The sequence below is a fragment of the Nicotiana sylvestris genome, chromosome 11, assembly GCF_000393655.2.
Source record: "Nicotiana sylvestris chromosome 11, ASM39365v2, whole genome shotgun sequence".
In the NCBI taxonomy this organism is placed as follows: Eukaryota; Viridiplantae; Streptophyta; class Magnoliopsida; order Solanales; family Solanaceae; genus Nicotiana; species Nicotiana sylvestris.
The window spans coordinates 147,708,824-147,780,563 of record NC_091067.1 but is presented as its reverse complement, the minus strand read 5'-3'; the positions used below and the strand labels follow the sequence as shown (position 1 = coordinate 147,780,563).

The 71,740-nt window shown below is 38.2% G+C and overlaps 4 protein-coding genes and 1 non-coding gene across 7 annotated transcripts; all 5 read right to left on the bottom strand.

Moving 5' to 3' along the window:
- Positions 1–12,624: 12,624 nt before the first annotated feature.
- Positions 12,625–13,857, bottom strand: LOC104237561 (pentatricopeptide repeat-containing protein At1g07740, mitochondrial-like). Its single transcript, XM_009791733.1, has one exon. It carries the CDS (start codon positions 13,855–13,857, stop codon positions 12,625–12,627), a length of 1,233 nt encoding a protein of 410 aa, XP_009790035.1.
- A 2,174-nt stretch (positions 13,858–16,031) lies between these two features.
- On the bottom strand, positions 16,032–25,150 carry LOC104237560 (DNA repair protein RAD51 homolog 4). 2 transcript variants are annotated; one of them, XM_009791732.2, is made up of 10 exons: positions 24,961–25,150; positions 22,742–22,821; positions 22,534–22,649; positions 22,374–22,455; positions 22,058–22,189; positions 18,307–18,417; positions 18,110–18,191; positions 17,301–17,371; positions 16,471–16,620; positions 16,032–16,292 (listed from the first exon to the last, which is right to left on the bottom strand). In XM_009791732.2, the coding sequence occupies exons 1-10, from the start codon at positions 25,046–25,048 to the stop codon at positions 16,257–16,259; spliced, it is 948 nt and encodes a 315-aa protein (XP_009790034.1). In that variant the 5' UTR covers positions 25,049–25,150; the 3' UTR covers positions 16,032–16,256. The 2 variants fall into 2 exon arrangements, with proteins under 2 accessions (XP_009790034.1, XP_070018723.1); XM_070162622.1 differs by lacking the exons at positions 16,032–16,292; positions 17,301–17,371 and having other exon boundaries at positions 16,476–16,620.
- Positions 25,151–25,671: 521 nt separating this feature from the next.
- On the bottom strand, positions 25,672–28,011 carry LOC104237559 (glutelin type-D 1-like). The gene is made up of 3 exons (XM_009791731.2): positions 27,592–28,011; positions 26,090–26,810; positions 25,672–25,995 (listed from the first exon to the last, which is right to left on the bottom strand). Exons 1-3 carry the CDS (start codon positions 27,917–27,919, stop codon positions 25,842–25,844), a joined length of 1,203 nt encoding a protein of 400 aa, XP_009790033.1. The 5' UTR covers positions 27,920–28,011; the 3' UTR covers positions 25,672–25,841.
- A 27,867-nt stretch (positions 28,012–55,878) lies between these two features.
- TRNAH-GUG (transfer RNA histidin (anticodon GUG)) lies at positions 55,879–55,950 on the bottom strand. Its single transcript has one exon. It is a non-coding gene; the product is annotated as a tRNA-His (tRNA).
- Positions 55,951–57,214: 1,264 nt separating this feature from the next.
- Positions 57,215–67,506, bottom strand: LOC104246903 (UDP-galactose/UDP-glucose transporter 5-like). Of its 2 annotated transcripts, none has more exons than XM_009802807.2 (12): positions 67,316–67,506; positions 67,074–67,203; positions 63,747–63,860; positions 63,478–63,570; positions 63,279–63,344; positions 61,937–62,035; positions 60,462–60,541; positions 59,155–59,267; positions 58,351–58,439; positions 58,092–58,178; positions 57,922–57,990; positions 57,215–57,829 (listed from the first exon to the last, which is right to left on the bottom strand). In XM_009802807.2, exons 2-12 carry the CDS (start codon positions 67,176–67,178, stop codon positions 57,728–57,730), a joined length of 1,017 nt encoding a protein of 338 aa, XP_009801109.1. In that variant the 5' UTR covers positions 67,179–67,203; positions 67,316–67,506; the 3' UTR covers positions 57,215–57,727. The 2 variants fall into 2 exon arrangements, with proteins under 2 accessions (XP_009801109.1, XP_009801110.1); XM_009802808.2 differs by having other exon boundaries at positions 67,074–67,228; positions 67,316–67,424.
- Positions 67,507–71,740: the final 4,234 nt, after the last annotated feature.

The window sequence follows — 71,740 nt, the reverse complement described above, 5'->3', positions numbered from 1 at the left end:
ACAAACTTGTTAGCGTTAGAGTTTAACAGATTTGATAATAGCACATTGGGGATGCAATGCTCCTAGGCAGTTAACCGTTTCTAACATGCTTTGCTTCAAACAACATGCGTCATCCCGACTTGCTTATTTGTCCCTTTAAAGTACTTTGGGAACCCCTGTATTTTATTCTATTTTTGTATTTTCTTCTTCTTTCTTTTCTCTCCCTTTTTATTAATGGCGGTCGAATCTTATGTGGATTGCCTACGTATCACGTCCCTGCGTGAATCAGACTGGGCGTTGTTCTGCCCCCAAAGTAAAGACACACAAAAATTCTTTCGGAATCAATTAATTCATCACCAAAATTTGCTATTACAAATTACTTCAAACAAGGAACAACAATAGTACAGATTCCAAAGTTCTTAACCCGACTTGATTAAAAGAAAAGAAAACAACATATGGGAAGACAACAAAGCCAATTAAACAAGACTCGACAAAAAGATTAAAATTCCAACTTAGGGGCCCGCGAGGCATCATTCGGCCTTTCCGCGGCCCTCGGTGTAAGGTCTCTCTGCAAGCTCTTCAACTTATTCATGATCCGGTGGACGCAGCCCATGATGGAAACAAGGAGGGTTTTCCGAGGTATTTGCTCACATGCTAGGCATCTCATGTAGATGTAGTGACCAATCTCATCAATCCTTCCTCGAATATTGTCCCTTTCAACGAACAATTGCTCTATTCGCCGATTTTTTAATCCCAGTGCTTGAGCATTGTCGGCAAGTCGATCCTGGAACATCTCCATTTGTCTTTCCATTCTGGTCATTGCATCGTAACAGCGTCTTCCGTCAGCTTGGGAATCTCGTGCTTGTTTGAAGATCCGCTCTTGAAGAGTGGAGTTCGTTTTCCTTAATATCCCGATGCTCATTTCATAATCCCTTATGACTTGTTGCAAACGCTGCCTCCGGGCCATTGTACCTTTTTCCCATCTGACCCTCATTCTTGCTATGCAAGCTTCCGATCTCTCTAATTCTTCCCGGCTTTTGCTGACCTGATTTATCAAATCTGCTATCAATCTTTCGTCGGAGCGACGTTTCTGTCGGTCGCGTTACTCTTACTGACTTGGCGAATGCGGGCTTTCAGTGTCTGGTTCTCTTTGGCTAATTTGTTCTTTTCAGCCTGCTTAGAGGCGACTTGCACATTGTTCTCAAATGTAAGCCTTTCGATTTGTCGCTTTAGCGTCCCGATTTCAGCTCGGTAGCCTTCCTCCCTCCTTAACCAGCCCCACTGCTCCTGCGAATCATCCGTGAATTGTTGGACGTGGGCTCTTTTAGCAGGTCTCTGACAAATCTGGAACCTTCTTTCGAACCAAGCATCGTACTTTGGGTCTACCTCACCTTTAGCCAGTTCTCGAACCATGGTCTTGGGTTCCAAGAATCTACATTCGTGCCACAACTTTCTAATCTTTCCTTCGGGAAATACGACTCCCGGGCTCAGCTCAATGGCGTGCTTGCTTAGATCTTCATCAGTAGGAATTACTTGAAACCTACCTAGCTGGCGCAATACCCGATGAGGAGTATATGGTTGGATGTTGCGAAGTCCTATTAAAAGAACATGACATTCTTCAGCTGCCATGTATATCACCTCAATATCAGTCAGCCAACCGAATGCCCATTCAATTTGGTCGGTTGTCGTTGACCTTAATCGTGTAAACCATGCTTCGACACCTTCAGGAAATCTAACGCATGTCATGCATTTCTAAAAGCCGCTGATGCAATTTCTCTCAGTAAACCCGTGGTTCATGTATCCTGCTCAGTGATGGAGGTGTTCTTGCATTTATAGCTGAAGTAACAGGTTGCACCCCTGAAAGAACTTGCCTCCTTCTCGGCATATAGTTAAAGCTCGGTAGATTTCGGACAAAATCAAAGGAACCACAGTACTGTCGGTTCTTTTGATTGCAATATCGGTCATCCCTACAAGGCCTATCTCTACTTTCTTATCCTTGCGGGGACAGACCACGATTCCCAGAAATGCTGTGATAAAAGCCAAAGTACATCTTGCTTCCCATTTGTTTTTGTTCCCGCCATGAGTTAATCCGAGGTTTGGTTCTTTAAAACCCTAAGGAGTTCCGTACCGTTGATACAAGAATTGGAGAGCACAACATTCTCTCGACAAATCATCATTTTGTACCTTCCGACTAATGCTTAGCAAATCCAAAAACGCGTGCGGAGATACTGGCCTTGGTGAAAGTAAATACTGCCCTCTTAACCTCCCATTCAATCCCGCATATCCGGCGACTTCCTCTAGTGTAGGTGAAAGTTCAAAGTCAACAAAATGGAATACATTGCGGGTTGGGTCCCAAAACGGTATTAGAGCTTCAAGAATATCTGTCCTTGGCTTAATACTCAACAAATTGACAAAACCTCCCAATACTTTTCCCACCATCTCTTTACTATCGGCTTTCAGATCATTCCACCACATGTGGAGTTGTAGAGGGACCTCGCTAAAGGCCGAGAACGATTCATTTTGCTTCGTGCTCATCCTGCACATTTATTAGGGTAATTAAAGAAAAACTCTTATTAGACTCAAAACAGAACTATCTATATTTGATTTTTTCTGGATTTTGAAGATGAAGGACTCGGTTTTTCAAATACGGCCTTTCAGCACTTCAGGGGCGAAGATTTTAAGGCTACGTGAGTATACCGGTCAAAAAATCAAAAAACAAAAACAATGGCCGTTTGTGCAAATTCAACCTTCCGGCGTCCCTTTCGGGAATACTCGGCTATACATGGCAAAACAGCCTGACTTGATATGATGAAATTAACATTTAACATGTTTTTTTTTTTCTTTAGCAAAAAGGGGGGTTGGACCCGATGAGGGTTGCCTACGTATCTCACACCCGGTGAGAATCAAACCGGCGTAGTTCGCCCAATTTAAACAACTATATAAAAAACTATTTTTGTTTTTGTTGGCAAATAAGCTAAAACAAAAAAATCAAGACACTTTCCTCATAACAACACAAATTATCTTTTCCTTTTCCATTTCTGCAGACCAGATAAAAAAAAGGGATAGACTCTCTTCTTTTTTTTTTTTTCTTTTTGAATAAAACAAACTATATTAAAAGTAAAATATTTTTCCAAAATTTTGTCAGAGTTTCGACGCCATTGAAACATTGTTATTTTCTTTTTAAACAGAAGATTAACCCTATACACTGCTAATTTTTTTTCTCTATATTCAAAACCGATCATCATGCAAGTCCAAAGCAAATAAATGCACAAGCAGTGAGTAGGATGCATCAGGATGGTCTTTTCTGTTTTAGGTTGCTATTCCTAGACGGACCCAACCCCTGTGTTGAGTCCCCTAAGTCAAAAATGCACATGATGCAGATAAGCGTTCCTACTAGGGATCCGATATGAAGTTGAGTTATTCTAGGTTCAGAACCTGGGTGTTTGTTCTAGACCTGACTTACCCGAGCGGACAGCTCGAGCCGAGGGGCAGCGTACCGGGAATACAGAAGCTTCACCGGCTTAGCAACTTGTCCGAACCTCGTTCTAAATTGGGTTTTGACACTATACAGAAAAGAAGTCGTACGAAGTACACCCTTCTTCATGATTCAGAAGACTCGAAGAGGATATGGGTTTCAGCACAGTTTATATACAGTTCACAAAACATCAAAGCGGCAAAAGTAGTTAGTTAGCACATTAAGCACAGATCATGTAACAAAATCAGATAAAGCTAAATATAACAATTTATTCTAAGCTCGATTTCTAACCCTGAATAAGTGGTTCTGGGTTATAATCCCCAGCGGAGTCGCCAGAGCTGTCACACCTCCTTTTTCGGCTCCCGCGAGGGGCGTGGGAGTTTTTTCCAATTAAAGGACAATCAAAACGGGATTTATTTATTTCAGAGTCGCCACTTGGGAGATTTAGGGCGTACCAAGTCACCAATTTAATCCCGGATCGAGGAAAAGAATGACTCTATATTGCAATCTGCGTACCAGAAATCTGGATAAGGAATTCTGTTAACCCGGGAGAAGGTGTTAGGCACTCCCGAGTTCCGTGGTTCTAGCACGGTCACTCAACTGTTATATTCGGCTTAATTATCTGATTTTTATACAATTATGAACCTATGTGCCAATTTTAGCTTTTTACCACTTTTATTCAAACTATTAAAGAAAATTGAACGTCGTTTAAAACATGTCTTTGGATGACGTCACATGAAATGCACCCGCAATCCGGAACATATTTTATTCAATGTTTTGGGATTTGGATTTGGGTCGCATGAAATGCACACCCCAGTTTAAGAAAGTAAATTATTAAACATGCGCTTAAAGAGACTATCACGTTATTATTTTGGGAAGACCGTGAAATTTGCTAAACGGCTCGTCCCGAAAACTAAGTATTTTGATATATACATTTAACGAGGGCCCCGCAATCTGCGCGTTTTATTTGGCGAGGCTCGTCTCATTTTTATTTTAAAAGGATATCCTAAAGCGGCTACATTCTTCTATTTTTTGTCTGTCTCTAAAATGAAAGATGAAAAGAGATCCTAATCCCATTACATACTTGAAATTGTTATAGTCGATCTCCGAACAAAATTTATAAAATCCGAATGCGAGGACGCGTATGGGTCTTCCGTTTGCCAAATCATGGGCTTGGGTCCAATGCATATGGTATTACACTGGACCTGGGCCATCTTCATTCCGATATGGGCCTAATTAATTGTTTCTACACCTATTCGTGAGTTTGCAAAGCTGAAAGACAAACTGATACTATTTCATTTAACAGTTTGTTGTAAGTTTTAAAGTAAGCGATCTGTTGGCATGAAAGAACTTAAAGATCTAGTGTTAATCCTAATTCAAACCATTTGCGTACTGAAATTAGACTGTCATGACAATTAGAAGTCTATTGGCCTAATTCTAGTTTGACATGCATCTTTACAAACAAACTGAAATAAGCAGGGTGCTTTTTAGCATCATATTCTTCTTTTAACTAAGGGCCTACATAAGGAGTTCATAAACTAAATGACTGCATATATGAAAACGGTCCAGTTATACAGCTCCTTGGCAGGAGTCTACATATCAGTGATACATAAAATGGCTTAAGTACAATCAGTAAAGAAAACTAAATTCAGTTTATAACTTCAACTTCTTCATGTGTATATTCATGCTTCAAATGTCAACTTCAACATGGAATTACATCAGCTTAGTATGTGTACCTGGATTTAGACAACAAGAACAAGAAGAAGAAGGAGAATATCAGCAGCAAGCAGCCAGGCAACAGTAATACAGTAGTAACAAACAACAACAGTATAACCACTAGTTCACGAACAACCAACAACAGTTTCAACAACGATAAACCCACAGGTGGTCGAGCACCAACCAACAATCCCAGAACAGAGTAGTAAACCAGCATAAAAACCCAGAATATTCAATGCAATAGTAACAGCAGTTCAATAATCACAACAACTCGACGAATAACCAACAACAGCTTCAATAACAATAAGACCAGAAGCAGTCCAGCAGCATACAGAAGCCCAGAATACAGTAGTAATCCCGCAGAGAAATCAGAATACCCCAATGAAATAGTAACAACCCAACTAGATAACCGACTTGACAAAAGATAGCTTGACAATCAGCAATATCCAACCAAACAACTGACCAACTGCCTTTTCTTTTAAAGGGTTGTCCAGTGTTGACTCTCGATTGCCAACCTTAGTCTCTTATGCAGTTTCAGACAGTATTTAGTTCACAGTTTTTCTGAAATTTTCTTCTGTTTTCTTTCAATTTTTTCCAACTCCTTATTAGTAAAAATGAGCTCATTTATAGGCCCAAAGGACCTTCACAGGACTGCCTCGTATCCAGACTTCCTCCCCACACCCTTCAACTTCCCACGCCTAAGTATCTTCTTGATGCAAGTCATTTGGTTCTCCACTATAGCATGCTTGTCATATTGATTCATTCAAGAGTCATGGGCTTTTATTAAATTATTTATTTTGACCCATGTTCATGTGTTGTGCACCCTACTAATACTGGATTAATAGTATTTTTCATTAACCAATTGACAGCCCATTAATCCTAAGCATTTGTCAGTCTTTGACACCCCAAATTATCCCTCAAGCCACTGATTATTATTGCCTTACCCCACCCCTTTCATATCGCTGAGTCTGTCAACTATAACCATTTTAATCCTAATTCGAACCTCACCAACTAACAAACTACAACCTATAATTAGTTTATTACTGGATTTAGACAGCCATTTAATCAGAATCAGACAGTATGAATCAAGTCGTTGCCTTCCAAGACTGTAAGACACAAACGACAATATTTATCGAATCGACTTTGCGAGTTACAACGTATACTAATCAGTCGACAACAAAGCAGGCTAAAACAGAGCACACATGCGATTCATGTGTTTTTGGACGAAACATGGAACTTATGAAACTTAATTATTCGACGACGTTACTCAAATCGACTATACAAACTATTACATGTAGCAAACAATCGACAAACAACATAGACTAAACAGGCCACCAAATTATTTCAATATTCGGGACATTTATCAGGGAGTTTACGAAACTTAACTATTCGACGACATTAGTCGAAGCGAATAGATATCTCATAACATACACTTAACACTGAATAGAAGAGAAATCGACCACATAAAAGGGTCTTTGAAGATGGAGAGGATTGACAGAAAAATAATCAAAAATAAAAAACAAATCTACTGACATACGAATAACACATAAACAGAAGGAAAGAAAAGACAATTACCTCGGAAGCTTACATCAAAAACGAACCAGGCCTGAACCGGACTCGACTTCTTTGAGGTCGAATGGACTTTAATCGAAGTGTTCTCGACTGAGAACACCTCGATTAAGGTCTATTAGACCCCAATCTGTTGTTGATTTGGACAGACCCTTATGGATTCAATTCTTAGGGTTCTTGAGCTCAGATTTGGGGTTCGAAGAGTTCTACCTAGATTCGAACGAAACCAACGTTGACTAGGGTATAAGGGATGTCAGAGGAGTGGCTGGTGTGAATTTGGGACTCATTAGGTGATTTAGGGTTTTGGCTCGAATCTTTGATCGAAGATTCGAGAACCCTGGAGATGATTCGAAGTTATGTGACCAGGGATTCGTGTTCAGGGTGGTTTGTAGGTTCAGTGGTATAGCTATGGTGACCGGTGGCGTTGTTGCCGCCGGGTTTACGTTGAAGGGAAGCTATGGCGGCTACTAGGGTTTGGGGTGTTTGGGATCGTCTTTGAGAGACGATGAAACCAGGGGGGTGTTTGGATAGGGGCGGGGTAACAGGGTTGGGCTTATATACGACTTAGGAGTTTAGATCCTGGCCGTTGGATCAGGTGAGATCGATGGCCAGGATCTATTCACTGAAGGGGGACGACGTCGTTTGGGCGTAGTGGTGGGTGAGACCGGATATGGGAATGGGTCGGGCCAGGCTTTTGGATATGGGTATTGATTGCATCCATTGGATGAGGGCTAGATGGACGGCTGGGATCAACTATCATCGAAGCGACGTAGTTCTGGTATCAGACTACGTCGTTTGATGGCGTGGGGGACGGGTCTTCTGGGCTGACTGACTTGGGCCGATTTTTGGTGCTATTTGGGCCTGAATTTTAGCTCGATTTTGGCTCAAATCCGAGTATTCTTTACTATTTCAACTCTTTTTTTTTTCTACTTTAATTAACAATCAACAAAATTCTAAAATAATTTTGTAAAACCAAAATTAGCCTACAACAATGTTATACCTTAACAACAATTAACACATAAGGTCAAACATTTAATTAAAATAAAATTACACCACAGCGCACATAAATGACAAAACACAACAAAAATGCATATTTTTGTGATTTTCTTTCTTTTAAAATAAAATATGGTTTAATCGACTCTACAAGGCACAATTAAATCTTGAATGTGCATGCAATATATATATATATATATATATATATATATATATATATATATATATATATCAATCACAACAACGGTAAGCATTTACGGACCAAATAATTACCAAAATGTCACGTAAATTCTCAAAATCGTACACAAATGGATTTTGTTTTTTTATTTTTTTTTTATTTCTTTTGGAGTAATTTCCGTGAAGCAAAAATCACGTGCTCACAGTATGCACAAAATAATATTTTCGCATATAATGAATGAGCAAGATGAAACAAATTTTTTTTTTGTTAAATGATGATGAGCTGATTATATACACAAACAAGCTATAGAGGCCTAGTTAACAGACCAGAAAGCAAGAAAAAACTAACTCCTTAAATGATGGGAACAAAATAACAACCTATGCAATAAAACAAAGTAGATACATAAATTTTACAAAGCAGTAACAGTAACTCCTAATATGTCAGGAGTTAATTATTAAATAGCCCTTCGAGTGGTAAGTGTCACACCTCCTTTTTTCGCCCCCGCAAGGGGTGAAGTAGTTTTTCCAATTAAAAGATAATCGAAACGGGATTTGTTTGTTTATTTCAGAGTCGCCACTTGGGAGATTTAGGGTGTCCCAAGTCACCAATTTAATCCCGAATCGAGGAAAAGAATGACTCTGTATTACAGTCCGCAAACCAAAAATCCGGATAAGGAATTCTGTAACTCGGGAGAAGGTATTAGGCATTCCCGAGTTCCGTGGTTCTAGAACGGTCGCTCAACTGTCATATTCGGCTTGTTTATCTGATTTTATACAATTATGAGCTCATGTGCAAGTTTTAACTTTTAACCGCTTTTGTCATTATTATTATATATTTTTTTATCAAAAATTGCAACGTCGTGAAAATACATCTCCAACCACGTCACATCAATGCACCCGTGGTGGTTGGCACATTTCAACTCTTTTGAGATTTGGATTTGGGTCACATAAATGTGCACCCGAGTTTAAGAAAATTAATTTATTAAAGGCGCGCCTAAAACGACTAGCGTATCATTTACTTTGGGTAGGGCCGTGAAATTTGGCTAAACGGTCCATCCCGAAGTCTAAGCAATTTTAAAGCAAATATTTACCGAGGGCCCCACAATTTTGTATTTTTATTCGGCGAGGATCATCTCCTTCTTTTAAAGGAATTTGCAACGTCATGGACATGCATCTCGGACCACGTCACAATCAATGTACCCATGATTAGAGACACATTTCGATTCCGTTAAGATTTGGATTTGGGTCACATAAATGTGCACCCGAGTTTAAGAAGGTAAGATTTATTAAAATGCGCGCCTAAAGCGATTAGCGTATTATTATTTTGGGTAAATCCATGGAGTTCACTAAGCGGCCTATCCCGAGTTCTAAGTAATCAACACATACATTTTTGTGAGGGCCCCGCAATCTGTGCGTTTTATTTGGCGTGGCTCATCTCATTTTTATTTAAAAGGATAAACCTACAGTGACTACATTTGTTCTATTAAGTTTGTCTCTAAAATAAAAAAAAATCTCCCAATTAATTACATGCTAAAAAAACAAAACTTATTAGTTATTAGTTTACGGCTAATGCAAGTGGAAAATTGCAATCGAGTTTGTACAAAGAAGGATTGCTCTCGTTCTATATTCTATCATTTAATAACACTAGAACATGAGATTGACACACAATAATATCAAAACAGATTAACTATTCTTTTATTAATTTAAACTAACATTATTAGATGAAGAAGTTATACATATGCAACCCCATCACTCATTAATCAGTCAACTACATTTTTACACAAAGAAAGGAAAATTCTATTTAAGCACAAATCTAAACAGGAGGAATTCAACAGGAACAAAGCCTGGTTAATACTTCATTTCGCTTCAAGCCGAGAGTGTACAAATGTGTACCTGGAAATGGCAGTACAAGAAGAAAAGAAGGAGGAGTCAGCATCAGTAATAACACAGCAACCCAACAGCAGCGGCTCAGAAAACCAAATTAAAATTCCAAGCAATACCAACCAGCAACACAAATCCCAGTAACTGACCCCAAAGCAGCTTAAACAACCAAATATTAATCAAAGCACAAGTAGAAACACCCTAAGAATTCAGTAATCAAGAGAAGATTCGAAAATACACTCGACAGTTAAAGCTGAAGCTCTTTTCCGTTTTCAATGGAACAACACTAGTTGAACTAAACTAAACCTTACAGACTTTCTTTCTATGTTTCAGAATTTCCTCTTAAGGTTCCCAAAAATGTCCAACCTTTTTCGTTTTTTCCTCCTCAAAAAATGTTCTCCAAAAATCTCCCCTCCGACCTTACTGAAATTATCAGTTTACCCCTGAACGTACTGCAATTTACCAATCTACCCCCATCAGCTATAACCAATTCACGTAATCAATCCTAACCAAAATACAACAAATATAACTAATTTCTAAACAAATTCAAACAACAAATCCCATGAACACAGATTGAACAACATCAAATTAATGGAAATAAGTTAACCATATTAGGAACCAATCCTGGTTAACTTAGACAAAAAATGAATGAGCAAGGAGACAACCATATTAACAACAAAAGTAAACTGAAACAACATGAATCACAATTACCTGAATCGAAAATGCAAACTGAAATCATATGATGAACAACAAAGAGCAGGAAACCAAACAATACATAAAACGAAATTACCGAACCAACTCAATATTAACAAAGATACTATACATTCTACAACTAATAATCACGAATGACAAACCAATCGAACTTAAATTCGACTAAACAGAATTCAACGAATTTCTTACAACCAAGATTCAATCCAAAAACGATTCAAACTCCTTAAACCCATAATATTTAAACAGATTTTAGCGGCTCTTATATTACTCACATATAGATCATAAAATGAGAAAGGAAGATGAGACGGACCTTAAAACGTTTAACAATCCGGACCTCGATTGCGTATGAACTGTTTCAACGACCCCGACCAAAACTCGAACAAACGAGATGGTGAGGTCTCGTTTTGGACGAAAACAAAAGTGAAGCAGCAGCGAAGGAGTTTGGTTTTAAATCCAGATGCTCGACGAGGCAGCAACAATGCAGCCAAAGCAGATACTGGACGGGGATAAAGCAGCAGCAACACAGCAGAAGTTTTGTTGGCGGAGCTGGACGTCGACGAAGGTGGAGCTGGAGCAGCAGTCTTGGAGATGTTGCTGCTCGTTGGTTTTCGACGAGAATGGGGTCAGCTGGTCTGTTGAAGACGAAGCAAAAGAAGCAGTTGGTGACGGGGTGGAGAAGAAGACGCAGCAGCAGCCATGGGTGTCGAGCTCAAGCTCGACGACGAAGAAGACGAAGCAGTGGCAGCGGGGTCTGTTTGGACGTAGCAGAAGCAACAGTGGTGAAGCAGCCATGGACGTTGGTTATTTTGGACGTGAGGTCGTCGATGGCTGTTGTGGTTGGTCGACGAGCGACGGGGAGCAGCAGATGCAATAGCCATGGGAGCTTGACGAGCTCGTCAATGGCGGATGTTGTTCGTCGATGAAGACGAAGCTTAGGCAGCTGCTGGTCGAAGAAGAAGAAGATGCACAGTAATAGGGGTCGTTTGGTCTTCAATGGCGGACGAGGGAGGGGCTGTTTGGAGTGAGCTTGAGGGGCAGCCATGGATGAGCTTGGAGTTTTGGAGATGGTGAAGGAGAAGAGAGAAAAAAAGGGGCGGATGGTTTAGTGTTAGGGTTTTGGGATTTGAAAGTGAAAAAATGAAAATGAAAGAAGGGGAGTGCTTGGGTTATGGGGCGGACCGGGTCGACCCGGGTTGAAATGGACCGGGTCATGGGGAAGGTTGGTATTTATTTTTTTGGCCTGTGGTTTGAAATTGAAGAAGAGGCCCAATTCTGATTTTATTTATATTTTTGCTCTATTTTCTTCTGCTTTCTAATTAATAAAACTAAAATTCTAAATTAAGTTATAAGCTAAATTAACTTATAAAAAATACTAATTAATTCCTAGCGACAAATATCATACATAATTAAACACTCATTAAAACAAAATTGCACAATCTGACATTGAATGCTAAAAATGCCAACGATGCATATTTTTGTAATTTTTATTCTTGTAAAACAAACTTAATTATTCCTAATTGTAGAATTAAATCCTAAATGCAAATGCGACATATTTTTATATTTTTATCGTTTTAACAAATAAACATGCACAGAAAAATACAAATAATTATCCAAAAATGTCACAAAAATTCTCAAAATTGCACATAAAGAAAAATTGTTTTATTTTGAATTTTTTTGGGAGTAATTCTTTCATAGGGAAAAAAACATGTGTTTACAGTAAGCAGGACGACGAAGATGCCCTTTACTCCCGCTTTGAAATAGTAGGAACTATTACAATATTTCTTTTGGGGGTAAAAGTATATGGTATTCTTTTCTACTACTCCATCTTAACAGGGGTGAAATTACATACTCCTTTTTATAAGAGCCAACAATTATTATTGAGGTTTAGCCGGACACCAAATGCTCCAATCAAGCATGCCCAGCTCCACAAACCAAGTAAAAAATCATGCCACTGGAACTGACTACAAGCAAGCAAGGGGAAGGGAATTATTGTGTAATTAGTAGGGTTGCTCAATAGCTCTTTTCAAATGGACATCTGAGATAGCATCAAGACGAGCACAAAACAAATATGGTCGCGATCTATTTTAGAGATTTTCCTAAGTAATAGCATACAAGTTCAATAGTTAAAATACAAGCTCATCAACGAGCCTATATACAACAATACTATTGCTGCATGCATCTTTGACAATGGCTTCCCATGACTCAAAGTCAAACAGTTTCTTCCTTTTCTCCATTTCCTCCAAAACAAAGCAAGCATCTTCAATCTTCCTTTTATCAAGCAGGCCAAGAATCATACACCTTACTGTTTTTACAAGCGGAAAATGCCCGCTAATCAACATTGCATTCAAAACCTTCAAACCTTCCTCAAATTCTCCTGTCTTACAAATACCATCAACCACCCTTCTATATGTAGCTGCATTAGGATTGCAACCTGTAATTTGCATATCAACTAACATCCTATACGCTTCAGCAGTTTTACCTTCCTTATAGAAATAATTGATTAACATATTATAGATCACAACGTCGAGCTTAATGTGCCTCTTTTTCATCTCCACGAGTAAACTATTTGTCTCACCAATGTCGCCTCGTTTTAAAAGATCAGTCATCAAAACACCATAATTGACTATTTTCAGCTTACATCCTTGGTATTCCATATCGAACATTAACTTCTTGGCTTCTTTATACTTACCCAAAGAACTCAAACCTTCCATCAACAAAGCATAAGAAACTGCATTTGGCTTCTTTCCCTTTCTAAACATATCCTGAAACAAATTTTTAGCACCTTCAACATCCCCCTTCTTACACAAAAATCCAATTTGACAATTGTAAGTCACCACAGTCGGCTCAACTTCTCTTTCAAGCATTTCATCAAACACTCTACGCGCTATTTCCCAATCACCCTTTTCCAGCCACATCTTAAAAATAATGTTAAACGAAACAGCATTAAACCAAATACCCATTTTCGAACAATTCCTTAACATTTCATTTGCATCATCAAAACACCCATTTTCAACAAGCACATTTAAAAGTGCATTAAAAGACTGTACACTAAGCGTACAATTAAATGACCCCATGTTAAGAAAAAGCTCAATAGCTTTATCAACCAACCGGGCTTTCCCGTAATGCTGAATTAATCCAATAAAAACCTTTTCTTGACATCGAATATAATATGTTTTTAAATATCCAAGAAGGATTTCAACACCTTTAAAGTCTCGAGACTTAGCGAGCTTATAAATAAGACAAGAATAAGTAGGGTAGTCATGTTTGAACTCGGTTTGTTGGTAATCATGGAACAGTGAAATAGCTTTATCAAGATCTTGGATTTGTTTGAGGTCAGCAAGTAGTGGTATTCGCATGCGAATGAGGTTTTTTATAGGCTTATGAGGCCTTTCAGGTGAGGATTTTGAGGTGGGTTTATGAGAACGATGATGACTATGGTATGGTTGGGAATGGAAAATTGAGGTTCTGAATTATGTAAGGTTGTTAATTTTGAGTTTTGAGGGAGTTGTGCTAGCTTGTTTGATTCTTGAATTGATCATGGAGTGTAGGAGGTAGAAGTCAGATTACAGTTTCAAGTGTTAGATGAAAGATCTGTGGAGGGAAAATGGGTTGCTTAAACTTGGAAGCACATTTGAAAGCTTATGCACTCGAGATTGGATGGGTACCGATTTTGGTGAGATTTTGATTTGGGCCAAACAGATGCTTCAGAAGCTGGAAATTGAGCCTAGTTTATAGATGTGTTTGGGTGAAATTCAAAAATAGTCAGATTTAATGGGAGAAATTAAAAAATAGCCAGATTTACAAATGGTCGTCAAAAATAGCCCAGTTTTAAAAGTAATTGAAATTTATCCACTTTTCATGTAAAGATAAATCTGAGCGAAAACACTATTCAAAACCCGGAATACGCCAGTATATTATGCTGGAGTTCCACCATAAGTATACTTGAACTCCAGCATATTATACTGGAGTTCCATGATAAGTATGCTGGAACTCCAGCATAATATGATGGAGTTCCAGCATAAATACACTAGAACTCCAGCATAATATACTGGAGTTTGGAGCACCGGAGCTCCAGTCTCCAGTATATTATACTGGATCCAGCAAAGTATACCGGTCCAACATAATATGCTGGAGTTCATACACAGCTGCACCGAACTCCAGTATATTATGCTGGACCGGTCTCTGTTGCAGCAAAATAGTGGCTATTTTTTATTGACTTGGTAAACGCTGGCTATTTTTGAATGACCAGTCCGAAAACTGGCTATACCGTGCTATTTTTACAGATTTAATTGGAAAATAACAACAATTTCAAAGTAATCGATATTTAGCCACTTTTCATGTAAAGATAAATCTGAACGAAAATACTGTTCAAAATACGTAAAATATTCCAGCATAATATACTGGTCCAGCATAATATGCTGGAAGTTCATACACAAGTGCTCCAATCTCCAGTATATTATGCTTGAACTTTCTGGGTGTTAGAGTTCTAGCATAATATGCTGGAAGTTCATACAGGTGAACCTATCTCCAGTATATTATGCTAGAACTTTCTGTGTTACAGCAAAATAATGACTATTTTTCAATGACTTTGCAAACACTGACTATTTTTCAATAGAGCCCGCTTAGTTAGCGGAGGTCTTGAGTTCGTCTCAACAAGAGCATTTTATTTTTCTATATTTCTGTATTTTGCCTTGGCTATATTCGTTGCGCAAACAAATACAGTCGATACAGGTTGTATCCTTCGTTTACATTCTTGTATACAATCGATATAAGTTGTATTATTTGTATACACCCTTGTATTTCATCTTGGTTACAGTTGATGCATGTTGTATTTGTTGCGCGAACGAATGCAATTGCACAAAAGTATACAGTTGATACAAGTAGTATGCGTTGTGCGAACGAATACAGTTAACACAAGCTATATTCGTTGCGCGTTTGAATACAAGTAATACAAGCCGATAACGATTGAACAATAGCTATGAATGGTAATTAGGTAAACTGTAATTATTAGCCTCTAAACTATAATGCTTTATGAAAATTCATCTTACATTTATCAGTTAACCTTAATTTATACTACTAAGATGAGACAATAAAAATCTTAGATAACATGCTAAATCATAACTTTATGATCCGTATAGGATTTCACGAGAGGAACTTAGATGTTTATATGACAAATTCTTTGCATTTTCATCTGCTTTTGATATTAAAAGTTATTCAACGTTATTTAGATATTACACCAAAGAAAGATGACGTCCATTAAAACCCTTTTAAACGGATGAGTGTTATGAAAAGGATACTGAAACCAAATATATAAATCAATAGTTGAAAAAACTTATACTCATACATTTCACTTGCAAACAGTTAGGCAGAGAAAGCTGGTCATAAAGCTAATCAGGTCTTAATTTAGTACATGTATACTGCTCTTGCTGAGATAGTTTCGCAAGCATCAGCTCGCAATTTTGATAAACAAAGTAATTTTCTCCTTTATATTCAGTATATATTTTCTGTCAAAATGCCAAAATAATATTAATTTCATCTCAGTCCAAATGAGAGACACCACAAAATACGAACCACAATCCATTTCATATAAAAGTAAAAACAAGTAGTAGTCTCGTAGCTTCATCTCCATCTCACAAGGTCAACATATCTTTCTTTTTTTCCAACAAAAATATTCATTTTCCTCGACAATTCGACAACATCAAGTTGATACCTTGATAAACTAAAAGCCAAGATTCTCTGGCATTATAAAGCATGATCATTGTACCTCGAACTCAATTCTATCTCCTGTAGCCTGGATGAAATATCCACTATTAGAAATAAATCTTCATACACAGTGATGGTGTTTCGTTATATCCAGATCAAACATTGATGTTGCAAAGTCAGGTGTTTAGGTTGATTAGTCTGATGAAGTTCAATAAGTTGCTGAGAACCAAGTTTGAACAATAGAGTTATTTTTGCAAGAAACATACCATGTGTGGGTGTCTAAGTACTGACATGCTGCTGATGTTCCGAGCTCGGTCTCTGGATAATAGAAGTCTAACATGCGGAATGCCCCTCCAACTCTCTCCAAGTGCTGGCTTGGAAGTACCTTTCTCACCGGCCACCATGTGATTGGTGACCTAGCACAGAAGGATAAATATTATAATGTGGTCCACAAATAGGATATCTAGCAAACTAAATGCCTATAGTGAAAATAGTACGAAAATACTCCATTACTTATGGAGAAAAGTTCGGGTGGACGATATGGGGTTATATGAATTTAATTACTTCCTCCATTTCAAAAAGATTATCTTAGTTTGGCTTAACACAAACTTTAATAAAGAAGGGAAAACTTTTGAGATATGTGGTCTTAAATAAGTCATATCATCTGTGTAAAACTTTTAAAACTTGTGGTCTGAAACCTGTCATAACATTTGTGTGGTTATACATGCTTCTTATTAAGGAAATATTAAAAGGTGCCAATCTTTTTTAAAGAGACTCATAAGGAAATAGTGTCAATCTTTTTGAAACAGAGAAAGTAGAATGAACTTGTTGACTGTAATTTGAAATCTGTGGATCAATACAAAACCGAAGTTCCTTTTAGAAGATCTAACCCATTAATAGGTTCAAATGGCAAGTATATAACAACTTGACGCGTTCAAGTTTCTGGCTGATGTGCCTAATACACTGATCCAGTTAAACGAAAATCAATTCCATCAGTTGAAAAAGCGCATTAGAAGACAAAAGATGATACCCCATAGAGAATGAACAACGCTGCAGCAAAGAGAACATGCTAATGCTATGTTACTGCCAAACTTACCAAAATGCAGATATCATGTTCATGTGCTAATCGTTTTAGTAAAAATCCCACTGAAACCATTAAAGCATGTCCTGATTCACGCAAAAACTTTAGTTGTTACTTCGGGAGTCAGTAGTCAAGCAGGTAGTTTTGACATACGGAATTAAACTTAAGTTTTCTACTTCAACAAACAATTCACACATATGAAACAGATTACAGAGGCAAAGCTTCTATACATTTCTCCACTATTTTCGTTCCCTCATTCAACAAAAGTAAATTGACAAATCTGTGGACATGATACCGCAGGGGAAAACCTAATCATCTGCCTATAGACGGAAGAAGAAACTCAGGATAAAATTAAATTTATTTGGAAAAAATGAAATCCAGAAAAGCAAGATTAATATCAGTGTAGGAATTTGCACGTTTACTACTTTATTCCCATTTAACATCTTTTTTCATAAGCAATTGTCCATCAGATACCTAGAAACAAGTTTGCACTAGGATAGCAGAAACAACAAATCGGTGAAAAAAATTGTAGGAGAACTCACAAATGTTGCATTATGTCTGAGAGCATGTATCAACAACTAAGTTTCAATCCCAAACTAGCTGGAATATAAATACTAGAGGAAAAAAAAAACAACTAAATCTAAACCAATTAGAATTTGTAGTTTCGTCAACCAAGGAACTACATTAAAGAAAACAAAACAAATATTTCTTAAAATAAAGAAACTACAACTTAAATCTCAAATTGCTTAAGTAAATACTAGTAAAAAGGATAACTAAAAATTACTACCATAAAGTTATCATTTCATCTTTTAGTGAAAAATTACCTTGTGCACCACCTCCTCCAAGAATTGGTGTAATGAGTGATGATATTGAGTCAATGATAATCATCCGTATATGCTGATCTACCTGCATATCATACCCTCGGAAGTGAGTGCCCTGAGGACTCGTACCCAATCCATGGTAATAGGGAAAAGGAGATGAGATGAGAGTAGAGAAATTTTAGCAGTGTATTTCCAAAAACCTGAGATATGAGATTGTTCTTTAGCTGATGAAGCACTTCAAACAGTGTAAAAATGTCAAACACTGACAAGCATACTATGTTGTTCATTACTTGTTGAAGGGCCTTGTCCACCTACAGAAAGAGTTAAATGTCAGAGAGGGAAGATGGTATTGAAAAGTTGGTTACAGCAACTTGCACAATAAATCTCCAGAGCCGTATTATTCGTGCTGGACAAACGTTAATGTGTACAGTACATCTCCAGTTAGTAGATATTCAGTTGCATATGTAACTGAATTTGGGACAAGAGGAAGCCTAATCTATGCGACCTAATAAGAGAATTGAAAGTCCTATTGGAGTATGAATCTGTAAAAATCAGTCCTTGTTGGTTCACATGTCAGTAATAGAAAGGAAAAAGTAAAATAATCAACTTCTAACTTCAACTTCTTTTGTAAATCAGCAGTGCAAAGAAACTTCTTACAGCATAGTTCTCCTATTTAAATTCATTCAGCACGAATTATGGAACTGTCATAAACTATAATCAGATGGTTCTGTGCAGCTTATAATGTATCAACTACGTGATACCATGATTTGATGACAGAGCTAGAGTTATTATAATGATGAAGGAAATCAACTAGAAAGAATTACAAAAGAGAGAAGAATGTAACGACCCGGCCGGTCGTTTCATGAGTTACCGCTCCATTTCCCCCATTTTTGCTTCTTATTGCCTTGCTCAGCGGTATTATGTGTTATCGGGTTGGTTGGCTCGGGTTCGGAAAGGTTTTGGGTGAGGTTTGAGACACTTAGTCTCTTTTGAGTAAGCTTAAGTTGGAAAAGTCAACCGGATGTTGACTTATGTGATAAAGGGCTCGGATGTGAGTTCCGATTGTTCAGATAGCTTCGGGAGGTGATTTGGGACTTAGGAGCGTGATCGGAATGTGTTTTGGCGGTACGGGGCAGATTTAGGCTTGAATTGGCGAAGTTGGAATTTTGGCGTTTTCCGGTTGATATGTGAGATTTTGATATAAGGGTCGGAATGGAATTCCGGGAGTTGCAATAGGTCCGTCATGTCATTTGGGATGTGTGTGCAAAATTTCAGGTCATTCGGACGTGGTTTGATAGACTTTTTGATCAAAAGCGGAATTAGGAAGATTTTGGAACCTTAGGCTTGAATTCGATGTGATTTGGTTGATTCGATGTTGTTTGAGGAGTTTTGAAGATTGGTATAAGTGTGAATAGTGTGGTATATGACTTGTTTGTGCTTTTGGTTGAGATCCCGGGGGCCTCGGGGTGATTTCGGATGGTTGACAGAGAGTTTGGAGTTTTGGAGAAATTGCAGAAGTTTTCTGCTCCTATTGTTTCCGCAACTGCAGATTGGGGACCGCAAATGCGGTCAAGGACGCGAAGGGCAGGAGCCGCAGATGCGGAGTGCTCAGCGCACATGCGATGGCGTAAGTGCGGTTATTTGATCGCAGATGCGGACTTGGAGTTTAAGTGAAAACCGCATATGCGGTATTTAGACCGTAGGTGCGAAAAGCCTGGGTCAGAAAGTATAAAAGGATTCCTTCGCGATTTTTGAGTTATTCTTTACCATTTTCATTCGGGTTTGAGCTTGAGGGAGCTATTTTGAGGGATAACACTTGGAGTTAGATTTTTGAACCTAATAATTGATCCTATGGCATTATTTCACTGATTTGGCTTGGAAATTAATGGAAATTAAGGGTTAGAAATTGGGAAAAGTAGGGCTTGAGATTGGAGACCTTTGAGCAAGGGTTTGAGGGTCATTTGTAGTCGGATTTTAGTACTTTTGATATGTATGAACTCGTGGGGGGAGATAAGGAGTCTATTGATGTAAATTTTATCGAATTTCGAGGCGTGGGCCCAGGGGTCAAGTTTTGGTTAATTTCGGGATTTATGTTGTAATTTGATTATTTTCACATGGGCTTCGTTCCCTTAGCATATTTTTACGTCATGATTCTGATTTTGGATAGATTCGACGCGAGTTGAGGCCGATTCGAGGGGCAAAGGCATCTCGGGCTAGAGTTTGGACCAGATTGAGGTGAGTAATGATTGTAGATGTTGTCCTGAGGGTATGAAACCCCGGATTTCACATCGTTGTGCTATTTTGAGGTGACGCACACGCTAGATGACGAGCGTGAGGTCGTGCACCGTTGGGGATTGTGACTTAGTCCATCCCGAATGACTGTTTTACTGCGTATTTGACTGAAAACTGTTTGCTATCATCATGTTTTGGGCTGAATGCCATATTTGGGCTGAATGCCAACTGTTTTGGACCCTTAGGGAATTTTTACTACTATTCCTCACTGTTTTGACCTTATACTTGTACTCAGTCATGCTATATTCTACTGTTTTTATAACTCAACCATGTTTATACTGTTTTGACATCTTAAATGATATTTTGAGCTGAACATCATATTTTTACTGTGCCCGAGTGGCTTTTAGAGATTTCTGACTAAAAAGGGCCGAGAGCCTGTGTTGTGAGGTTATTATGGGATCGGGTTGCACACCGCAACAGTGTTGTACTGATTTATGATTATAAGGCCGAGGGCCTGAGTTGTTATGCCACGTGGTGGCTTGATATGAGGCCGAGAGCCTATTGATTATGCCACGAGATGACTTGATATTGCGCTTGGGCCGTAAGGGGCCCTTTCCGGAGTCTGTACACCCCCAATGAACGCGGGTACCCAGTGAGATATGTGATATAGCCCGAGGGGCTGAGGTTGTTCTATGTTATTGCCCGAGGGGCTAATTTCTATTGGTATTGTGCCCAAGGGGCTGATTTTATGTGTTTATCTTTTCTCGCTGCTTTTCATTCACCTGTTTAACTGTTAAAAGATGTTTTAAAGAGGTATTTACTGAACTGAGGTGTTTTTACAAGTTTTCACTGTTTTGTTGCATTGTATTAATTTTATACTGTCTCTTTATAGCATGTTGTTGTGCTTTACGTGATTTCTTATCTCTCGGCTGCTTTTACTTTTATTACTCACGGAGTTGGAGAACTCACTTTACTCCCTGCACCCTGTGTTCAGATTCAGGAGCTTTGGGTCCCGCCAGTGAGGGTTGATTGCTCCCAACAGGCTATTCGGAGTCCACTAGGTAGCTGCTCGGCGTTCGCTGCCCACTGTTTCTCCCTCCTATTTTACTTCCCTTGTTCCAGTTCTGTAATAGACTGTATAAACCCTTTCATACTGTTAGACTTATGTTAGATGCTCATGACTGGTGACACCCGATGTCGGGCTGTGTTGGTTTCCGCAAATTGTACTAGTTCACTTTTATTTTGGGATTTTTAGCATGATAAAGACTTAAATTGTGTTATTATAATTGTTTAAATGAATTGGGTGTTGTGTCGGCTGGCCTTGTTTCACGATAGACGCCATCAAGACCGGGTACGGATTTAGGGTCGTGACAAAGAAGGAATTGACTTTCCAACAATTCTGCAAGTACCCTTTTTCTGTTCACCACCACAAATGTAAGATAGAGAATGTGGAGTCATACACAAAAACATCTAGTAATCTAATCAGAAGTTTCAGGACTACCCCTAACTTTTACTGGATACTTTGGTGTGCCAATCAACACAGATTTCTGAAACTACAACCAAGTTGTATCCTACCTAGGTTGCAACAAATAATAAAATTTGGCAAGGAGGGAAATCACAGATGAAAAAATCTATTCATTGTTTCTTTGGTAAGTTTAGACAATGAGAACATAATACGAAGAAATAAGGTTAATCCAAAAGGCTAGAAACATGTTTGACCTCATAAGCAGAAGAATCTGATGTCTGAGTGACAAATTGAGCAACACGTTTTGAAGAGAAAGAATTTCCAGAGTCCAAGAAAATGATTTTGCCCCAGCCTTTTGCAACTCTTGAAGCAGCTCGTAAGCAAATCTGGACCCAAATATAATCTTGAATCAGTAACAGCACTGAAAGCCCAAAGAGGCTTCAAAGATGAAACAAGCTTCAATAATTCAATACTCAGAAATTTATCTAACTTCAAAGAAACAAAAATCAGAAATCAGCACAATCTCCACAGATATGTCAAATAGAATTTGCATTATCAATACACTCTTACTTGTGTTTTACCAGAGGATGACGGGCCAACTAGCTCACTCAGATGTCCCTTCTTTAATCCACCATGAAGAAACACATCTATTCTGGCCAAGAGTAGTCCTATTCATCAGTTATCTACTGCCAAAGAAGCTATAAAAGTATCGGCGTTCAAGCATTATTACCTTCTACATCCAGTAGGTAAGGAGCTTTTATTTTGTAAAGCATCATCCAACAACTCCTGACCATTTACCCATGGTTGATGCTGACCATTAATGATAGTCAGAACTTGAGTGATGCCCTACTTTACACGTAAAACGGACATACAGATCATTATAGGAATACCAAAAGACAGAGATATGAAATGAAAACTACATATGTGGCAGATCAGACCTCCTTCAATCTCTCCGAATTATGATGCTGTTCGGTTGAAATCACTAATACGTAAAGATCACGTAGAAGAAAATCTTCAACTGCAAAAATAGAAGAAGAAAAATAATATGACTGAAAGACATAAACTTCATATTTATCCATTATCCTACTTTCTATTTTAAAGCGTCCCAGAATTGTGTCCACACTTTCAGGAGTACTTTTTCTCTACACTTCTCAATACTTCTTCATTGTTAAAATATATATAGGGTGATTTGGAACCCACTTTATTCTTCAAAGTCTTCAAAAGGTCAACTTTTATCTCCACTTCTGGATCCATGATAAAACTTCAACTTTTAGCTTAATAGTCGTATGCAAACCAAATGGGACACCAAAAATGGAAAGGATGGCGTACAATTCAATTGTTAACACTATAATTATTTCACAAGGATCCAAAAGATTAGTAAACTGTCCATTCTGGGCATCAAATTCTTTCAATCATCTCTCCGAATTCTTTAATAAAATTTATACAGGTAAAATGGAAATGCGGGGTGGTGTCAAATATGAGATCCAACCTTAACAATCATATATGGATGGGAATCCCCCCCCCCCCCAACCCAACCAGTGTTTTGTTATTTTTTTCATAAGTGAGAAACTACCCTTCTCCATACAAATACTATGCTTTTACCTGCGGCAGGGTTCAAACTCGTGACATGCACCGTTTTTGTCATTTTAAAGGTAGTACTATTACTCTAGGTCATCTCTCCTCACACTATCCAACAAACTGCCTAAACATGAGCAAATCCAGCAATCTCTGAAAGAGAAAAAGGAAGAATTCCTGACATATTTGTAACATATGCTCCTCCCATTATCCATATCAGAAGTATCATTTTGATCTAAAATGAGCTTCCCTCTATATGAAAGTGTTACTAGGGATGGCAATAGGGCGGTGCGGGTGCGGGGCGGGGCAGGTTGAAACTGATTGTTTCAAAATCTAATGCGGAGCGGTTGCGTTGTGGGTTTGCAGGTTTAGTACTAACATTTAACGGGCAGAATGAAGAATAGAGTGTTAGTACTAAATCACTATAGACCATATAAAATAAGGCAAGCAATAAATATAGAGTGACCGGAGAATTTGACTATGCAATTATTACTGTTAAATATACAAGATATTTATCTATACGTGCCAAGGACATTGTCCACTACTGTTATATCATATTTCACTTAAAATATCAGCAAACGTTGAGTTTACATATTATATTTATAAACTAGTTATAAAAAAAAGTTATGATGCATATTTGTTATACGGAAATTTATCAAGTATAACTTAATACGTAAATTTAGGTATACGATATGCTGACATTATGCTTTTCAAATCATTTATTTTCCAGTTTTTATGCTTTTCAGTTATTTAGTTCTTATGCATTTCAGTTTATTTATTTTCTATTATAATCTCTGAAATTAAAAATATAATATTTGGATCCATATGAGGGATTTAAGAGGCTGAAAAAAATGAAATATTAAACTTGTATTTTTTAGCAAAAATAACAAAATGGAAAAAAAGAAGAAGAAGTTGTGGGGCAGGGCAGGGCGGGACGGGTTAAAATTTTGTGGGTTAAGCACCAACCCATTCCCCCTCCCCCCCCCCCCGCCCCTTTGCCATTCCTCATCTGTATTACTAATTTACTATTTCTGAGGTAGGATGAAACTGCTCTAGCCACATAAGTTTACAAAATCAGTTGTTTATAGCAGTAGAGTAGCCACCTCCCTTCGTCATAAAATTACATTGTGTAGCTGTATATACTATATATTGAATCCGCTTTAGCTTATTCATGTATTTACTTCTTTGTATTTTGACACCCCTTAGTGAAATTCCTTGCTCCACTGCTGGTCTACAATATAAGGCTAAGTTGCATACAAAGTTGTAGCGTAGCAGGGTTTTCTGCGCAGAATCATATCATCATGAAAATATAGAACACCGTTGGTCCTCTTACAAAATAAATAACAACCTGACGCTCAAGTCTTAGCCCTTGCACACACGCGCGCGCACATATTTATATATGGAATCCCCATAAAATGAAAGGGGGGTAAAGAGGACATTGCAAGATTAACACAACTATAAAAGCAAACCCAAGAGATTGAGTTAATCAGAGCTAGATGAGGAAGATAATATCATAGAATAAATCGGCTCTTCAAACTGATAAGAACAAGTTGGGTAAAAATGAGAGTATAGAAAAGGGAACCTGAATAAATGACGTGAGAAGCACAGAAGTCGCGGAAATTGGAGTCGATTAATGGGTAATCGCACTCCATTGAGCTCAATAATGGCATCTGTTTTGAATTTTTCTCTTCCCAATTCCAATTCCAATTCCCCAAACTAACAATAGTGATACGCAATTTCAATCTTTGGCGGGTTATTATTCTGAAGATGGAGGGAACGCCATGAAATGAAATGAATAATATAGTACTTAAAAAAGGAGGAAAATGCAGTGGAGCCCTTTAACTTTTTAACTTTTGTCGACTGGCCCCTGTATTCTCTTTTGGCAACTTAACCCTTTGTTTTTTTTTTTTTTTTTTTTTTTTTTTTGGTTAGCACTTGTTGTAGAATGTTATTTGTAAACTGATTTTAAATAATTGGCAACTTTTTTGTTTGGTTTTGAAGATATAACTCCTGAAGTCTAAGACCTTGAATTAAAGAGCAATGTGGTAATTAATTTTATTTGGTTTGAAGCTGCAAGTGGAAATTATTTGTTGATTATATAAAGAAGCTCATATATGATCAAGATATCTTAGTCAGAGTATCAGAGTAGATGATATATATTTCTCTTAGGTTTGTAAATTTTAAGTTTTTAACTAAGGTAAATGAGGCAATGCATATATGTTCTAATACTTGTGGATAAAGAGAAACCAGTACCATCAAAATCAGAAACAAAAAGGCAACCAACAAAAGATAGTATACTAAACTAGGATATTATTATTAAAACTGAAGAGCAAAGATACCTCAACACCAACAGAAATATCCGAATCAAAAACAGTATACCATTAATTCCAAAACCTCTATACTACTAATACTATTACTGTTATTACTAAGTTTATTAAAGGATTGAAACTTTGATCAATCAAATCAGTTTGGTGGTGGGAAGAAAATCTCTTCTGCAGTCCTCTTTGAGCTGAATTGCTTCTCTACATCTGGTGAAACCTTGAATGCAGCCTGCAGCACTTGTGGCGATAATGCCTTCCACACTGAAGTCCTTCCCGCCAAGTGAGTGAAAATTGGACTGCCACATAAAAGTTTGTTTAAGGTTAGAAATCGGTTAAGCAAATCAGTATATTGACATAAACAAAACAAAAACAACAAAAAAAGGCACATACTTAGGGGTAGTGATGATAGAGAACCAGTCCATGCCATCAGGATCACCAATTTTGGAGACAACAAAGAACCTTGGAACGATGAAGAGATTGCCCGCCTTGATGTGTGTTTCAAGAACGCGCTTACCATCAGGGCCAACAACCTGAACACGGCCACTGCCTCTAACAATGTAAGTGACCTGAAGAGCCGAGTCACATGAAAAACCGGGAGAGCACATAGCACTTCCATTCAACCTCACAAGATCAGCACCAAGTCCAACTTCCCCGACCAAAGGCAAGTTCTTGGTGTTCAAAACAACAACCTTTCCACCACCCTTAATGTCAACATCCAATGGGGCTTCCAAACAGTTGAGAACCATGCCGTCCCTGTGGCCTTGCTTAGGCTCGGGCATTTGGAAGCCCGAGTCAAGCTTCACGATACCCTGAGCAGTTTGGGAGCTAACAAGAGTTTTGGCAACACTCTCTTCTACATTCCATGCCCTGCTAACAAACTCGGTTGAAAAACCAGTGAAAATGCCATTCGAGCCGGTCAAGTACATGTCTGTGAATGAACCAGCTTTGTGTGCAGTTTTGGTATCGCCAAGGAAGAGAATCACAAGTTCTGTGTCCTCTTTGTTGTACCACCATGTTACAACACCAAAAGGGAGGGCTATAGCATCGCCCGTCTTGATCGCTAGCACCTTCTCTTCTTTCTCTGGAAGAACAATTCCAGCAGCTCCAGAACCTGATAGAATTCAGATAAATGCTCAGAAAAGAACCCAATAAGCAGATCTGTATACAATGTATTTAAAAGTTGAAAGTTACATATACCATACACCATCACAAAATCATTAGGCATCAAGAAACTTAAGGATTAAATCTTTAATTCAACCACACAAATCACAGTATTTAACATGAAGCATATACCAAAAGAGAAAGATGTTCAAATAACCAAGTAATATAGATGAAAACAAACTTCCAATCCAATAACTTAGCAAGATGTTCATAATTACTCACAAACCATGTCACAATCAAAAAAAAAAACAGATTTACAGCAAAAGAGGGATCAAATTCTTAGACCTTAACATCATAATAAATAGTTAAAAATAGATCACACAAGACCTAGATCCTAAACCAAACCATCAAAACCAAGACTAATCACCAAACCCCCAAATCCAAAAAAGTAAACTCCATTAAAAATAACTAACTAACTAACTAATAAATAAATAAATAAAACCCCACCAATCAAAACAAAACAAAAAAACACGATTCATAAAAAAAACCAACAAAACGCAAGTAGGATTATAGAATTCTGGAACAATGGAGTAGTAAATATTTACTCTAAAGAACAAAATTGAAACAAATCCCATAAATCAAAACAACAAACCCATTACGACTCATAAATAAAAAAAGTCAAAAAACACCAATTATAAAACCCAAGTAGTAGACATAGAATTCTAAAACAGTAAACACAAAAACCCCAAATTATGATCATAACCCAGAAAAAAAAGAGACCCAAATTTTACCTTGAAGAACATAGGCAACTTTAGCAGAATCGGAGTAACGAGGCAAAGCAAAACCATTTTTGGAAAGAGCAAGTTTAGCACCACCAATATTGCCTTCTTTCAACATCGGCAGATCATTAGGACACCATGCATGATAAGAACCACCATCTCCTCCGTACACTTGCTTTGCCAACTTTGGTGTAAGATCAAGATCCATCTCTCTTTCTTTCTTTCTTTTTGTATTATAAAAGAATCTCTCACTGAAGAAAAAAACAAGAAAGCTGTGTAAAAGCTGAGTGCTTTGTAAAGTGAACGAGAGTTTGGTATTTATAGAGGGGAATTTCACCATAATTCCGTAGGATAAGGATTTTTACTAAGAGAAGAAGATTGTGATAGAACAGAATTATAGTTGGTTTAGGGGGTTTGCGGATTTTGAGTTTTAGATAAAAGTGGTAACTATTTTGTTTAAGTACGAAATATTCAATGCTAATTATTTGGTGCTTTTTATCTGCTAATTATTATTGGAGTATGTGATATTTCCTTTGTGGATTTTATGGTCCTAATAGTCTTTTTACTATTTTCAATAACTGTTAAAAGAGTAAAAATTTATTTACTCTGTTATTTAGATCATATTTACTCTAAACAGTTACCTATTACTATAAATAGGTAATAACTTAATTATAGAGTTTCAGGACAAAAGGATAAGATATTAACTAGCCGACTGGTAATTAGATTTCGAATTCGAAAGAAATTATGAACTGCTTTACTTAATTAATGTTTCTATTGTAATAGAAATCTGATTACATGATTCTATTAGTATTAGAAGATAATGACTTTGTCTTTAATAATGGAAAGAAAAAAGAAAAAGAAGATGTGTTGACCATAAAGAATTGGGATTAGGAGAGACATGACCTGTTGGTGGGAATAAACAAATTCCCACGTGGGCTAGTTTTTAAAGATTAGTCCCAAATAACTTCTTCCATTTTCTTTTTACTTGTTGTTTCACAATAACTGTTTGTAAACTTATTAAAAGAATAATTGCATTTTTATCACTCAATTATTAATATATTCGATATTGATCCTTGTAACTTTTGGTGAAGCAAATTTAATCTTTAATTTTCCTTGTATGATAGCTTCATCGTTAGGTGGTTTATATCTGCCGATTATATTGTGTGAATATATCATTAGTAAGTGTTATGGTCCTAATATTCTAGTTTTCTATTATTAGAATTAATTCCATGCACAAAAAAGTAACTGATTAAGATATTGATCAAAATTGTTAACGCATAAGTAAATAGATGAAAAGTCTCAATCTTAATAACTTTAACCGTTTTATGAAATGATCATAAAATCAATATGATATATGATGAAAAATTTATCATGAATTCAAATAATGACAAGAAAAATTAGATCCACATAGCATTTTAAAACACAATTGAATGTATAAAAGTATATCACTTATAACATTTTAAATGGAATGATCACAAAATTCAACAAAGACAATAACAATAATAAGAAACTTAAATATTAAAATGTTATGTTGACATAAAAATAAAATAAATCAACTGGCAATAATTTATAATAGCATGCTAATATTTAATTTGCTCATGTGTGGTAGTTTAATAACCGAATATCTTAGTGGAAGAAGTCGCCCAAACTAACAACATAGAAAATGTTATTGATTGCTTTTCGACCTTTTATTTGTCTGCTAGTGGGGGCGTTAACAGAATAAGAAATAGAGCACACTAGAAGAATATTATTGAGAAATATTAGTTTACTAATTATGAGCTGATAAAAAATTAAGCAATTTTTATGCTCATACTATCTGTACATTCAGTAATATTTAAAGGCTCGTTACACCTAAATTAGGAAATATACAAAGCACACACTTTTTTCTTCTTCATACTTCCATAATATCTAAATTTAAACCTCTTAAAACTACACTCTTCTACTAATTAGTTATTCTAATATTAGATCTTGCGCGATGCGTGAATAATTTGACAGAATATTAATCTTATAAAATTATGATTTAATAAAATTATCTTTATCCCCCTCTTTTCGTACATTCTTTTCTATTGTAATATTTGATTAATTTTCTCATTTTGTATTTTACTGAAAAATTAAATAATGTAATATTTTTTTACAAAATTATAATTTTGAATTTATCAAAAGCCTTTCATTATTTTTATACAAAATCTAACAGCATTTTTAATAATTATATATATATATCTTTATATTATTTTTATATTATAAAACTAGATGAGGAAAGGCCCGTATACGGGCCCAACATTGTAGTCTTAAAATTGCATATCCAAATTGGTTTCGCAAGTATTTTAACAGTAGGAACAATCGGCTACTTGATGAAAGTTAAAACGAACAACATCATTCTTTGCAATACGATAAAAGATAGAACAAAAAACTTATGGTTTTACATGTCATGTATACAACAAAATCAAGAGAAAGTTTTAGTACAATAAACAAAGAGAACTTCCAATGGGACTTGCATCCCTAAAGAGACAATTTACTATTTCAAACAAAGAGAACCAAAAGCACTGAACAAATATTAACATGATATAAATTGTAGTAATTCAATATAGTAGTTTAAATTATATTTTATTATAACTCGTTAACTGGTAATAAAATAATCAACATTTGATAGAAATCAATATAAATTATAGGGATTTTAATTTTTTTCTTAATTGAGGAGATAAGAGAAATGTTTTTATTTTTCTATAGATTTATCATATGTTAATTTTCATAATGAAACAATATAAAATTATAGCAAATAATGTTTAAGACAATTTATTGACAGTTGAAAACTTAACATTCTTGTTCAAACCATGTAGATTAAATTTTCACATCAATTAAGCATATAAGAGATAGTCTGCTAGTACAGTATGGACAAATCTCATCACTTAAATTAACTTTTGAGGTTTAACAAACTATTGAATATGATTTTTTTTAGTTTGAAACCGCTTTCAAATAGCGTGGATAGATGAAAATCTTTTAATTTTAATTTTTAAATTGCTTCAAAATTGTATGGGTAAATATAAAAATCTTGTAAATATTTATCAATATTTTTTTTTGTTTCTCTATTATTTAAAATATAATTTTAGTTTCTCTGTGGAAACTTCCAGTTGACTAAACCAAATTTAATAATCTAACCAAATGAGAAAAGGAGTATTTGCTTGCAATACTCTCTGCAAAAGTAGTCTAATCTATAGTACATTTAAAGGAGTATTGTGTTTAGGGAAAGGTGGGGTCCACGTATATTAATGATAATTTGTATTTTAGAAATGCAAACAATGCAGGAATTTTTTTGAAATGGCATATATACCCTTGTTTGACCATCTTTCCTTTTCTATATAATAGAAAAAAATTATGAGTTCTATTTATTTATTAGAATTTTGTACCTGAAAAATTTAATTAGTATGTATATTTTTATACTATCGCTTGAATTTTTTTTTTAGTATTCTTCCTTTGTGACTATTTGTTTATTATAATTTCAGTTATGTGTATATGTACGGATTTTCTCATTATAATTCTAATTATAAGTCTTATATTTTTATATTTTTCATAAATTTATATTTTTTTATTTCTTGCTTATTTAATTGTATTATTCACTATTTAATATTATTAAATTGACATATGAATATTTACCAGACCCCACTTGTGAGGAAAAAATAGGTTTGTTGTTATTGTTGTACATATGAATATTTAATAAATTACCAATTTAATATAATACAATGAAGTATTATTATTTACTTAATTTTATCAAATAATGTCAAGATTTAAATCCATCGATATCATATTGATTTGGTTCTCCTATTCTATATAGATAGATTATACATTAATTTTTGTTCTATAATATTTTAATTTTTTTATTTAATGTTTATCTATAATACGAATATTATTGTATTATTTTTCTAAATGGATGGTATGGAATTATTTCAAAGGTTAAACGTTGAAGTTCTTTTATTATATGTCATAAATCTACTAATAATTGTAATAATTATTACTCTTGATTATTTTCAATAAGAAGTCAAATTGACTTCTTCTTCCCGTTCGTATTTAATATGAAAGTTTACATTTTTTATTAAAACTACTACATAACATAATAAGTTAAATTATATCTTTATATATTTTATTTATTTCTTGAAATTATTATTTATGATTTTGTCTTTAGTTTTATCTGTTATAATACTATTAGTTACGCGAATTTATCCATATAGCCTTATCATATGAATTATTATTCAAAAAGTTTCTCATCTCAAAAACAAATTAGTCTTATCATTTTATACATTGAAGTGATTGTTTACCCGTAAAATGGTACATTTGAATTTATACGTGATTTTTAGACAAGTGAATCGATTTGATTCTAAAATAATAAATAAATTAGACAAAAATATAGGACTTATCGTTAAAATCGAGATAAGACAGTAGAGATATTGAGCCCAAGAACAAAGCTTCCGGAGGTAGTAAGAGTCTATCCGCATTTAATGCCCCGAACACGCGTCATCCCACATCACCACTTTTGCCGGTTATCGAGGTAATTATGGCCACGATTTTAGCCGCCTATTATTTTACTTATACGCATCAAACTTCTTTATTTACACTTCATAATTTCCCAAACATTCTCAAACTCTCTTTACTCAACTCGTATTTGCCTTTAACTTTCTCTACCCTTCTTCTTCAGAGAAAACCTCTTCCTCCCTTCTGATAAAAATGACTCCATCTTCCAAAAACCCTAGTTTCTCAAAGAACAAAGATAAAGTTGAGGATGCTCCTCCTCCTACGGTGAGCACTATTATCCCAATGAGCCTTGTTACAACTAAGGACTTCGAAGAGAAGTACTTTTCCGCTAATCCTCACACGTGGGTTGTTGGTGTGTATCCTTCCTCTATCCGTCCTTCCAGGATTCCCGCCGTGAAGAAATACTGTTATTTTCATGACTTAGACATCATCGCTCCTGACCTAGAGGAGCGGATAACCTTAGCAAAGAAAGGTTTCACGTATTTTTATACGTATTCATTCACTTTTTGACCATTTTCTTTTAGCGGGGAGCTTGACTTCGTTATCGTGGAGTTATGCATTCGTTACCAGGTATTTCTAACACAAGTAAATCCTTTTGTGTGGAGGACTGTTGCTTGTCTTTGGTGTCTATACCAAGAGACGGGAGAGGAGCTAACCCTGGATCGACTAATGAACCTTTATTCCCCCTAGATTTTCTGCGGGGGAATGATAAATTTCAGCAAATGTGGCCACCATGCTCTGTTAACCAGCATGGATGATGACAACGATTGTGGGTGGATAGAACGGTTCGTTGCAGTTGCCACCAAGGACATCTTTCCGGAATTGTGGAATCGTAATCGTAAATTCATCGTTTGTCTCTTTTTCTAGTTAAAGATCACCCTATGTTGTTACTGATTCCCATTCTTTCACTTATTTCAGCAACTCAGTGAACTCTACTAACGGTTGAAGGCTTGGACCAATGGGTCCAAAATACTTTTGGACGTCACTACGTCCGAAACCTACACGTGGAAAGAACTAACCTTTAAATATGGGCGGAAGGCCAAAAATCATGGTAGGTTGAACTCATCTTAATTTTTCCTTTCATATAAGAAAGTCAATTAACCCTTTTTCTCTTATTGAATTCAGGTTTATCCTAGGGCTCAGTTCTCATCCCCGAGGAGGACGTCTTGGTTAACATTGTTAACGCGACGAGGCTATTGTATGAGGTTTTTACCCGAACATGTGTCTCCAGGATTGCTTCTGATGCAAGGGCTTCTTTTTGGAGTCCTCATACGGAGAACAAGAAACAAAAAAAGAGATGTTCCTCCGCGGTTGGGGAAAAAAATAAAAAGGCAAAGAGTGTCGCGCCCCAGCCATCTTTGGATATTGTAGTGATGAGTGCAACGCTCGAGCTGGCCATAGACACCATGGTGATTGAAGATGATGGAGGAGCCAGTGATGAGGGGGTTTCTCTACATAAATGATGATGACCTTCATCAGCTCAATAGGATGCTCAATCTGTTGAGCTAGCTACGCCAAACGAGGATGACACCTCGGCACTCTAGGCAAAATATAATGTAGAGGAAGATGCTAACTCCCTCTTCTGAGTCTCAGTCTCCATGCCCGATATCGTGAGGCTGAGTACCAAGTCCCTTCCGTCTTCGGTTGATGAGTAATCAACAACCAGCACTCAATTCGCCGCAGCCGCTTCTCAAATTACAACACCATCAGCTTCATCTCCTTCTTCGCCCACTCTGCCTTCGCCACCAGCAACTGCTACCTCATCTCCACCGGACATAGTTGCCCGAGAGGAAGGTGTCCTTCTTCCACAGTCCCTTATTTATGAGAGTTTGGGGCAAAATTATGATGCCCCTTTCGAATATCCCAAAAGGAGGAGGAATGTCGCCCTCTCGGTCTCTACCAGATGCCATTTATTATCTCGGCTGGTGGAACTTGCTAACTATCTGAAGCATTTGGCTTTAGAAAAAGATTGGGATAAGATACAAACTCTCTTGGGAGAATGTTTGTCGAACAATGTCATGCACAACACATCGACAGTATAGGATAGCATTTGCTTACTCTATTGTTTCTTCTATCTTTTTTATGCCATGGTTTTGAGTTTGTATTTTTTGTTTTGCAGGCAAAATTCCTTGCTTATGAGGGCCTTTAAAAGCTGGTTCTTGATAAGGAGGAACTCACCTCCGAGAAGGATCAACTTTTGGCTGATCGAGATCAGACTGCTACTCGCCTCTCAGAACTGGAAGCACGAGCTACTGAAGCTGTTGAGTTGGAGGCTCGGTTGCAGCAAAGCGAGCAAGAAGTAGTGACCCTTAACCAGGAGGTTATCCCGTTAAGGGAAGAATTGTGAAGAAACTAGAGCCAAATGGGTTGAAGTCAATGATGTCGTTCTTGCTGCATCCGATCGTGAGTCTACCTCCACTAAAAGGTTGAAAAATTTAGAGCCAGTCTTGAACTCCAAAGCTGAAGAAGTTACTGTTACCGATTAAAAGTATGCCCGATTGGAGAAGAAGTATAAGAGGACCATAGAGCACAATAGAATTTTGAGCTCCACTGTCCGTGACCTTGATGTCAGCCTCTAGTCCATTAGATTTGCACGGGATAACCTTTCTGCCGAGGTTGGCCAGCTTAAAGAAGAACTTAAGCGCTGGGCGACTTCTCTCATTGTAGAAAAAACATTATTTAGGTATAACATGAGGAGAAAACCCTTGGAAGAGGCCAAAGCGGGTATCATTTACTTTGATGCCAAAATTGCTAAGGCCCGTGAGCTGGAGTCAACTGCCAAAAGGGGTCTTCCAGACTAGCCTGATGATACTGACTCTTCTGGTTCCAGTTCTGAGTTCTTGGGAACTGAAGAAGAAGCGGAAGGTGATGATGCTAAAGGCAAAAATGGTGAAGATCAAGATATTGAGCCGGCGGCGGATCTGCCCACTTCTCCTAGGGGTGCATATGCTTCTCTTCCTCCGGGTTCCGGAGATGTAGTAGCTTAGTTTTCACTTTCTTTTCTTTTCCGTACTTTTGTATTTGTGCTAATTGGTACGTTTGCTGTGAGTAGAAGTACTTTTTCTTTTAAGTATTTGCACAAGTTTTACTCTTTGCGTCCTTTTCGTTTAAGTATTCTTGTAAGTTTTTCGCGCCGAGACATGCGAGGCTTCGGGTGTATTTTTCCCTTGTAGTATTTGCATTTCGAGTATAAGTTCTTCCGAAATCAACCCTTTAACGTGAGGGTTTCATAAGAAAAGGACCGCTTATGTTTATGGTGATCTTGAAGAGGACGTCGCCTGTTCATTACGATACTAGCATTTGAAGTACTTGTTTAACTTTCAAATGATAAAATTAATTCATCATTCAGATAAGAAACAAGATAGAAATAAAAGTACTTTGTTTTATTCCTTCTATTTTTAAAATTACATTAGCATTCATTGTGCTAAAAATAAATTGCCATTTCTTGTGGCTAAATTGTACACCTTGTTTCTACGAGGCTGGTCATGCAGTCCCCCGATCCCGATGATATAACTTTGTTTTCGGGTTTCGTACTCCGATCGATGTGGCAGTCATTGTTGTCATATCCTCATATCATCCCCTATTTCTCGAATGCGAAGAATGCGAATTTTGAACACTGGAAGTTTTGCACCTTTGAGGTTTCCACTAGTGAATTGCAAGATAATCTTCAGTTCGATAACAAATTTCACTTCCCCTTAGGAATTTATGCTATCGAGCCAAAGGTTATCAAACAATCTCCCAGTGTCTTGTAGTTGTGAACAGTCGGATAATCTTTGCTCGACAACAAGCTTTACTTCCCGGTAGAAGCTATGCTGCCGAGCAAAAGAATATCTAACCGCTCTGTAGTGGTTCTTTGCTTGTGTGCCTTGTAATTTAAAGGTCTTATTTATGTTGCTGATGATTCCTTTGTAGTATGCTTTCCGTTGCTGCCTCATTAAAAACCTCTCCAAGAAAACCCAATTGGGACAAAAATTGGATGAAAGGAAAAATAGTGCAACACATTCTTTTAGTATAGGTGAGGCTTATCAACAATAGTATCTCTTGAGGTATGCCACATTCCAGTTGCTCGACAACTTTTCCCCATCTTGATTTCTAACTCGTATGAACCTTTCCCAGTGACATCTAAAACCCAGTAGGGGCCTTCCCATGTTAGATCCAGCTTCCCCACATTGAGCTCCCCGGTGTTCTGAGTTAATTTTCTTAAAACCAAGTCTCCTACCTTAAAATAACCGAGGTTGACTCTTCGATAGTAATATCTTTCTTTCTCTGCTTTTGGGCTACCATCCTTATATGTGCCAAGTCCCTGCGTTCATCAAGCAACTCCAAATTGACCGGCATTACTTCATTGTTTGTTTCTTAGTTCGCCAAGAAATATCTCAGTGTAGGCTCTCCTGTTTCCACCGGGATTAAGACTTCTGCTCCATACACAAGAGATAAAGGATTCTCCCTCGTGCTTGATTTGGCCATTGTTAGGAACACCCATAGTACTCCTAGAAACTCTTCAGACCATTTAACTTTAGATGCTTCCAATCTCTTTTTGATATTTTGTATATCACCTTGTTTATTGATTCTGCTTAACCGTTTGCGCTCAGATGATAGGAAGATGATGTGATCCTTTTGATTTTCAAGTCTTCAAAGAAATTTGTGCTATAAATTGCGGCCCGTTGTCGCAGTTTATCTCTTTTTCTATCCCAAATATGCAAATTATATTCTCCCATAAGAAATCTACCACTTCACGTTTGCCTATCTTCTAGTAAGAACCTGCTTCAACCCACTTAGAAAAGTAGTCATCTAAAATCAAAAGAAATCTTATCTTACCGGGGGTCGGTGGCAGTGGTCCGACAATATCGATCCCCCGCTTCATGAACAACCATAGTGACAAAATTGAGTGCAATGGCTTTGCCGGTGGATGTACCAATGGTGCGTAGCGTTGACATTTATCATATTTTTGAAGATAAGCTCTTGTTCTATCTGAGTCCAGTAGTATCCTGTCCTAATTAATTTTAACACTAAGGAATCTGCGCCTGAGTGATTTCCATAGATCTCTTCGTGGACTTCTCGCATAACATAGTTAGATTCAGAGGCTCCCAAACATTGGGCCAATGGGCCTTGGAAAGATCTTCTGTACAATTTACCTCCCTTAAAGTTGTATCAAGCTGCTTTAGTGCGCAGCGCCCCGAGATGCCTTAGGATCTTCAGGCAATTTTTCGTGCTCGAGGTAGTCAATGATCTCATTTATCCAGTCCCATACCAAGTTGGTTATGTTCACCTCGTAATAGCTTCCGCTTCCAAAACCGAATATATAAGTTGTACGACCGTGCCGGAGTCCGTTCCCTTCATTTTTGTGGCTAGCGCATCTGCTTTCGCATTCTCTTCCCTTGGGATGTGCGTAATTGACAATTCCCTGAACTGAGCAAGCAGAGCCTGGACTTTTATTACGTAATGTTGCATGCGTTCCTCGTTGGCTTCGAAGATCCTTTAGACCTGATTTACTACCAGTTGGGAGTCGCATTTGATTTCTATGACCTCGAAGTCCAGTCCATGGGCTAATTTGAGCCCAGCAATCAAATCTTCATACTTTGCTTTATTGTTAGTCAGAGGAACAGTTCTTATGGCCTGCCTTAGGGTTTCTCCCGAGGGCGTGGTTAACACTATGCCGAGACCGAGCCCCTTCACTTTGGAAGCTTCGTCCATGAACAATGTCCAAATGCCTGATGTCGATTTTTACACCATTACAACTTCTTTGGTAGCCAAAGGTCAAATCAAAGTCCCAGACTGAAACAGGCCACAAAGTCGGCTAAAATTTGTGACTTAATCGCAGTCTTGGGTTTATATTCTATGTCAAATTCATTCATTTCAGCGACCTATTTGGCCAGCCTACCTGAGATTTCAGGTTTATGAAAAATATTCCGAAGGGGAAAAGTGGTCACCATAGCTATCGGGTGACATTGAAAATAAGGCCTTAGCTTTCGATCAGCGACTACGAGGGCTAAGGCCAATTTTTCCAGATGTGGGTAGCGAGTCCCATCAAAATTTTATGTAATACCTTCGTCCTCGAGGACTAAAACAACACTTACTGCTACCTCCAAGATCGTTAAGTAGATCAACAGTTGTTCAACTTCCTCGGATTTTTACAGTAATAGAGGACTTGACAAATACCTTTTCCAATCCCTCAAAGCCTTTTGGCATTCTGGAGTCCATTCGAATCTATTCTTCTTTTTGAGTAATGAAAAGAAATGATGGCATTTCTCTAAAGACCGGGAAATGAACCTGCACAAAGCCGTCAGTCTCCTTATCAACCTTTGAACCTCTTTCATGCTCGTCAGTTGATCCGGGATGTCTTTGAATGGCTTTAATTTTATCGGGATTAACCTCAATTCCCCTTTGTGACACCAGGAATCCCAGTAACTTACCGAAGATGACCCCGAACGCACACTTCTCGGGGTTAAGCTTCATGTTGTGCTTCCTTAAGATGTCAAAGGTCTCTTGCATGTGTTTAAGATGATCACCTACGTTCAAAGACTTAACCAGCATATCATCAATGTAAACTTCCATAGTTTCCCTATATGTTTCTCAAACATTTTGTTTACAAGCCGCTGGTAAGTGGCTCCGGCATTTTTAGCCCGAAAGGCATCACATTGTAACAATATATGCCGAAGTTCATGATGAACATAGTTTTTTCCCGATCCCCGGGTTCATCTTAATTTAGTTGTACCTGAAATAAGCATCAATGAAACTCATTAACTCATGCCCGACCCTTGCATCAATAATTTGATCAGTATTTGGCAATGAGAATGAGTCTTTTAGGCACGCCTTATTTAAATCCTTATAGTCTATGCACATGCAAAACTAATTATTTTTCTTTGAAACTACTACTATGTTAGCTAGCCAGTCAACACACTTTACCTCTCGGATTGAACCGATATCAAGCAAGTGAGTTACCTCTTCTTTGATAAATTTATTCCTGACATCGACAAAAGAACATTTTTTTGTCTTACCGGAGAGATGTTGGGTTCCATGCCTAGTTTGTGTGCGTCCACTTCTGGCGGGATACCTGTCATATCCGTTTGCAACCACGCAAAACAATCGACATAAAGTTTAAGAAATTTAATAAATCCAGACCTGAGCTCGGGGTGTAGTCCTGTCCCTAAGTGGAACTTCCTCTCTAAAGAATTTTTCGAACAATGTGACTTGTTCAAGTTCTTCCGCTGTGGATTTTGTTGCGTCTGTTTCTTTTGGTACCTGAAAATATCTTGGTACATAATAGGATTCTGACAACTCCTCCCCTGGTTGACTTTGCTCGACTCGGGAGCAGGCGCCGGTTCCTGTAATTGCTATGCCGCATGCTCCTTCCCTTTGCTACTGAAAACTGAGATTGCATTCATCTCCCTTGCTATCGGTTGATCGCCTTTTATTTGTTTAAGTCCTTCAGGAATTGGGAATTTCAGCAGCTGATGATATGTTGATAGCACAACCTTCATCTTGTGCAACCACAGTCTCCCCAGGATAATATTATAGCCCATATCGCCATCCACCACCTCGAAAAGGGTCATTTTTATCACTCATTCGGCACTCATGGGCAGCAAGATCTCTCATCGAGTTGTCACGCTTGCTAGGTTGAGCCCGGTAAGGAGTTTTGAGGTCGAAATGATACTTCTGGTGAGCATGGATTGCTCCAACACTCTCCATTGGATGATGTTGGGCGGACTTTCTGGGTCCACCAGAACACGTTTAATTTTAAAATCTAAGACATTTAAAGAGATTACCAATGTATCGTTGTACGGCAGTAGCAATCCATCTACATCTTCCTCCGTAAAAGTGATGTCATCTTCAGCGACTTCCCGGAGTCTCTTGTTGCGGGTCACTAGCACCTTTGTCTTTTTTGCCGCCGAAAATGTCACACTATTAATCTCGTTCCCCCCCCCCCCAAAAAAAAATCATGTTGATTGTCAAGCGATGAGGATCTTCTCCTGTTTTTGAAGGTTCTACATTATCACGATTGCGACCGTAGTTATTTTTAGCCCGATCGCTTAAAAATTCTCTAAGATGACCATTTTTCAATAATGTCACCACCTCCTCGAGCAGATGCTAACCGTCCCTTGTTTGGTCCCATGATATCCGCACCATAAATTAGGATCCTTTAGCTGGGATTGGATCTCAATAGCTTCGGGAAGCGTGTTTCTTTAATATTCCTCATAGCCGACACCAGCTCCACAACGCTGACATTAAAGTTGTACTCAAAAAGCTTGGGATAGGAGGAATATCGAGACCCTAATGTCTCCTTATCCTGTAATGACCTATTATTCTGGCCGCGATCAGTTCTCCTATTTATAGCGAATCCATTCGCCGATCGAAAACCTCTATCGCGTCCTTCGGCTCGATCATAGGGCAAAGACCGACCTCTTGAAGATCGTTGATCTATATCGAAATCATCTTTCAATTTCTCTTTATTCTTTTCCCGGTCCTGGCCTTTAATTGACGCTGGAGAGCCGAGTTGATCATCTTCAATTCTTATCTTTGACTCATACCGGTTGTGAACATCTGCCCATGTTGTTGCTTGGAACTCGAGCAGACTTTCTTTCAATTTTCGGGAAGCATCAGAACTTCTCGGATTCAACCCTTTAGTAAATGCTCCTGCTTCTCATTCGTCCGGTATGGCCGGGAGCATCATCTTTTCTTTTTGGAATCGAGTCACGAACTCCCGCAACAATTCGGACTCTCCTTGTGCAATTCTGAATATTTCGGCCTTTCGAGCTTGTACTTTTCTGGCTCATGGGCCTTAATGAAAGAATCCGTAAGCATCTCGAAGGAATTTATGAAAAGCTCGGGCAAGAGCGAATACCATATTAGGGCCCCCTTCGTGAGGGTCTCTACGAATTTCTTCAACAAGAGTGACTCAATCTGGTATGGAGCCAAATCTTTTCCCTTCACCGTTGTTGTGTAAATGGTGATATGCTCCTAAAGGTGTGAAGTCCCATCATACTTCGGCATGACTGGCATTTTGAACCGCTTCTGGATCAACTCTGGTGTCGCGCTAGGTTTGAACGGCAGTTGGGTGTACTTTTTTGAGTCCGGTCCTTTCAATACTGGTGGTGCACCCGAATTTGATCCATTCAGGCATTTATTTCTCTCATAAACTGCATGAGTGATCATTTTCATTGTTTTTGTCGGAACCGCTACGGTTTCCCCCTAACTTTGTCAAAATTGACTTTGTGCCTTGGGGTGTTGATATCAACCCTCTGCGTTGTTTGATTTTTCGGAGCACCGAGAGGAACTAGATCCCGTCCATTCGCATTATTGGAAGCACCCAACAATGCCTGTATTAAGTCCATCATAACCTGATCCTGCCGCGTGAGATGGCCCTTAATGGCCTTTTGTTGTTCCCTCAGGATCTTTATTTCAACGACGTGCCCGTCCTCAGCATCATCAGGAGTTACCTCTCGAACATGTCGTGGATACTGCCCGTCATGAACCGGCGTGGCCTCATCCCCTCGTTGAGGGTATCGCTGATGGAATTTTCGTGCTGAGGCTGATTTCCTTGGGCCTCAACGTTTTGTCCAATGTTGACATTGTTATCTACCATTTTTAATAATTTTTTGCTAAGAACAAGAATCAAACAAGTTAGTAATAGATGCACGGATCAATTCAATTTTAGTTGGGGAGAATGTAACGACCCGAACCGTCGTTTCCTGTATTTTCGTCCCGTATTCCCCGTTAAATGCTTATTCATGTTTCAATATGTGTACTTGGTGAATTTGAGTCAATTCGGATCGAGTTTGGTATGAAATGGGACAATTAGTCTCTTTAAGGAAGAATTAGTTTGGAAAAGTCAACCGGACATTGACTTGTGAGTTAGAGGGCTCGGAATTGAATTCCGATGATTCAGTTAGTTTTGGGGGATGATTTAAGGCCTAGGAGCGCAATCGGAATTAATTTTGGAGGTCCGGTGAAGAAATTAGCTCATTTTGGCGAAGTTAGTATTTTGGCGATTTCCGGTTGATAGGTGAATTTTTGATCTGACGGTCGGAATGGAATTCCGAGAATTTCTGTAGCTTCTTTATGTCATTTTGGACTTGTGTGCAAAATTTGAAGTCAATCGGACGTGATTTGATAGGTTTCGGCATCGGAAATAGAAGTTGGAAATTCTAAAGTTCATAAAACTTGGATTGGAGGCTGATTCATGATTTTAGCGTTGTTTGATGTGATTTGAGGCCTCGATCAAGTCCGTAATGTATTTTGGGACTGGTTGGTATTATTGGTAGGGGTCCCGGAGGCCTCGGGTGTGTTTCGGATGCCCAACGGGTCATTTTTGAAAGATTTTTGCCGTTTTGAGTATAAATGTAATGATCTAAAGGTTCATTTTTAGTTCTAGAGATAAAAATTTGATTTCGAGACTTCCAGAATTTAAATCATGAATTATAGGACTGATCTGAAAATTTTGGTTTAATTTCATCAAGTCGCGATTGAGTTTTTGACGTGAAATTTGAGTTAATTGGTTAACGAGCGAAATGGGTATTGAACTAGGTAAATGAGCTCCGAATTGAGTTTTGATTAAAGGGTTGTGTTCGTATTATTATTTTTGACTCATAGGAACAAGAATCGTCTAATTCCGAGTTCGTATGATGGAGTTAGAGCCATTTTAGTGAAAAATGGTTGTGCTGCAAATTTCTTAAAAGCTGCTGTATTTTCTGCAGCAGTGAACAGTAACCGCGCGTGAACAGTAACCGCGCGGATGAACAGTGAACAGTGAACCATGAACAATGTTGTGTACAGTAACCCCGTGAACAGTACCGGGCAGAATGTTAAGTTCGAGAGATTTTCCATTTTTAACGATTTGGAGATCGGATAAGGCGGTTTTTCGGGAGATTTTCAGAGAGAACAACGGGGTAAGTATTCTTAACTCAATTTTGGTTAGATTACTCGAATGTATTACAAGTTTTGGCATTTAATCCGTGAATTTAGCGGGAAAAGTTAGAAACCCTCTCGGATAGAATTGAGAATTTGAGGGTCGAAATGTTATGGGAATTTGATAATTTTGGTATGGTTAGACTCGTGGAGAGATAAGGAACCCATTGATGTAAAAAAATTTGAATTTCGAGATGTGGGCCCGGGGCTCGGGTTTTTGCTAATTTCGAGAATTTTGGTATTTTTCGATTGTTTTGATTGAGCTTTGTTCCCTTAGCCTATTGTAATGTATTCGTTGTGGTTTTGACCAGATTCGACGCGCGAAGAGGTAAATTCGAGAGGCAAGGGCATAGCGGAGTAGACGTTGGACCGTCTTGAGGTGAGTAATGATTTTAAATGATGCACTGAGGGTTTGAAACCCCGGATTGCACAACATACTGCTATGTTGAGATGAGACACGCGTTGTATGACGAGCGCGGGGTCATTTACTATTGGGGATTGTGACTTGGTCCATCCCAGTTGATATTTTTACCGCGTAATTGATAAAGATTTATGTTTTTCACTATGATTGGGCTTATTGCCATATTTGGGCTTCGTGCCAATTATCTGAAATCTTTTGTGAATTTACATCACTATTTTCCTCACGAATTGAAATATTATTTGAACTCAGTCCAATTGAATTATATTATTTTGTGAACTCAGCTACATTTATACTCAACTCGAGATTTAATGATATTTATAATGCTGTTGAGCTGAGCACTATTGTTTTACTGATGCCCAAGAGGCTTATGATTATTTTCTGGACTGATTGAGGCCGAGGGCCATACGTGAGGATATGTTGAGTGATGTGAGGAGGCTTTCAGGCCTCGAGTGTTATATGAGGAGGCTTTCAGGCCTCGTGTGTGATGTGTGAAGGCTTTCAGGCCTATTGATATTGCGCTTGGGCTGTAGGAGCCCCTCCGGAGTCTGTACACACCCCCAGTGAGCGCAGGGTACCCAGGTGAGTTGGGAGTGGGCCCGAGAGGCCGTTGCTTGTGTGTGGTGAGTTGGGAGTGAGCCCGAGGGGCTGATGTTGTGTGCTGGTGAGTTGGGAGTGAGCCCGAGGGGCTGATACTATACTGAGATTTACATATTGAGCCCGAGGGGCAAGCTTTTGATTTATCCTTACTGTGGAAATTATTTGTCTTTACTGTTTTAAAAGAAGAATTATCTGATACTCACTATTTTACTGTATAACTGATTTTACTGCTTGGGATAGCGCTATATTGTGCCGTTATGAGATTTCATGTTTTCAGTCGTTATTTATTTTTATTACTCACTGGGTCGGAGTACTCACATTACTCCTTGCACCATGTGTGCAGATACAGGCAGAGCTGAGTTCGCTCCTAAGCGCTGATTCTTTCCAGACCAGGCGGTGACTAGGAGTAACGAGGTAGCTGTTGACGTTCGCAGCCCCGTTTTCTCCCTTATCTTTGTTATTTATGATAATTCCAAACTTTGTAAAATATTAGTAAACTCTGTATTAGCTCATAACTTGTGACACCCCGATTTCGGGCTGAGTTGGGAGGGTTTTCCTTGTTCTATCACATTTATTTCGCATTTAAAATTATATTGCCCATGATTTAGACTTATTCCTGCTAAGTAATTATAAAGAGATGTATTGTTTTGTTGATTGGCTGGCCTTGTCCTCACGTGAGGCGCCATCACGACCGGGTTGGGATTTTGGGTCGTGACAAGTTGGTATCAGAGCCTAGGTTACTTAGGTCTCACGAGTCATGAACAAGTTTAATAGAGTCTCGCGGATCGGTACAGAGACGTCTGTATTTATCCTCGAGAGGCTGCAGAACCTTTAGGAAAAATTTCATATTCTTGAAACTCTTATCGTGCGTCCTTGATTCAGCTTGAAAAGTAACTCTTGAAATTCCTTCCACGTGTTCGTATGCGCGTATGAGCGCTCAGTATCAGAAGTGCATCAACAACTTGTGATTCCCCGATCGAGGGGTGAGATGTGATCTCTATGAGTTGATGTTGGGCCGGTCTGGAGGACTTGAGGTCGGATCTTTGCCTATGGCTTGAGCACCGAGGTGTTGATTGTGTGAGCAAGTGTTTTGAACTTATATGTTCGGTATTGCCCCTATTGGTTTGAATGGCGGCTGGATAGCTACGTGATGAGTATGTCAGTACTGCGAGATGTATCTATATGACTCGGAAGTGGCGAGGAAGGTCAGTTGGATGATAGATGAACCATTAAGTGTTTCATTGTAATTGGATGATTTCCAATTTCCATTGTAATTGGATGTGTAGCCCCGAGTTATGGGCGCGTGAATAATATTTTCATGTCTCCTATCTGGAGTGAAGTAAATTTCATGTTACAGTATGAGTTTAGACTCAAGAAGATTAAGTGACTGCGTAATGTGTATAACAGTGGAAGGTATACAAAATGTTAATTGGAGGCAAAACAAGTGGGTTATCTCCTACGGAGTGTTCTAAGGTGGTGTGATCCTTATGTTGTCTATTAGAAGATCTCATTTACAAGTGAAGAATATGCGTTGAAATCTAAATTGTGCTGCCTAGAGAGTGGGCTTAACTGTTGTGTGAGTGAATACAAGAATTGCAGAAGAGTTAAAAATTCCAGATGATTTGTGTTTCCACAAACTTATGAAGGAGTGAGTTCAATCTCACTATGGTATTACAGCAACAATAGAGTATGTGCCTTATGATTTATTGAGTGCGTTTTGTTATATGGATTTGATCCAAGTTGGGGAGCTTGCTATTAATTTAGTTGATTACACGGTTAAGAGCTATATTGTTCCAGTCTGCCACATAGATGCCTCGGTATTATTCGATCCCGGTTCCACCTTTTCTTATGTGTCATCATACTTTGCTCGTTATTTGGGTACGCCCTATAAGTTTCTTGCTCTACCTGTTCATGTATCTACCCCAATGGGCGATACTATTGTGGTAGACCGTATGTACCGGTCATGTGTGGTAACTATTAGGGGTCTCGAGACCCGAGTGGATCTATTGCTATTGAACATGGTAGATTTTGACGTCATTTTGGGCATGGATTGGCTATCTCCGTGTCGTGCTATTCTAGATTGTCATGCTAAGACAGTCACTTTGGCTATGCCGGGGGTACCGCGGATCGAGTGCCGTGGTGTGACTGATTATATCCCTAGTAGAGTGATCTCATTCTTGAAGGCCCAGCGTATAGTTGGGAAGGGTTGCCTTTCATATCTAGCATTTGTGAGGGATGTTGGAGCTGAGACTCCTAGTATTGATTCTGTCCCAGTTGTGAGGGATTTTCCCGATGTTTTTCCTGCAGACCTGTCGGGCATGCCACCGGACAGGGATATTGATTTTGGCATTGACTTAGTGCCGGGCACTCAGCCCATTTCTATTCCGCCATATCATATGGCACCAGCAGAGCTGAAAGAATTGAAGGAGCAGCTTCAAGAACTCCTAGATAAGGGGTTCATTCGGCCTAGCGTGTCCCCGTGGGGTGCACCTGTTTTATTTGTGAAGAAGAAAGATGGAACAATGAGAATGTGCATTGATTATAGGCAGTTGAATAAGGTAACAGTGAAGAACAAGTATCATTTGCCTCGCATTGATGACTTATTTGATCAGCTTCAGGGAGCGAGGGTATTTTCTAAGATTGATCTCCATTCGGGCTATCACCAGTTGAAAATCAGGGAGTCGGATATTCCCAAGACTGCCTTCAGGGCTAGATATGGTCACTATGAATTTTTGGTTATGTCCTTCGGGCTGACCAATGCCCCAGCAGCGTTCATGCATTTGATGAACAGTGTATTTCAGCCTTATCTGGATGCATTTGTTATTGTATTCATTGATGATATCCTGGTGTACTCGCGTAGCCAGGAGGAGCATGCCCAGCATTTGCGTGTAGTGTTGCAGAGATTGAGAGAGGAGAAGCTTTATGCAAAATTCTCCAAATGTGAATTTTGGCTAAGTTCTGTGGCATTTTTGGGACACATAGTGTCCAGCGAGGGTATACAGGTTGATCCAAGGAAGATAGAAGCAGTGCAGAGTTGGTCTAGACCGTCCTCAGTCAAAGAGATTCAGAGTTTCTTGGGCTAGCAGGCTATTATCGCTGATTTGTTCAGGGGTTTTCTTCTATTGCATCGCCTTTGACCAAGTTGACTCAGAAAGGTGCCCCATTTGTATGGTCCGGCGAGTGTGAGGAGAGCTTTCAGAAGCTCAAGGCACTTCTGACCACAGCTCCAGTGTTGGTGTTACCATCAGCTACAGGTTCATACACGGTATATTGTGATGCTTCCAGAGTTGGGATTGGTTGTGTGCTAATGCAGGAGGGTAGAGTTATTGCTTATGCTTCTCGTCAGTTGAAGCCCCATGAGAAGAACTACCATGTTCATGATTTGGAGTTGGCTGCTATAGTTCATGCCTTAAAAATTTGGAGGCACTATTTATATGGCGTATCTTGTGAGGTATTCACTGATCATCGCAGTCTTCAGCATTTATTTAAACAAAAGATCTTAATTTGAGGCAGCGGAGATGGCTTGAGTTACTTAAAGACTATGATATTACCATTCTATATCATCCGGGAAAGGCCAATGTAGTGGCCGATGCGTTAAGCCAAAAAACAGTCAGTATAGGGAGTTTGGCTTACATCCCAGTTGGGGAGAGGCCTCTTGCAATTGATGTTCAGACCTTGGCCAATGAGTTGGTGCGGTTATATATTTCTGAGCCTAGCCGGGTATTGGCTAGTGTGGTTTCTCGATCTTCCTTATATGATCGCATCAGAGAGGACCAGTATGATGATCCGCATTTGCTTGTCCTTAAGGACAGAGTTCAGCATGATAATGCCAAAGATGTGACTATAGGTGATGATGGCGTATTGAGGATGCATGGCCGTATTTGTGTGCCCGATGTTGATGGGCTTAGAGATTTGATTCTTGAGGAGGCCCACAGTTCGCAGTATTCCATCCATCCGGGTGCTGCGAAGATGTATCGGGACTTGAGACAGCATTACTGGTGGAGGAGAATGAGGAAAGACATTGTGGGATATGTGGCTCGGTGTCTCAACTGTCAGCAGGTGAAATATGAGCATCAGAGACCGGGCGGTTTGCTTCAGCAGATGATTATTCCTGAGTGGAAATGGGAGAGAGTTACTATGGATTTCGTGAGTGGCCTTCCTCGGACTTTGAAGAATTTTGATTCGATTTGGGTCGTTGTGGATAGGCTGACCAAGTCAGCACATTTCATTCCGGTGTGTACCACATATTCTGCGGAGCGGCTGGCTAGGATCTTTATTCAGGAGATTGTGCGGTTGCATGGTGTTCCGGTTACTATTATTTCGGATAGAGGTACTCAGTTCACTTCTCAGTTTTGGAGGACTTTTCAGCGCGAGTTGGGCACTCAGGTGGAGTTGAGTTCAGCATTTCATCCTCAGACGGACGGACAGTCCGAGCGTACTATTTAGATATTGGAGGATATGTTGCGTGCCTGGGTGATTGATTTTGGAGGTTCTTGGGTTGAATTTTTACCACTTGCAGAGTTTGCCTACAATAATAACTATCAGTCCAGTATTCAGATGGCATCGTATGAGGCCTTATATGGGAGGCGGTGTAGAACTCCAGTGGGTTGGATTGAGCCCGGTGAGGCTAGGTTGTTGGGGACAGATTTGGTCCAAGATGCCTTAGAAAAGGTGAAGGTGATTCAGGAAAGACTTCGCACAGCTCAGTCGCGTCAGAAGAGTTATGCGGACCGGAAGGTCCGAGATGTGTCATTATGGAGGACGAGAAGGTTTTGCTGAAGGTTTCGCTGATGAAGGGTGTTATGAGGTTCGGAAAGAAAGGGGAGTTGAGTCCGCGGTTTATTGGACCATTTGAGGTACTTAGGAGGATTGGAGAGGTGGCTTACGAGCTTGCTTTGCCGCCTAGATTGTCGGGTGTTCATCCGGTACTCCATGTGTCCATGCTCCGGAAGTACATTGGGGACCCGTCTCATATTTTAGATTTCAGTACAGTACAGTTAGATGAAAATTTGACTTATAATGTGGAGCTAGTGGCTATTTTGAGTCGACAGGTTCAAAAATTGAGATCAAAAGATATAGCATCAGTGAAAGTACAGTGGAGAGGTTGGCCTGTGGAGGAGGCTACTTGGGAGACCGAGCAGGAGATGCGGAGCAGGTACCCGCACCTATGTGAAACTCCAGGTATGTTTCTTAACTCGCTCGAGGACGAGCGTTTGTTTTAGTTGGGGAGAATGTAACGACCCGAACCGTTGTTTTCGGTATTTTCGTCCCGTATTCCCCGTTAAATGCTTATTCATGTTTTAATATGTGTACTTGGTGAATTTGAGTCAATTCGGATCGAGTTTGGTATGAAATGAGACAATTAGTCTCTTTAAGGAAGAATTAGTTTGGAAAAGTCAACCGGACGTTGACTTGTGAGTTAGAGGGCTTGGAATTGAATTCCGATGATTCAGGTAGTTTTGGGGGATGATTTAAGGCCTAGGAGCGCAATCAGAATTAATTTTGGAGGTCCGGTGAAGAAATTGCTCATTTTGGCGAAGTTAGTATTTTGGCGATTTCCGGTTGATAGGTGAAATTTTGATCCGACGGTCGGAATGGAATTCCGAGAATTTCTGTAGCTTTGTTATGTCATTTTGGACATGTGTGCAAAATTTGAAGTCAATCGGACGTGATTTGATAGGTTTCGACATCGGAAATAGAAGTTGGAAATTCTAAAGTTCATAAAACTTGGATTGGAGGCTGATTCATGATTTTAGCGTTGTTTGATGTGATTTGAGGTCTCGAGCAAGTCCGTAATGTATTTTGGGACTGGTTGGTATTATTGGTAGGGGTCCCGGGGGCCTCGGGTGTGTTTCGGATGCCCAACGGGTCATTTTTGGAAGATTTTTGCCGTTTTAAGTATAAATGTAATGATCTAAAGGTTCATTTTTAGTTCTAGAGATCCAAATTTGATTTCGAGACTTCCAGAATTTAAATCATGAATTATAGGACTGATATGAAAATTTTGGTTTAATTTCATCAAGTCGCGATTAGGTTTTTGACGTGAAATGTGAGTTAATTGGTTAACGAGCGAAATGGGTATTGAACTGGGTAAACGAGCTCCGAATTGATTTTTGATTAAAGGGTTGTGTTTGTATTATTATTTTTGACTCATAGGAACAAGAATCGTCTAATTCCGAGTTCGTATGATGGAGTTAGAGCCATTTTAGTGAAATATGGCTATGCTGCAAATTTCATAAAAGCTGCTGTATTTTCTGCAGTAGTGAACAGTACCCGCGCGGATGAACAATGAACAATGATCCGTGAACAGTGCCGTGTACAGTAACCCCGTGAACAGTACCGGGCAGAATGTTAAGTTCGGGAGATTTTCCATTTCTAACGATTTGGAGCTCGGATAAGGCGGTTTTTCGGGAGATTTTCAGAGAGAACAACAGGGTAAGTATTCTTAACTCAATTTTGGTTAGATTACTCGAATGTATTACAAGTTTTGGCATTTAATCTGTGAATTTAGCGGGAAAAGTTAGAAACCCTCTCGGATAGAATTGAGAATTTGAGGGTCGAAATGTTATGGGAATTTGATAATTTTGGTATGGTTAGACTCGTGGAGAGATAAGGAACCCGTTTATGTAAAAAAATTGAATTTCGAGACATGGGCCCGGGGCTCGGGTTTTTGCTAATTTCGAGAATTTTGGTATTTTTCGATTGTTTTGATTGGGCTTTGTTCCCTTATCATATTATGACATATTCGTTCTGATTTTGGATAGATTCGACGCACGTGGAGGCTAATTCGAGGGGCAAAGGCGTCGCGAGCTAAAGAAGTAGCCGGTTTGAGGTGAGTAATGATTTTAAATGATGCTACGGTTTCCCCCTAACTTTGTCAAAATTGACTTTGTGCCTTGGGGTGTTGATATCAACCCTCTGCTTGTTTGATTTTTCGGAGCACCGAGAGGAACTAGATCCCGTCCATTCGCATTATTGGAAGCATCCAACAACGCCTGCATTAAGTCCATCATAACCTGATCCTGCCGCGAGAGATTGCCATTAATGGCCTTTTGTTGTTCCCTCAGGATCTTTATTTCAACGACGTGCCCGTCCTCAGCATCATCAGGAGTTGCCTCTCGAACATGTCGTGGATACTGCCCGTCATGAACCGGCGTGGCCTCATCCCCTCGTTGAGGGTATCACTGATGGAATTTTCGTGCTGAGGCTGATTTTCTTGGGCCTCAACGTTTTGTCCAATGTTGACATTGTTATCTACCATTTTAAATAATTTTTTGCTAAGAACAAGAATCAAACAAGTTAGTAATAGATGCACGGATCAATTCAATTTCACAATTGTCTAAGCCTGTAACGACCCGAACCGTTGTTTCCTGTATTTTCGTCCCGTATTCCCCGTTAAATGCTTATTCATGTTTCAATATGTGTACTTGGTGAATTTGAGTCAATTCGGATCGAGTTTGGTATGAAATGGGACAATTAGTCTCTTTAAGGAAGAATTAGTTTGGAAAAGTCAACCGGACGTTGACTTGTGAGTTAGAGGGCTCGGAATTGAATTCCGATGATTCGGTTAGTTTTGGGGGATGATTTAAGGCCTAGGAGCGCAATCGGAATTAATTTTGGAGGTCCGGTGAAGAAATTAGCTCATTTTGGCAAGTTAGTATTTTGGCGATTTCCGGTTGATAGGTGAAATTTTGATCCGGCGGTCGGAATGGAATTCCGAGAATTTCTGTAGCTTCGTTATGTCATTTTGGACTTGTGTGCAAAATTTGAAGTCAATCGGACGTGATTTGATAGGTTTCGGCATCGGAAATAGAAGTTGGAAATTCTAAAGTTCATAAAACTTGGATTGGAGGTTGATTCATGATTTTAGCGTTGTTTGATGTGATTTGAGGCCTCGAGCAAGTCCGTAATGTATTTTGGGACTGGTTGGTATTATTGGTCGGGGTCCCGGGGGCCTCGGGTGTGTTTCGGATGCCCAACGGGTCATTTTTGGAAGATTTTTGCCGTTTTGAGCATAAATGTAATGATCTAAAGGTTCATTTTTAGTTCTAGAGATCCAAATTTGATTTCGAGACTTCCAGAATTTAAATCATGAATTATAGGACTGATCTGGAAATTTTGGTTTAATTTCATCAAGTCGCGATTGGGTTTTTGACGTGAAATGTGAGTTAATTGTTTAACGAGCGAAATGGGTATTGAACTGGGTAAACGAGCTCCGAATTGAGTTTCGATTGAAGGGTTGTGTTTGTATTATTATTTTTGACTCATAGGAACAAGAATCGTCTAATTCCGAGTTCGTATGATGGAGTTAGAACCATTTTAGTGAAAAATGGTTGTGCTGCAAATTTCTTAAAAGCTGCTGTATTTTCTGCAGCAGTGAACAGTAACCGCGCGGATGAACAGTGAACAGTGATCCGTGAACAATGCTGTGTACAATAACCCCGTGAACAGTACCGGGCAGAATGTTAAGTTCGGGAGATTTTTCATTTTTAACGATTTGGAGCTCGGATAAGGCGATTTTTTGGGAGATTTTCAGAGAGAACAACGGGGTAAGTATTCTTAACTCAATTTTGGTTAGATTACTCGAATGTATTACAAGTTTTGGCATTTAATCCGTGAATTTAGCGGGAAAAGTTAGAAACCCTCTCGGATAGAATTGAGAATTTGAGGGTCGAAATGTTATGGGAATTTGATAATTTTGGTATGGTTAGACTCGTGGAGAGATAAGGAACCCGTTGATGTAAAAAAAATTGAATTTCGAGACGTGAGCCCGGGGCTCGGGTTTTTGCTAATTTCGAGAATTTTGGTATTTTTCGATTGTTTTGATTGGCCTTTGTTCCCTTAGCCTATTGTAATGTATTCGTTGTGGTTTTGACCAGATTCGACGCGCGAAGAGGTAAATTCGAGAGGCAAGGGCATAGCGGAGTAGACGTTGGACCGTCTTGAGGTGAGTAATGATTTTAAATGATGCACTGAGGGTTTGAAACCCCGGATTGCACAACATACTGCTATGTTGAGATGAGACACGCGTTGTATGACGAGCGCGGGGTCATTTACTATTGGGGATTGTGACTTGGTCCATCCCAGTTGATATTTTTACCGCGTAATTGATAAAGATTTATGTTTTTCACTATGATTGGGCTTATTGCCATATTTGGGCTTCGTGCCAATTATCTGAAATCTTTTGTGAATTTACATCACTATTTTCCTCACGAATTGAAATATTATTTGAACTCAGTCCAATTGAATTATATTATTTTGTGAACTCAGCTACATTTATACTCAACTCGAGATTTAATGATATTTATAATGCTGTTGAGCTGAGCACTATTGTTTTACTGATGCCCAAGAGGCTTATGATTATTTTCTGGACTGATTGAGGCCGAGGGCCATACGTGAGGATATGTTGAGTGATGTGAGGAGGCTTTCAGGCCTCGAGTGTTATATGAGGAGGCTTTCAGGCCTCGTGTGTGATGTGTGAAGGCTTTCAGGCCTATTGATATTGCGCTTGGGCTGTAGGAGCCCCTCCGGAGTCTGTACACACCCCCAGTGAGCGCAGGGTACCCAGGTGAGTTGGGAGTGGGCCCGAGAGGCCGTTGCTTGTGTGTGGTGAGTTGGGAGTGAGCCCGAGGGGCTGATGTTGTGTGCTGGTGAGTTGGGAGTGAGCCCGAGGGGCTGATACTATACTGAGATTTACATATTGAGCCCGAGGGGCAAGCTTTTGATTTATCCTTACTGTGGAAATTATTTGTCTTTACTGTTTTAAAAGAAGAATTATCTGATACTCACTATTTTACTGTATAACTGATTTTACTGCTTGGGATAGCGCTATATTGTGCTGTTATGAGATTTCATATTTTCAGTCGTTATTTATTTTTATTACTCACTGGGTCGGAGTACTCACATTACTCCCTGCACCATGTGTGCAGATACAGGCAGAGCTGAGTTCGCTCCTAAGCGTTGATTCTTTCCAGACCAGGCGGTGACTAGGAGTAACGAGGTAGTTGTTGACGTCCGCAACCCCGTTTTCTCCGTTATCTTTGTTATTTATGATAATTCCAAACTTTGTAAAATATTAGTAAACTCTGTAGTAGCTCATGACTTGTGACACCCCGATTTCGGGCTGAGTTGGGAGGGTTTTCCTTGTTCTATCACATTTATTTCGCATTTAAGATTATATTGCCCATGATTTAGACTTATTCCTGCTTAGTAATTATAAAGAGATGTACTGTTTTGTTGATTGGCTGGCCTTGTCCTCACGAGAGGCGTCATCACGACCGGATTGGGATTTTGGGTCGTGACAAAGCCCCACGGTGGGCACCAAACTGTTTACCCGTAAAATGGTACAGTTGAATTTATACGTGGTTTATAGACAATTGAATCGATTTGATCCTAAAATAATAAATAAATTAGACAAAAATATAAGACTTGGCGTTAAAATCGAGATAAGACAATAGAGATCTTGAGCCCGGGAACAAAGCTTCCGAAGGCAATAAGAGCAATGCAAATAAGTAAGAAAGTAAATTGTTATTGAGTTTTAAACCGAGTATATTGTATGCTTGTCAAAAAATTCGTGTCCGTTACAATGATGGTAAAACTCTCTATTTATAGTTGTACCCAGGGAACAAGGTCCTAAGGTCAAGCCCCTCTTAAATGACCATTATGAGGGCCATTGAAGAATATGTAACGATAGTCAGTAAATGTCATATTCTCTATAACGGATCGTGCACTTAATACTATAGAATATTCTTCATTGAATGCTACCGGGCAGCGATCATTTATTTCGCCTTTATGAATATCATTTTTTCCGATAACAAACGAGATTGTTGCCTTCAATCCTTACTGCCTTCTATCTTCAGCTCCACGTGTTGCTTTCTCGCATGATCATTTAATATGAACATATTTTATCTTGTACAGTGATTTATTTATATATTTTTTATATATTTAATTTTTTTAATTCAAAGTAAAAAGAATAAATAATTATTAACTAACCTAACTAATTTTGTCTTAAAATTTGACACATGTTGGCACTTGGCATTTAACATATTGATTGTGAAACTTGGCATCATCACGTTAATTTGCTTATCCTGTTCTATATAGATAGAAGATTACCTAGAACAGAAGGATTTGTTACTGTAATATATTGTACTCTCGATCTTTTATACGTATATCAAACCACGTTTTCCTTTCTTTTTATTATTTGTATATTTCTTTTTTTTTTTTTATCGTTGCAATAGAGGCGTGCAGAGCAATACTGAATTTGACAGGGATGAAACTTCTTTGATTAATTTCTCGATTTGCTGAGAAGAAAAATCTCAAGTTTGTTCTTTTAAATATATTAAATTATATAACTTCTCCTTAAAATGGCTAAATAAACTTTAACAGTTCGCTATTACTTCCATTAGTCCATAATAAGTGACCATTTTACTTCTGACATACCCATTAAGAAAATACGAACTCCTAGAAAATAAAATGTATTATCTAAATTATCCTTAATTAGATGTTACCTTGACACATTGGAGTATGTAAATAAGGGCAAATTTTGAAAAAAATAAAATTAATTCCTTTTTAATTATGTAAATAATTACTTATTTTGAATCAAAATAAAAAGGTAAAATGATCAATTAGTTAATAAAATATTTAAGTAAAATCAGGTGTCAGACTATTTTTCAATTCTGTAGTAAATGACATCTTGGATATTAAATCGAGGTGCATCACATGACTCGCATAGCACCTCAGTCCAAACACACACCCTAAGACTCAATAAATACGAAATTCCACTCTTGAATCCGGTAAAACACGCATTTAAGGGAAAAAGAAAATTTTACCCTGATTAAAGAAGTAAAAAGTAGTGTGGCTGCTGGGATTCGAGCCCAGGTCTCCACGGCCACAACGTGGAATTCTCACCACTAAACTACAGCCACTTTGTTGTCTAACTTATTCGTAATATAAATATCTACGAGAGTGCATTGATTAGGAAAAAAACAAAAAAATTTATCATCAGTTCCTCTCCTATAATGCTTATTCAAACTAAAATTGGAATTGGTTGTTAAATCCTGAAAAAACTGCCCTCGTGTAGTTACCAATACCGATTGCTGTAATCTAAAATTAAGATGTTTCATTTCCAAGACAAATTGTCAATTATTTTCCCCCTTTTATACTTTGTTGTTACTTCATCCCGTTCACTTTTATTTGCCCACTATTGACTTTGCATATTCCTTAATAAATAATAAATAAAGTGTATAATTTTTCATGATACGCATATTAATTAATGTATAATCTTAATGAATTTGGAAGATGATTTAGAACGAGTAATTAATTGCCAAGGGCAAAAAAAATAAATAAATTATTTTTCTCTTGAAATACGAAAAATGATAAGTAAAAATAAAAATTTATTTTTAAAATACTTGACAAGTAAAAGTGAATAGAGGTATTACTTCTTTTTGGTTTACTTTCTCCAATCGCAGACCAATTGCACGTGCCTCGCTTATCTCTTTTCCACTTACTCGCGCACGGTAACATGTACTATTAAATTACTAACTGTAAAACTGCGTAAACAAAAGAAATCTTTTTGCTGTTGATACTCATCTTTTACCATGAATTACAAGATTACATCAAGCGTAATGTCTCATTTTTCATGTGATCAACCACATTACTATTAAAGCGTCAAACAAACATGGTGTAACTTAGTGGTGGCAAAATAGATGAAAAAAAAACAGTTATCACCCGATCATCCATTAAAAATGGGTTGAATAATGAACTTTTTAAAAATAGTCAAATATGGATAGGAATCATATTATCCACTTAGAAAATGGATAACCAATGAGTTTAACTTTTACATTTGTAAAGTCTCAAATTGGGAGTTTTCTTATGTCTTGGGAAACTAGAATTTCTCCCAAAAGTAATCATATTCAAGAAGCCATAGATAATATGGATAACCATATTATCCGCCGGATAAGCCTTTTTTTATCTGTATTAAATATGAATCGGGTCGGATCCCCTTATCTGTTTTTGCATTACCCGTTTTCGACTCATCCAATATCCGGCCTGACCCGCCTCTTTGAGACCCATAGTGCAACTCGTGTTTTTCAGCTAAAGTTTGGAGTACTCCTCGTCAGTTCCCCCATAGTATGACAGTTCCAAACGTACAATTTTTAGATTTGATACTCAAATAATGTCATGTTCCACTGCATCAAATTTACACGTTGATTACTCATATGAATGATCCTTGTGAAAGCCACCAGCTGATAATGAGTTAAAGCTGAAAAAAGGTTAGAGCCACAACACATACCTCATACATTTCTGATGTCTACTAGTACAGTTCCAAATTCCTTAAGAGAAAACAAGTATGCATTGCATACTGTGTATTACATCTTTTTTGAAGTACCAAAAATGGGAAAAGAAGTCCACAGTTAATTGAACGAAAGATCATAGAACTTCTGTTGCTTGGTGAGGTGGCAATTTAACATGCAAAGATTTGAGGAAGGCTTGTCAAAATCTTGCTCCATTGCATATGCCATTTTCATATGCAAGGTTGTAATGCAATAACAGCAAGGTTGCCTTCCATCTGGAATTCCGAAAAAAGAAATCCCATTCATGCCTCAGTTTAATTACATCTTTCTCCGAGCAGCATCGAAGTTGCAGAGAGCTATTTCACTTCACTTATTCCGATGGTCACAAGTTACTTCGTGATAGATTTCCTTATGAAGGACCTGAAGCTCTAGTTTCAGTCATCTCCAACGATGGCGGCTTCTGTTTAGTCTTCAAGAAGGTTCTTGCATAAAGGGATCCAAAGACGATAACCTGATAAAAAGAAATCAAACTAACATATTTTTTTCTTTTTTAAGTAAAGAAGTTTCAGCTTACAAAACCAATAGAGTGAAGTTGATGCTTACAGCTCCAATGCATTGCTCCCAGCTCAAAGGATGGCCAAACCACAAGCATGACAGCAAAATGCTCACCAGCTACACAAATTTAATAAGACATCACATTTTAGTTTTGTGCACATGGCCAGTTTAGAAGGAAGAAGATCAAATTTTCAAACTCTTATAGTATTTCTTAATACCTGTCTTGTGGTCATTATGGTTGCAAATGTTAGAGCACCAAATGTGCGGATCGTATAAGAAATAAAAAATTGACTTGCAGTTGCTACCTGCAACCAAAACAACAATCAGTTTAGTCCTCCCATTTTTCCACTCCGAAAGTAAAGATAATTGGCTTCATGATATTATGCATCTTTTAGTGACAGTAAGAGTTGGCAGCACAAATACTTGTGAAACCAGGATAGTTGTTTAAATAAATCAACTTCTACTTGGACAACTTACAGTTGAAAGCAGAGCAATATCGAAGAAACAGTCATGATGGCGGGATACAAAATCTATCGCCATTAGAAGATTGCCTTGTAAAATTAGACCTACATGGAGACAGAGAGCAGAATCCAGTTAATATTAGTCATGATGAACATAACCTAGATAAACATCAGTAGTAGTATCAAGCGTGCATCAAGAGAACTTCATTAACAAATAACAATATGTATTTCGACCAGTAGTACCTGCAGTACAAACTAATTATAGCAAAATACCACAAGCAGGGACGTAATTTGATATAATCAGTAGCCTCAACTGTCTGCAGATGTCTCTGCTAGAGTTTAATCCTCAATCATGTAAACAAAAGTGCATAATATTTCCTCTACATCAAATATGTTTTGAAATTATCGTGGAAACTTAATTGGGTGCAAATGGTATCAGTACTCAAAATCTTATAATAAGTTAACTATTTCAAAGTCAAAAGTAAACTGAATCTTGGAATCTATCAGCGTGTTTGAGAAATTTTTGATGACAACTTAAAGAATTATTATTCTGTGACAGTCTTATGTAAAACACAACCACAATGAGGCACCTAAAAATAATAGTCACACCCTTCCCTCCATGGTGCACATGAAAAACATACAGGCAGGTATAGACTGAAGAACTGGATATTATCATGCTCAGCAAGAAGACATTGGAAACAACTGAATGGTCCAGCATATTATCTTCTGGAAATGTAAAGTGAATTTCTCAAATGTCCACCAAATACAAACTTAATAGTTGCAAAGGTATGTCACTGAATTCCAATAAACGGGATCTTACCGATGAAACTAAGAAGACAAGAACAGACCGTTGTATAGAATATTTGATTGTGTATTTCCATATCATAGCCTTTAAAAAGTTTATCCTGGAAAGTACTCGTAAAGCCATCAAACCTGTAAGATCAGATGACTGATAAAGCTTGTGAACATCCTAGAAAAAAATATCCAGATACTAACAAACAAACATTCAATTTCCCAGGGGAATAACAACGTGGTGTTGCTCTCAACGACAATCCAAAAAGAAAATAATTAAAAAAACAAAATAAAAAAGGAAACAACAATATGTCCCGTGCAAACATCAGGAGCAAATTGGCAGCGATGCTCTTTCAAGAAATTGTCTTCCATTCAAATATTAGATGTCCCCAAAAGAGGTTATAGAAACAAAACTGAAGAATGAGAAAGTGGCAAGAAGTATATTTGGTATCTAATGTTAAAAGTTTGTACATGTGTGTATTGGCGAGTATTTAATATACCTGACATGCAGAAACTATGATATATGAATCTTTATTTTATTTTCCACTTAACATCAAAATCTTTCATACCAGCACCAGGTAATCCTTCTTGGTTTTGCACTGGGTGGAGCAAGAGGTGGAGAACCACCATATGAACCTTTCCATTTCACTCAAGTTCATCACAGTTCTTCAGTTGACCAAATAATCCTTCTTGGTTCTGCACTTGGGTGGGCAAGAGGTGGAGAACCATGATATGAACTTTCCATTTCACTCAAGTCTTTTCACAATTCTTCAGTTGACCAATTAATTAGGCTGTGAGGTTGGGCCACAGCATCAGAAGAGAAGAATGTTATCCTACTGGGCGCACAGCAGGGGGGGATGCAATGAGTTTGAGAATTCGCAATAGGCGAATATGATACCAAATGCACTTTGTAAACCACCAAAGCTAACAAATGCTGATGCAAACACCGTGACATAGGTATTTAATAGTTCAGTAATTTTGTCAATGCACGTTGAACTGAGTTATATTGCTGGATTGGGGATCAACTTGGCAGTTAAGATCATGAAGTGGTATGTCTTCGAAAAGGACAATCTTTTCTGGCGATCTTACAGGACAAGTGAGATATACAGCGAGTCAAGGAAAAGAGAAGCTACAGTATGTAACACTTCAATGCTCAAATATCAATCAATTGCACGCTATGAGATTGAATGCCAATTGTCTAGAAGCTCAGATACTCAATTTTCTCAAGAAGCAAGTCTTGACTTTTAGCAAATCCAGTTTCTTAACTTAGCATTTCATTAATCCAATGACTGATGGTTTAGAATGCTGGAAGATGATGTGAGTTATAATGCATACCCAAGATAGCCTATCATCAGAGAAACTCCCCAGACTGTGCTTTCTCTTCCTCTATTGAAGGGACTGATGTCACCTGCTGCCTAAAACCAAACACAAAATAGCAAAAGCATTAACCAGTGGAGGTAATCTCAGAAGCTAATGCAAGTTCAGAACTTAGCAGACCAACACAAGCATGGCTATCAGAAACAAAAAGGTTTTAAGTATACTTTTACCGGGAAAATGGATTAACCAGTTCACGAGTACACCATTTAAGAATTCTACAAGCTAGAGTGTCTTTTAACAAAATTCATCCAGTCATCTCTACAAGTTGGCGTATAGCGCTCCAAAAACATACAAAAACATGAATCTCTTTAGTGAGCATCTATTCATTTCGGAGAATCAGTAAAAACTATGGAAACCTGTAATATCAAAGAGGCTAAGAAGTTTTGATAGGATTCTTGGGCAAACTCTTTGGTGGTGAAAACTCAGTCACTTATGCAAGACTCAACCATTAGCATGTTTCCTTCAGTCTCATTTGGGAAGCCACAAAACAAAGCTCTTGAGACTTTCAATTTCGACGACCCTTAGGCTCAATCAAAAGCGGAAGATTGGGGCACCATGCTGATATTATCAACAGTAGGAACAATAAGTTTAGCTTCAGGAAAGCTTCACTTAGGGTTGGGGCCTTCTAGGTAATTTCATGATAAATAGGAAAAAGAGATTCTATGCTCTGAAACTTGAATTTATCCATATTGTACATATCGAATCATTGGACTTTTCAACTGCTTCAGAGACTAGTTGAGTAGTGCAACGATAGTTTGGCTAAATGAAAACTTCGATACATTCTATTTGCCAACAACTCTGTCAACTTGAACCGTAGAAACCTTCATAGTATTTTCTCCATCTCAAAAAAATAGTATAAGCTCAGGGTGCGAAAACCCTTTGTGGAGAGTTAAGAGCTCCCTTTTATTTCGTTTATGCTTTTGGCATAACAAGTATATCACACTGTATAGATAATTGGATCTTGCAGAGCTTTTAAGTATATCCATAATTTGCAAGTGGCACCATCTTGATGAATTATCAACGACATTTTTTTACGTGCCCCCCCCCCCCCCCAAACCCCAACAACACACACACACCAAAAAAGAGAGAGAAAACTGTATGAAGAGTAAGTAGCAGGTAGATATATCAAAGGTGAGAGGTTTAACTGAACAAAAAAATATAACATGATCTTATGTGGACGACTGACTGATTTAACAGATGATGCTTTGAATCAGAATTCTCAAAGATAATAGAAGAAAGTTTCAGTAATTGATGAAAATCACACCATGTCTATGACATCAAATATGCATCAATTATACAAGATTTTTCTGGCCGGTAAACATCATTTATAAAAGTTTGACATGAACACAATATTCTGAAAATGATTCTTGACATAATTTGAGAAAGCAGCAATTCATCTAATACCCTACAAGCAATTCAAACAAGATACTTACCTGATACAGAATAAATAAGGAACAACCCAGGGTTACTAGGAATGCCACAAGATAGTCCTGTCCTTTGTACTTCTTTTGCATAATGATAGTACCCCAGATCTGCATCAACACAAAAGAAAAAGAGAAAAGGATATCAAGTAGAAAGCACGATTAAATAGTTAACGATATGTCTACAAGAACATTGTAAGAAAAATAACATCCCATTCTAAGATGTCTAATGTAAAATTATACCAACAGGCCTTTTCAGTATCTGGGCAAAAGAGATGGTTCTTGGTTAGGTGTATATGTCTAATGTGACATACAACTAAGCAAATACCAATACTTTTTGTGTTCCAATAAATTTTTAACCAGACAATTGGATTTCCATAAGAATGAGAAATTCTAGAAATAATAAATGCGACGGATTTTCAAAGTAGACTAATATGATATCATGGGTGTGATGAGTAGCTAGGCCTAACTCAATCACAAAAGCTATCTAATAAGGGGAAGATTGCCCAAAGGCTATATCTTCACATGGTATCAGAGCCAGATCCCTGTTATGGTGTTTCTCAATGTTAGCCCCCGTTTTTTTTTATAAGATAAATAATTTTATTAACAACTGGGGACTAACCCGTATACAAGCCGTATATCAAAAAAGAGAACCTACACCAAAATATAGTTCTCAACAAAAGAGATCCAATCCTCTATACATATAGGGACCTCATCAGTACACCAAAAAGAAACTAAGAACAAGAAACTACTTTGCAATTTCACAAAATCTTGTTCCACCCCTTCAAAAGCCCTCGTATTCTCTCTTTCCATATCACCCACATGATTGCTAAGGGAGCGACGCTCCATGCCCTTGGACTTCTCTTTCCACTCATGTGAACCCAACTATGCAACGACTCCTTCACTATACCCGGCATCGCCCATTGCACCCCAAACAAATTAAGGATCACTCTCCACAACCGATTAGCCACTTTACAATGCAATAGCAGATGATCTACATCTTTGCCCGAGCTTTTGCACATGAAGCACCAACTAACATGAGCCCCCGTGTTATGTTATCCATGCTCCAGTTCCATTCCTGGGCGTGTGGGAGAGTGTCAAGTCCCAAATTGGTTGAGGGAAGTATTTAACAATTCTCCCCTTATGAGCTAGCTTTCGGGGTTAAGTTAGGCCTCAGGGTCATATCTTCACACAAACAAAATGCCAAAGCTAAGCCTAGAAATAGCAATGCCACGACTCAAACACATTGCGATAGAGCTTTAATCATGCATATACTAGAGAAGTCCAGACCAAGAAAAATTGCATGCAGTAGTTATTAAGCAATTACAACAATCTATTCATCAAGTTAACTTACCATTACAGGTATCATCTTGGCACATTTTGCCAAGGTTTGAACAGGAAAACTGACGTATTTGAGAGCCTGAAGCAAGAATTCATCAAAATAACCAATGCTTAGTTATAATACATCGTGAGAAATCTTTTAAATGATGTAAGTCATTTTTCAGTTTCGTCTCTAGATGTTCTTGGTTTATGTCTTATATGCTACTACTTACCTCATACTGACAAGTAGTTGTAAGGATGTTAGAGACAGATACAACACAATATTTATAGAGTGGAGCTACTGGGTCCAAGGCCTTCTTACTTGCCTGAAAATTAAAATAAGAAACAAAGAAAGGAGTAAAATGTTATCTGTTCTTTCAAGATTCCCAGGAATAACAAGCAGATTAGAGAATGCGCAAAGAATATTTGCAGTATTATATAAGCCTTATGCTCTTAATACACAATAGAAACAGATGAACTAAGCTAGCAATGATTCTAGTACCAGTAAAACTCCGGCAGAGACTGCAGACGTGGTAATCCGATTGCAAAAAACCAGAAATAATGAGAATGTAAAATATTCTTTTTGCGGCCCGTAAGGAACTCTCATGATCTTTTCCTGCAGGTACACATTCCACCACCATGTTAAGATAAAAAATACATAATACTCTAAATTTATATAAGTTGGTGGTTAAGCAGGCATTTTTAACGATGAAGCTATGGAAAGAAGTTGCAAAAAGACGGAAAACGAACATATGATTAGCTACAGAGATTCCCCTTTCAGATTAAATCAAATTTTCACTTAAAAAAAGAGGCCTGCTAGGGGGGGGGTTCAAGGATTAGATCCTAGAGAAGTCATCATCAACAGTTGGATTTCCACAAGGTACAGTGAGTATCTAGTTAAACTATATACAAAAACATATGAACTGTTCTAACTGACGAGCAACTAAGAAGCAACAAAGTATTCTGAGAGATAAAATGGTCATTAGTCTTTATTACCCACTATATTGAACGAAAAAGACATACTATGAGCCATATGATAGCGTCTTTAATACTTCCGATAAAAAGGTCATTAGTCTTTACTCTTTAGTACCATACTGAACAGAAAATGCAAAACATGAGTCATATGATAGCGGCTTAATACTTAAAGTAGGGCTTTACCAAAATAGAACTCTTAATTAACTAATGGAAAATCCATAAATTCTTTGTTGATGAAAACATAAAGGAAAAATCCCTACACTGCTATCATATGCGAAGATAGTTTGACCTAACAGGGTTGGTAAAATTCATGATGCCAGTTATGGTATGGATTTAAGTATGGTTTGCTTCAACTTCAGAGAGAATAGTTGCACATGATAACTAATTTATTATAAGTAGATTGTAGAATATAATTGTTCAGTAGAAATGTGATTTACTGACTCTTTTTATGCATATTATCTGTAAGCTGCTTGAGGAGAAGAACCATTTTCACAAGATGTGGGCCCACCGAGTGATATTATCAATTAATCAACTACACCTTAATCCGAAACTAGTTGAGGTTGACTAGATGAGATTATCCAAGTCCAGAAGATTCAACATACTTAGACTATTCTTACACTAGACAACCTTCAAAAGAACATTTCTTTGCTTGGACCAGGCTATGCTGGAGTCCACCGAGTGAAGTGTAAACGACACTTTTTTAGACTGAGTCAGGTAAGCTCGTATATGAGCTGTATGCCAAGTTTTTTGTTGCCTGAGCCCTTAAAAGGACGTATGGATACAGCAAATATGTTGAACGCACATAGATTATGCATTAATTTACTATATAATCACTAAAATTCTAAGTATAAAAACTTCAGTTTTTCTTCTTTTACATACTTGTTTTCTAGCTGACTCAATCATGCTCTCATCACTGATTTTGCAAAGAAAAAATAATAATAACAGAGTGGGGTGGACACAATAAGGTGGCAGGGACATAACAGTGGCATCTCTATAAGGTGAATGCAGCATACAAGAGAACTGGCCTTGAAAACATATATGGAAAATCAAGATTCCCTATAAGGTAGCATGTTTTTCTTGGTTACTAGCAAAGGAGGCTGTTATGACACAAGACAATCTTATAAAGAGGGGGATTCAATTGTGCTCAAGATGTCACTTATGTGGAGAAGATGTTGAGTCAACCATCTATTTTTACATTGCAAGATAACTGACCAGTTATGGAAGATCTTTATCAATCTTAGGGGCATAGCTTGGACAATGCCTAGTAAGATTACTGAAGTTCTTTTCAGATGGGATGAAGCTAGAACTGGAGCAAGAGGCAGAGATAGATGGAGAACTGTCCCAACATGTATTTGGTGGACAATCTGGAAAAGAAAGGAATTCCAGATGTTTTGAGGATAGAAGAAACTCTGTGCAGAAGATCAAGCTTAATTGTGTTTTGCTTTTGGTGTAAACAGATCTACACAAAAGATACTGTTTCAATCCTAGATGTCCTAGAATCTTGTTAGGCCTGAGGACCAAGCTTTTTCTTTTGGCTACTCACTTGTAAATATGGTTTCAGTACAACCTATGTACTGATTTTATTATAATATATAATATGTTACCATCTCAAAAAAAAAAAAAAGACAAACTTATGCTCTCTTATTCTCCACCTTTCTCCTTTTCCTCTAAGGAGGTCCTACATTGCAGCTGCTGGTTTAGTTCGCAAAACCCATAAAACCAGATGAAAGTTGATCTGACCATATCCAACACAGGTGACAGGTCTTATATCTACACCCGTGTCTTATCATGTCCAACACCAAACTGGCCATATTGAACCGGCATTGTTGATACTGAATGACACGAGAATCTCAAGCTAAAAGGAAGAGCCATGGCCTCAAGCTTCGCTCGGCAGTTCCATTTAGATACTCTATAGATTGGTTTGAAGAGAGAATAACTTTCCCTCAAAGAGTTTTTCCTGAAACGTCTTTGCATGTCTTGAGATGGTAATTTCAATTGCCTATAATCGGTAATCAAATAGCACTTACACTGTGAAATACTTTCTTCAAAACTATAAATAGCTGACACCATTAATACAATCCAAAAAAATGTATGCAGTCAGATGAAGAAAGTTCCTTTCTCTCTCTTTTAACCTTTTCTTGAGCCGAGGGTCTATCGGAAACAGCCTCTCTATTTCGTCAGGTAGGGGTAAGGTCTGCGTACACACTACCCTCCCTAAATCCCACTTGTGCGGTTATACTGAGTATGTTGTTGTTGTTGTAGTCAGATGAAGAAAGTGAATAGACAAATATGTATAGGTGATTGGAACATTCAAGTGTCTTAGAATTAACAAACCAAAGCACATTAGACAAGAAATTCCTATACTTCTATTAGCTTAAATACCATCTATGTTTTCTCTTTTTTTCTTTTTTTCCAAACTGCAAAAGAAACGTTCAAAAGCCTTTAACATTATCAAAATCAAAGACAGTTACTTTTCCTTTTTCTTTTAGGCAGCATGCAGTCACTAAAATCGTTCTTCCTATTTCCTAAACCCTTCAACTGTCATTTTATCTTCAACTGCCTTTTAGAGATTTATATGTCATTAGAAAATATAAAGAACTTCTAGTAAGTACTTTTTAACTTTTATTTTTATTTTGTGTAATATACGAGTTTATATGGACACTGCGACGTAGTTGTTATTGTACCTACTAAGCAAGTACGCCAAGTAAGCACTTCTTTGAAGCTACACTCCAACAGAGATGTATAAAGCATACAAATTCTTGTTTATAACTGTACTAATAATGCTTCTATTAATCAATGAAACACACACACACACAATAAAAACACGCATTGCGAAGATCATGATGCAGCAGACCTGTAATATTCCATAAATGACGAGAGTAGACATGATTCCGGCCACCGCAAAAGTTCCTTTGGCTAGCTTGTTCTCCTTCAACGGTAACGACGGTGGCTCCGCCATGTCCCATCCAATGCCGCCACCAGCTCTATTTATCAGGGGAAAAAATTAACCTAATGAGTTTCCTCATCCGCGCGTATATATTAGTAATTAATCTATTATAACCGTTCGAAGCCAGAAATGAGAAATATGTAGCTCACCTTAGATGAAGAAACTTGCGAGTGTTCCCCGGAGTTCAAAACGGCAAGTCGCCGGAAAAATCAACTCCGATAAGGAGAGAGAAACGGAGTTTTTTCAGAGCAGCTCGAAGCTCGAAGAGAAGAGAGGGATTTAATATGAAGATCGTCAGAGTAATCGCCGGCGATGTTACGCTTTCCTCTTTTCGTGTTTCATTTTTTATTATTTTGGTACCTTTTTTTGCTGTAAAGTTCTGACAGTGTGAAGACACGTCAGATGAGTGGGACCCCGCTAATCGAGTGACGACGACAGTGACGAATTGTGTTGGTTCCCAAAACCTTAAAATAAAGAAACTTCTAATTCCAATCTGCCACAGTTGGAAAAAAAATTACTGGTAATTAATTAAAGCAATAATTTAATTTAAAACAAAAACAAGGAAACGATTATAGGATTTCTTTGATGTAATAATAATGGTGAGGAGTATGGACAAATACCAAGATTATCGCATATATATTATTTAGAAATTGTCCGCACATTATTTGTGATCGCTTCCGTAATCTCCAATTGATCATTTATTAGTTATTACCAATATTTTTTTTATAAAATAGGAAATTCTGGTGAATTCATAAATCACTTGTGTATTACCTAGCACTCGCTCATGTATTATTCATGATTGCCTAAGTGATCTTCGATTGATCGCTATTAGTTATTACCATGATCATTTTTTATAAAGTAGGAGGTCCCGGGTAATTCATAGGTTGTTTATATATTATCTAGAAATTTTTCATATATTATTTATGATCGCCTAAGTAATCTCCCCGGTTGATCACTTATTAGTTATTATCGGGACCATTTCTTCAAAATGAGAATCCTGGTGAAAACATAGGTCGTCTATTTGTTACTTAGAAATCGCCCATGAATTATTTATAATTACTTACGTAATTTCCGATTCATCGCTTATTAATTAGTTAGTATTATTTTTCATTTACATAGATCGCTTATGTGCTATCCAAAAAGCGACCATGTATTATTTATGATCTCCTACGGAGAAAGGGGTGAACAATATATTACTATAAGAATTAAAGACATTATAAGCACATGATTAACCTTATTGTTTCGATTTCAAACCTTCTAATTGTTTGACCAACTTAATGCTTTTTGAGAAAGAATTTAGTTAAACATATTAAGACTTATCTCGATTTTAGGATCACGTTTTATATATAACAACAACAACCCAATAAAATCCCATAGGTGGGGTTTGGGGAGGGTAGTGTGTACGCAGACTTTACCCCTACCCCGAAGGGGTAGAGAGGCTGTTTTCGAAAGGCCCTCGGCTCACGTTTCATATAATATAGGCGATTATATCAATTCTTATGTGATTTTGTGAAGCATATATGAGTCTGAAGTTACTCGATTCTAAGTTCTAACTAGTAATAATTTGTACATTTCCAATGGAATTTTTTAAAAAATTACAAAATTTGAAATTCGGCCAATATGTTTGACCAAAAATATAGATCATAGTTCAACTAATTAGATTTAAATAAAGAAGAGTTAAGTTTAGCTAATAATAATATTCTAAAGACAAAGTTATCGATTTTATGACAAATAACTTGTATGTTTGTCCGGATGACATGAATGAAAGCAATAATGATAGTGTTCAATGATCCAAAAAGATAGAATATGACATTAAATAATAACAAGTAGCAATAAATGACATTTAAGTAAATAGAAGTGTGTGAGTCTCCCGAAAAAGGGGTGAGATTTGTATATATTCTCTCTGATAATGATGAATGATTGATAATCCTTTGAACACTTGGATCCAGTGGGAATGCTAGACAAGAATTTTAGTAAAAATGTTATTTTTGTATGCTTGTAACAAGACCAAATTCTCTCTATAAAGTCAATGTATGCTTATACAAATGAATATCTCCCCCACCCCCCCGATTATTGTGTCTTTTTCTATTTATAGAAAACATGTTCCTAGAAACCCTAACAAGATATATCCTGAGAATATTCTCTTTTGTGTCTTATCTTAATATTAGTTGTTATAACTCTGTCTGAGATGCTCGACCTTGACCTTGAACTATGATGATTTCACGACCTTGATCTTTGCTGAATCTTCAACCGCACCCTTCATCGCTTCGAGGCTACTTCAACCTGGGGTAGATCTTTGTGGATACCTTACTAATAGCACGTGGCAGCCGACGAAGGCTATCATGGTGCTGATGTGGCTTGCCCATATCAAAGATATTTTTTGGCCCATACAGTTAGTCCCTCCAATTATCGAGGTCGTCCCTATAGGAGAGGTCGATAAGTGGATAGTGACGTTTGTGGTTAAGCTTACCGAGCTTTCTATACAGGTCGTGTTCGTCGTAACGATTAGGCGACGTGGCTCTCTGAGGGCCGCACACATTGAATTCTTTGAATTTCCTAGGAAGTCTATTAAATCCATCCGATCCAAGAGAAAGAGTGATATCATGATGTCATGCGTCATGATGACATCATTTCACGATGCGTTGCGTCGATTCACGTGTGACCCTTGATTGGTTTTGGCATTTCGATCTCCGTGATAATCATGGCCTACTATTTTGATTATGGAGCCCCCAAGTCTTATAAATAGGGGGTGGTTTGTAGATTTTGAAACTTTTTCGCACGCATTCTCTTCCATAAGCAGAGCTTCTTCTTCTACTTCGCAGAACCCTTTTACCGCTCTATTGTTTTCTTTGCTTCTCTATCTCTTTCCACAATAATGTCGGACCTCCTATCAAAAATCCACATAGAAGATCACTCTATCCCTTTAGACGTTGTTTCCCTGACTAGGGGGAGGACATCGGAGCTACCGTTGATGAGGAAACCCTGCCTACTGTAGAGGAAATCGTACTCGTTATCCATATGCTAAACCCAACTTCCACAAGGCATCGAAAATGGTGACAGAGAAGTTTAAATCTATGATGACGGTTGAGCGGTTAACCAAACTCAAAGATAGACTTGGCCTACCTAGTCATGTGGACTTAGTCCCTGCGGGCGACGATAAGGCACAAGTTCATCATCCCGGCTTATGCGCCCTTTACGCATATCTGTTCTTAATTGGATATTCGTTCTCTTTTCCGCCATTGATAGAAGAGTTATGCCGCTACTACAATGTATGCCCAACGCAACTCGCCCCTTATATCTTTAATATGTTCATGATATTGACGAAATTCGCTGAATTGGCCGACATTGACATAACAATATGTCACCCGATCCATCTCTTCGCCCCTCATTTCTATCGAGGGACTTTGCTGAATCTTTGCCATCATGGGGGGAAATGTTTGGTGGTGAGGATGGATGACAAGGCTAGTCAGCATTTCTGGCTTGATTATTTCTTTGTCAAGACTGAGGTCATAGTGTCCGTCGCCGCAGGCTTCCCTAAGGCTTCGAACCCTACTCGTATCTGTTTACATTTTTTTTGTTTCCAATATTTTCCTTACTGTGGGTCGGTTAATCGACTTTCCCTTTTTTTGCAGCTACTACTCGACCTTTTTAGATGGTGACCTATATTGCCAATTGGGTTAGACAGGCTCTTTCTCATACGGAGGGGAATACGTGATTGATTGAGTTTTTCTCAGAGATTTAGGCCATCCCTTCCCCCCGCAAGTAACTTGTTCCCCACCATCGACGTCGTGGTTTCTTCACCTATGTCTGTTATCTTTCTTGATTTTTCCTTTTCTCGTTTTTCTTTAGCTTCGGTTAGGGGATCTTCGAGGAGGTCGAGAGCTCCCACGCCCATGTTCCAGAAGAGGAGGGACAATACACCTTCAGTTTTTGCCCCCGCATCGACTACGGTCGATCCTGCCTTCATTCCAATTCCACCCATCGCCACTTCCGCCTCCGTTTCTGCTCCGGCTATTGAGACTTCTGTCCCTCTTTTATATTCACTAATTGACGAGGACGGTGAGCATTTTCCAAGTGACGTAGATCTTCAACCTCGAAAGAGGAGGTCTGTAGATGTGGGTGACAAAGTCACTCCGGCCGTTGATGCGACAGAAGAGGGTTTTTCATTGCATGAGATAGCGATGATTTTTGTGAGCGATGATGTTGAACTGAGTCTCGAGGCTCCGAGGCTGGTGAAAGTTGTTGTAGGCGTATCTCTTTATTCCGAGTAGATAGAGACCGGAGGGGGCCTGCTGACGTCCTTGACCTTTCGCAGCGAGAGGAGGCTTCAACCTCTCGGAAAACTGCGAACGCTTCTTTGCTTTTCGATGATAGGGGAAAAAGAATTAGTGATGAGGGCAACGAGTTAGGTTCCGACGTCGATGCGGACGACCTGAGAATGATTAAAGAGGGACTTACCCAACTTGAGGTATGGTTAGAGGGGGGTTCGAGGACTATCGTGATCCCTATGGATCGTGACTTGTTGCTAGACACTGAGGATGTAGTCCCTGCCCTAAATCCTCTTTGTTCCTAAG

Excerpts from the sequence above, each read along its gene's own strand:
- LOC104237561 (XM_009791733.1), bottom strand. The coding sequence starts at position 13,857 with ATGCGAATACCACTACTTGCTGACCTCAAACAAATCCAAGATCTTGAT.
- LOC104237560 (XM_009791732.2), bottom strand. The coding sequence starts at position 25,048 with ATGCCATTATTGAGCTCAATGGAGTGCGATTACCCATTAATCGACTCC. Across the intron at positions 22,822-24,960 it reads TTCTCACGTCATTTATTCAG|TTGAAGATTTTCTTCTACGT; the intron begins GTTCCCTTTTCT and ends CTATTTTTGCAG. Across the intron at positions 22,650-22,741 it reads ATTCGGAGAGATTGAAGGAG|GGCATCACTCAAGTTCTGAC; the intron begins GTCTGATCTGCC and ends CGTGTAAAGTAG.
- LOC104237559 (XM_009791731.2), bottom strand. The coding sequence starts at position 27,919 with ATGGTGAAATTCCCCTCTATAAATACCAAACTCTCGTTCACTTTACAA. Across the intron at positions 26,811-27,591 it reads AGTTGCCTATGTTCTTCAAG|GTTCTGGAGCTGCTGGAATT; the intron begins GTAAAATTTGGG and ends GAATTCTATCAG. Across the intron at positions 25,996-26,089 it reads TCTATCATCACTACCCCTAA|TCCAATTTTCACTCACTTGG; the intron begins GTATGTGCCTTT and ends TTTATGTGGCAG.
- LOC104246903 (XM_009802807.2), bottom strand. The coding sequence starts at position 67,178 with ATGGCGGAGCCACCGTCGTTACCGTTGAAGGAGAACAAGCTAGCCAAA. Across the intron at positions 62,036-63,278 it reads CCAAGATGATACCTGTAATG|ATCTGGGGTACTATCATTAT; the intron begins GTAAGTTAACTT and ends GTGTTGATGCAG. Across the intron at positions 59,268-60,461 it reads CTGATGATAGGCTATCTTGG|GTTTGATGGCTTTACGAGTA; the intron begins GTATGCATTATA and ends CTGATCTTACAG.